This window comes from Anopheles marshallii, chromosome 2 (genome assembly GCF_943734725.1).
Source record: "Anopheles marshallii chromosome 2, idAnoMarsDA_429_01, whole genome shotgun sequence".
In the NCBI taxonomy this organism is placed as follows: domain Eukaryota; kingdom Metazoa; phylum Arthropoda; class Insecta; order Diptera; family Culicidae; genus Anopheles; species Anopheles marshallii.
In genome coordinates this window covers 47039707-47111795 of record NC_071326.1, presented here as the reverse complement: position 1 = coordinate 47111795, position 72089 = coordinate 47039707, and the positions used below count along the sequence as shown (strand labels likewise).

The window sequence follows — 72089 nt, the reverse complement described above, 5'->3', positions numbered from 1 at the left end:
CCTCGACAACCTCGGTCACCTTCTCTTCAACAATCTCAGAGACAGGCTCCGATGGCTGTGGCTCTGGCTGTTCGTCTTGTTCTGGTTTGTCATCTGGCTTGGCCTCAACCTTCTCGACTACGACGGTCTCGGTAACCTTTGCCTCGACAACCTCGGTTAGCTTCTCTTCAACAATCTCAGAGACAGGCTCCGATGGCTCTGGCTGTTCGTCTTGCTCTGGTTTGTCATCTAGCTTGGCCTCAACCTTCTCGACTACGACGGTCTCGGTAACCTTTGCCTCGACAACCTCGGTCACCTTCTCTTCAACAATCTCAGAGACAGGCTCCGAAGGCTCTGGCTGTTCGTCTTGCTCTGGTTCGTCATCTGGCTTGGCCTCAATCTTCTCGACTACGATTGTTTCGGTCATCTTTGCCTCGACAACCTCGGTCACCTTCTCTTCAACAATCTCAGAGACAGGCTCCGATGGCTCTGGTTGTTCGTCTTGTTCTGGTTCGTCATCTAGCTTGGCCTCAACCTTCTCGACTACGACGGTCTCGGTAACCTTTGCCTCGACAACCTCGGTCACCTTCTCTTCAACAATCTCAGAGACAGGCTCCGATGGCTCTGGCTGTTCGTCTTGCTCTGGTTCGCCATCTGGCTTAGCCTCAACCTTCTCGACTACGACGGTCTCGGTAACCTTTGCCTCGACAACCTCGGTCACCTTCTCTTCAACAATCTCAGAGACAGGCTCCGATGGCTCCGGCTGTTCGTCTTGTTCTGGTTCGTCATCTGGCTTGGCCTCAACCTTCTCGACTACGACGGTCTCGGTAACCTTTGCCTCGACAACCTCGGTCACCTTCTCTTCAACAATCTCAGAGACAGGCTCCGATGGCTCCGGCTGTTCGTCTTGCTCTGGTTCGTCATCTGGCTTGGCCTCAACCTTCTTGACTACGACGGTCTCGGTAACCTTTGCCTCGACAACCTCGGTCACCTTCTCTTCAACAATCTCAGAGACAGGCTCCGATGGCTGTGGCTCTGGCTGTTCGTCTTGTTCTGGTTCGTCATCTGGCTTGGCCTCAATCTTCTCGACTACGACGGTCTCGGTAACCTTTGCCTCGACAACCTCGGTCACCTTCTCTTCAACAATCTCAGAGACAGGCTCCGATGGCTGTGGCTGTTCGTCTTGCTCTGGTTCGTCATCTGGCTTGGCCTCAACCTTCTTGACCACGACGGTCTCGGTAACCTTTGCTTCGACAACTTCGGTCACCTTCTCTTCAACAATCTCAGAGACAGGCTCCGATGGCTCCGGCTGTTCGTCTTGCTCTGGTTTGTCATCTGGCTTGTCCTTAACCTTCTCGACTACGACGGTCTCGGTAACCTTTGCCTCGACAACCTCGGTCACCTTCTCTTCAACAATCTCAGAGACAGGCTCCGATGGCTGTGGCTCTGGCTGTTCGTCTTGCTCTGGTTCGTCATCTGGCTTGGCCTCAACCTTCTCGACTACGACGGTCTCGGTAACCTTTGCCTCGACAACCTCGGTCACCTTCTCTTCAACTGTCTCAGAGACAGGCTCCGATGGCTCCGGCTGTTCGTCTTGCTCTGGTTCGTCATCTGGCTTGGCCTCAACCTTCTCGACTACGACGGTCTCGGTAACCTTTGCCTCGACAACCTCGGTCACCTTCTCTTCAACAATCTCAGAGACAAGCTCCGATGGCTCTGACTGTTCGCCTTGCTCTGGTTTGTCATCTGGCTTGGCTACAACCTTCTCGACTACGACGGTCTCGGTAACCTTTGCCTCAACAACCTCGGTCATCTTGTCTTCAACAATCTCAGAGACAGGCTCCGATGGCTGTGGCTGTTCGTCTTGCTCTGGTTTGTCATCTAGCTTGGCCTCAACCTTCTCGACTACGACGGTCTCGGTAACCTTTGCCTCGACAACCTCGGTCACCTTCTCTTCAACAATCTCAGAGACAGACTCCGATGGCTCTGGCTCTGGCTGTTCGTCTTGTTCTGGTTCGTCATCTGGCTTGGCAACAACCTTCTCGACTACGACGGTCTCGGTAACCTTTGCCTCGACAACCTCGGTTAGCTTCTCTTCAACAATCTCAGAGACAGGCTCCGATGGCTGTGGCTGTTCGTCTTGCTCTGGTTCGTCATCTGGCTTGGCCTCAACCTTCTTGACCACGACGGTCTCGGTAACCTTTGCCTCGACAACCTCGGTCACCTTCTCTTCAACAATCTCAGAGACAGGCTCCGATGGCTCTGGTTGTTCGTCTTGCTCTGGTTCGTCATCTAGCTTGGCCTCAACCTTCTCGACTACGACGGTCTCGGTAATCTTTGCCCCAAGAACCTCGGTCACCTTCTCTTCAACAATCTCAGAGACAGGCTCCGATGGCTGTGACTGTACGTCTTGTTCTGGTTCGTCATCTGGCTTGGCCTCAACCTTCTCGACTGCGACGGTCTCGGTAACCTTTGCCTCGACAACCTCGGTCACCTTCTCTTCAACAATCTCAGAGACAGGCTCCGATGGCTGTGGCTCTGGCTGTTCGTCTTGTTCTGGTTTGTCATCTGGCTTGGCCTCAACCTTCTCGACTACGACGGTCTCGGTAACCTTTGCCTCGACAACCTCGGTTAGCTTCTCTTCAACAATCTCAGAGACAGGCTCCGATGCTTCTGGCTGTTCGTCTTGCTCTGGTTTGTCATCTAGCTTGGCCTCAACCTTCTCGACTACGACGGTCTCGGTAACCTTTGCCTCGACAACCTCGGTCACCTTCTCTTCAACAATCTCAGAGACAGGCTCCGAAGGCTCTGGCTGTTCGTCTTGCTCTGGTTCGTCATCTGGCTTGGCCTCAATCTTCTCGACTACGATTGTTTCGGTCATCTTTGCCTCGACAACCTCGGTCACCTTCTCTTCAACAATCTCAGAGACAGGCTCCGATGGCTCTGGTTGTTCGTCTTGTTCTGGTTCGTCATCTAGCTTGGCCTCAACCTTCTCGACTACGACGGTCTCGGTAACCTTTGCCTCGACAACCTCGGTCACCTTCTCTTCAACAATCTCAGAGACAGGCTCCGATGGCTCTGGCTGTTCGTCTTGCTCTGGTTCGCCATCTGGCTTAGCCTCAACCTTCTCGACTACGACGGTCTCGGTAACCTTTGCCTCGACAACCTCGGTCACCTTCTCTTCAACAATCTCAGAGACAGGCTCCGATGGCTCCGGCTGTTCGTCTTGTTCTGGTTCGTCATCTGGCTTGGCCTCAACCTTCTCGACTACGACGGTCTCGGTAACCTTTGCCTCGACAACCTCGGTCACCTTCTCTTCAACAATCTCAGAGACAGGCTCCGATGGCTCCGGCTGTTCGTCTTGCTCTGGTTCGTCATCTGGCTTGGCCTCAACCTTCTTGACTACGACGGTCTCGGTAACCTTTGCCTCGACAACCTCGGTCACCTTCTCTTCAACAATCTCAGAGACAGGCTCCGATGGCTGTGGCTCTGGCTGTTCGTCTTGTTCTGGTTCGTCATCTGGCTTGGCCTCAATCTTCTCGACTACGACGGTCTCGGTAACCTTTGCCTCGACAACCTCGGTCACCTTCTCTTCAACAATCTCAGAGACAGGCTCCGATGGCTGTGGCTGTTCGTCTTGCTCTGGTTCGTCATCTGGCTTGGCCTCAACCTTCTTGACCACGACGGTCTCGGTAACCTTTGCTTCGACAACTTCGGTCACCTTCTCTTCAACAATCTCAGAGACAGGCTCCGATGGCTCCGGCTGTTCGTCTTGCTCTGGTTTGTCATCTGGCTTGTCCTTAACCTTCTCGACTACGACGGTCTCGGTAACCTTTGCCTCGACAACCTCGGTCACCTTCTCTTCAACAATCTCAGAGACAGGCTCCGATGGCTGTGGCTCTGGCTGTTCGTCTTGCTCTGGTTCGTCATCTGGCTTGGCCTCAACCTTCTCGACTACGACGGTCTCGGTAACCTTTGCCTCGACAACCTCGGTCACCTTCTCTTCAACTGTCTCAGAGACAGGCTCCGATGGCTCCGGCTGTTCGTCTTGCTCTGGTTCGTCATCTGGCTTGGCCTCAATCTTCTCGACTACGATGGTTTCGGTAATCTTTGCTACGACAACCTCGGTCACCTTCTCTTCAACAATCTCAGAGACAAGCTCCGATGGCTCTGACTGTTCGCCTTGCTCTGGTTTGTCATCTGGCTTGGCTACAACCTTCTCGACTACGACGGTCTCGGTAACCTTTGCCTCAACAACCTCGGTCATCTTGTCTTCAACAATCTCAGAGACAGGCTCCGATGGCTGTGGCTGTTCGTCTTGCTCTGGTTTGTCATCTAGCTTGGCCTCAACCTTCTCGACTACGACGGTCTCGGTAACCTTTGCCTCGACAACCTCGGTCACCTTCTCTTCAACAATCTCAGAGACAGGCTCCGATGGCTCTGGCTCTGGCTGTTCGTCTTGTTCTGGTTCGTCATCTGGCTTGGCAACAACCTTCTCGACTACGACGGTCTCGGTAACCTTTGCCTCGACAACCTCGGTTAGCTTCTCTTCAACAATCTCAGAGACAGGCTCCGATGGCTGTGGCTCTGGCTGTTCGTCTTGTTCTGGTTCGTCATCTGGCTTGGCCTCAACCTTCTCGACTACGACGGTCTCGGTAACCTTTGCCTCAACAACCTCGGTCACCTTTTCTTCAACAATCTCAGAGACAGGCTCCGATGGCTCCGGCTGTTCGTCTTGTTCTGGTTCGTCATCTGGCTTGGCCGCAACCTTCTTGACTACGACGGTCTCGGTAACCTTTGCCTCGACAACCTCGGTCACCTTCTCTTCAACAATCTCAGAGACAGGCTCCGATGGCTGTGGCTCTGGCTGTTCGTCTTGTTCTGGTTCGTCATCTGGCTTGGCCTCAATCTTCTCGACTACGACGGTCTCGGTAACCTTTGCCTCGACAACCTCGGTCACCTTCTCTTCAACAATCTCAGAGACAGGCTCCGATGGCTCCGGCTGTTCGTCTTGTTCTGGTTCGTCATCTGGCTTGGCAACAACCTTCTCGACTACGACGGTCTCGGTAACCTTTGCCTCGACAACCTCGGTTAGCTTCTCTTCAACAATCTCAGAGACAGGCTCCGATGGCTCTGGCTGTTCGTCTTGCTCTGGTTCGTCATCTGGCTTGGCCTCAACCTTCTCTACTACGACGGTCTCGGTAATCTTTGCCCCAAGAACCTCGGTCACCTTCTCTTCAACAATCTCAGAGACAGGCTCCGATGGCTCTGGCTCTGGCTGTTCGTCTTGTTCTGGTTCGTCATCTGGCTTGGCAACAACCTTCTCGACTACGACGGTCTCGGTAACCTTTGCCTCGACAACCTCGGTTAGCTTCTCTTCAACAATCTCAGAGACAGGCTCCGATGGCTGTGGCTGTTCGTCTTGCTCTGGTTCGTCATCTGGCTTGGCCTCAACCTTCTTGACCACGACGGTCTCGGTAACCTTTGCCTCGACAACCTCGGTCACCTTCTCTTCAACAATCTCAGAGACAGGCTCCGATGGCTGTGGCTCTGGCTGTTCGTCTTGCTCTGGTTCGTCATCTGGCTTGGCCTCAACCTTCTCGACTACGACGGTCTCGGTAACCTTTGCCTCAACAACCTCGGTCACCTTCTCTTCAACAATCTCAGAGACAGGCTCCGATGGCTCCGGCTGTTCGTCTTGTTCTGGTTCGTCATCTGGCTTGGCAACAACCTTCTCGACTACGACGGTCTCGGTAACCTTTGCCTCGACAACCTCGGTTAGCTTCTCTTCAACAATCTCAGAGACAGGCTCCGATGGCTCTGGCTGTTCGTCTTGCTCTGGTTCGTCATCTGGCTTGGCCTCAACCTTCTCTACTACGACGGTCTCGGTAATCTTTGCCCCAAGAACCTCGGTCACCTTCTCTTCAACAATCTCAGAGACAGGCTCCGATGGCTGTGGCTCTGGCTGTTCGTCTTGTTCTGGTTCGTCATCTGGCTTGGCAACAACCTTCTCGACTACGACGGTCTCGGTAACCTTTGCCTCGACAACCTCGGTTAGCTTCTCTTCAACAATCTCAGAGACAGGCTCCGATGGCTGTGGCTGTTCGTCTTGCTCTGGTTCGTCATCTGGCTTGGCCTCAACCTTCTTGACCACGACGGTCTCGGTAACCTTTGCCTCGACAACCTCGGTCACCTTCTCTTCAACAATCTCAGAGACAGGCTCCGATGGCTCTGGTTGTTCGTCTTGTTCTGGTTCGTCATCTAGCATGGCCTCAACCTTCTCGACCACGACGGTCTCGGTAACCTTTGCCTCGACAACCTCGGTCACCTTCTCTTCAACAATCTCAGAGACAGGCTCCGATGGCTCCGGCTGTTCGTCTTGCTCTGGTTCGTCATCTGGCTTGGCCTCAACCTTCTCGACTACGACGGTCTCGGTAACCTTTGCCTCGATAACCTCGGTCACCTTCTCTTCAACAATCTCAGAGACAGGCTCCGATGGCTCCGGCTGTTCGTCTTGTTCTGGTTCGTCATCTGGCTTGGCCTCAACCTTCTCAACTACGACGGTCTCGATAACCTTTGCCTCGACAACCTCGGTCACCTTCTCTTCAACAATCTCAGAGACAGGCTCCGATGGCTGTGGCTGTTCGTCTTGCTCTGGTTCGTCATCTGGCTTGGCCTCAACCTTCTCGACCACGACGGTCTCGGTAACCTTTGCCTCGACAACCTCGGTCACCTTCTCTTCAACAATCTCAGAGACAGGCTCCGATGGCTCTGGCTGTTCGTGTTGTTCTGGTTTGTCATCTGGCTTGGCCTCAACCTTCTTGACCACGACGGTCTCGGTAACCTTTGCTTCGACAACCTCGGTCACCTTCTCTTCAACAATCTCAGAGACAGGCTCCGATGGCTGTGGCTGTTCGTCTTGCTCTGGCTCATCATCTGGCTTGGCCTCAACCTTCTTGACCACGATGGTCTCGATTATCTGCGGCTCAACAACCTCGCTCATTTTTGTTTCTACAGGTCCTCTGACTACAGGTTCCGGTATTTCTTTTTGAGTTTTATCTTCCTGTTGTTTCCTGCTTGTTGGTTGGGTTTCGAAATCGTTTATAATTGATGTGGGTGTAATGGCGGTTTTTTCCTGTGGCTGTTCTTCATATTTTTCTATTTTGTTTTTGTCGGTTTGTTTAATGCATGCGTTTTGTGTTTGTTCATGTTCTGCTTGTTGGTTTGTAAATTCGGCATGGTCGCTTTGAATATTAATCTTTTCTTGGTATTCGGAGTTAGTTTTTGTATCACTTATTTCGAATAATTTGATGATGTTTGTATCGAGTTTAGAAATACCACGCTTTGTTCGAGTTTTTTCAATGTTTACATTTTGCGATGTTTGATGCGTTTTTACTCCTTGAGAAACAGCTGAATATTTTGAGCTGGATGATGTAGTCATTTTTTGTGCTATTTTTTTGTTATCTTCTTGCATTATTTCAAATCTGGCCTTTAGTTCTTGAATATTTTTCAATTTGTAATCTTCGTCCATCATATATTCAGTTGAAGATGATAAATCGTAGGGTTGCACTTCCGGTTGTATTATGTCAGAATCTTTTAAATGATCGCTTACCACTATTTCACTACGATCAATTTCATCAAGCTTCTGCTGAGCAGAATCAATATTATCACATACCACTGAAGATTTATAAGATGTAGATACTTTATGACTTACACTTGGGAAATGTTTTCTCTTGGGACTGCTTTTGATAGCTTCGTCAGATGTGGTTTGTTTCTTCTCGAACATTTTGATAAGATCATTAGTTTTTCGTAGTTCGTTATCATCCTCCTCTTCGCATTCCTCCTTTACTAAATCAGTGATCACTTTACGCTCTACGTGCTTCTCGCAAACCGGTTCATGAAGAGCAGCTCTATTCTCCACTTGGCGTTTTTCTTGATCCAATTGCTTAATTCTTTCTTCTCGCAATCCTAGACTCTGCACTCCATGAACAAGTTTGGATATCTGTTGCTCTTTCTCTGAAAAGGAATCTGGAACCGTTGGAGGTTTCAACGCTATTATTTGAGATTTCAAATCCTCAACATCAACATCGTGACGTTTAGACAATGCATCTCCTCGTGTAGAACTTTCAACCTGATCGCCAACAGTCTTTCGATCCACCTTTTTAACGGCTATCCTCTTTTCCAGCTGCTTAATAACCTCCTGAATAGGTGGAATCGACTCTGACATGATGTTCGATTCTACAGGTTCTTCCTCTTCACCAAATATCTTACGAAGTTCCGTTATTTTTCCAGATGTTTTCAGCCGCTTCGGCGATTCCTGTCTGTCAATTTTCATCTGATATTCTTCAAATTCTACCTTTTTCTTTGGCGAGCTTTGTGCACTGTGCGTCTTTTGACTTTGCTCTAACATCTTTATTTTTGCCTTCACATCACCCGATCCCCGGCGACCTGTAAGGAGCTCTTCATCAGTGAGTTTGCTCACGTCTCGCTTGAGAATAGATGTGATGGGCACATCTAGAGGACTGTTTGACGCATCTTTGGTCTCTACACGATCAGTCAGTGTAGCTGCCTCGGAAGTGTCCAGGGCAGCAGAGACTGAATGCTCTTCGAAATCCATCGGGCTTGTACCAGTGTGCGCAAAGTGAATATCTTCTTCTGCCAATTGAAAATCGGCCGTTACATCTGTTTCGTCTGGCAAAATAGGACTTAGGCCCGCATCAGTAAGTTCTAATTCTTCTATTTCCACATCCACGGCTGTGTCTGTAATGATGCTTACTTTCTTATTTTTTTCCTCAGCAGAGGAAGAAATAACACCGGGCGAAGTCATGGTTTCAGTGAATCCTCTCGTTAAAGATATTCCAGTATCTGTTACATGCTGTGATACGCTCGTCTCCGTGATGGGCGAACCAGAACTGGAATCGAAACTTCCAAAGAGATAGACACTCTTCTTCTTTGAGAACGAAACCGCATCGTCTCTTTTGCGTTCAGTTTGCTCCGAATCTGGATCGTCAACCAGCTTGAACTGTTTGTATCGCTTACCGGTACTTACTTCCTTCACTTCTCCACCGCCCGAGCTCATTTCGGTCGTTTTCTCACGACCTTCTTTTGAAGTATGCGTGGTAGTTAGGCTAATCGTCGACTGAGAACTGATCGATATTTCTACATCCTTGTGACCGTACACCGTGAGACGACTTTCCGTAATCGCCGATGTGTCTGAAGTTTTGATCTCCTTACGTCCAATCACGAGCTTAATCGCAGGCGAGTCACCTCGCCCAAAGCGTGCACTGTGCACACTGTCGGGCGATTCAATGATCTCATTCATAGGCGAGGTACCGCGATTTGCATGACTTTCGGGCTTAAAACCCTTTTCGAAAGTAGTCGTTTTGCGTGCTTTTGTCGCTGTAGTTGTCGAAGTCGTGGTCGTTGTCGTTTTAGTCGAGGTGGTGTCCATGTCCAAGTCAAGATTAAAGTGTTTTCGCGATGGTCTGATAGCGGTGACAGACGCCTCAGCAGAACATCCCTCATCACCTGTGGTGCTCCCCTCCTCCGGAAGCGCCAACTTTCTCCCATCACTCACATCGGCCGACAGCGGACTGAGCGTATCCAAATCCTCGAGCGACGCAAGAGCAACGGCGGCCATCGTTGCGTCACGGATCGGTGTTGACGTTCGGGCCATGCCGTGCCGATGACCCACTGGGCCTGCCGCATCCGGTGTATCCAACCAGTGGTACTCGCGGAATGCTTCGAAATCGGTCGTAGACATGTCATCGGGCACGGAGGAGTTTGCATCCTCTGATGATGTGCAATCGTGTGTTTGTTTCAAGAAGAAAGGTTTCACAGTTCGTTCACGTTTTGCACATCATAGACAGATTTACCAATTAGTGTGTAACATTGCGTTGGGTTTCAATTGAGGAACACCAGCAGATACGTGATGTGTTTTATCGAAAAATCCACCACAGGTAAGAGCATTGTATGCAGCGTGTAATTAATCATAACATTTTAATAAGGATCAGAAGAAAAAAAGGTGAAAGAAAGATATGTTTCGACAAATGGATTGTAACGACGGAATGTATGAGCTGAGCGATTAGTACAGTTGTATGATGACAGAGGAACCAGTGATAAATAAAATATTCGTATTTATCGTAAAGAACCATTGCGGCCATATAACAAGTAATGTATGTTTCCCATCAAGCGAATTCCTTTGCATGTATCATCAAAACCATTGTCCCGTTCATGTTGGTGAGTATAAATGTAGATGTTTCTGTGTGTGGTGTGCAATGTTACATTTGTCATTATGTTACTATTTACACAAAATGGTTCAATATGAAACGGATGTAGGATAAAAAACATGTACCCCCTTAAATCAGCATTAAAATGTATGGATTTTTGAAATTTTGATTCAAATTCTCTGTTTGATACTGAAAAGAAGAGACTAACACACAAAAAGCGAGACAGAATACAATGCACAATAATATGGTTTTGAAATCGTGAGCATGTTCTTTCCCTGTCTATGGTTTTTAATTCGATTTGGTCGCATAACGGCAACGTAACATTGACAATGCGTGTCTGTTTCACTAACTCTTCCAAACGCTTCAACCTTTCCTCACAGTTTCAATCCCGGTGTATTGTATTGCATAAGGAGTGCTTTAAAAAGTGTGGGGATTTCAAGCTTTGCAAAAATAAAACTTAACACAATAAACGGTACATCCAATTGAGAAGGAAACATAATAAGAGCCCAAATAAAATAGCCAACAACAGCACGAACTGAAACCGTATTAACCCTATACTATTCTTATTGCGGTTACAGACTTTCCCATGGTAATGCCAATGTAAACTGTATGCGTGTAAGATCGCAATATATTTCCAAACTTTCAAACGTCAGAAAAAAACACAAGATTTATGATATACTTCCAAATAAGCGCAAAATATGCATTTTGATAGTTACAGAACCTGTAATGAGTAGCAATTGTTTGGGAAAACTTGAAAATAGAAACAAAAGCAAAAGATTGTATAAATGAGTTGAACAATCTGTCATTTCTAATCCTAGTTTTATCACTTTTGGAGTGTACAAAACCATGAACATTGGTTAATTGTCTAATAATGCTTCATTCGGTAATTTCTACGTATGCAGCTATATTCTTAAGCCATAGAAAACTGCAACAACATGGCTGCAAAGTATTGCCAGTAGCGATCTGAGCTGCTAAATGATTTTATCATTAGAATGTATGCCATTACTAGTAGACTATTGATGTTGTAACGTTGGCCTATCCATTGCCATTACAATTTGACATCGCACTTCAGCTAAACACACAACATTCACCTACACACGGAACATAAAGCTATTTAAAATTGTCTAATCAGGTACATAAATTGAACTTTTGCCTTGCAAGTGCCATTTCAGTGATGTTTTTTACTTATACGCTTACCGAAAGATTAACTATCTCCTGTATCGTGATGGCAACAAGCGTTTAGCACTGTCGGTAATAATGGGGCACAGTACTTATTGCAATTGTAGCCACGCAAGTGTAGTCTTAATTTTTAATACACAATCGCACTTTTATACCAAAGAAAATTCGAGATGGAATTGTACACGTTTACTTGAACGAACAATTTGGTTCCTATGATACTATCACCAAAAACAAACTGATACACTGCTCCTACTCGACAGTAGCCACAAACGCAACTAACTACGTTCTCATCAGTCAGCACAGCACGGGGGTGCTATTCTACGCGATTTTTCCCTACCCTTCTACACACCCCTGGCCGAACCTGGCCTGCTGACATTTCAGGCAATGTAGTGACTCTTTGCGAACACTTCCGCATGCTAGCTTTCATAAGAGGATTAGATGTTCAAAGTTAGTGTCCTCTGTCCATTGCTAACCGCACCGTTTCGTGCGAGTGCCCTTAGAGAGAATGTAGACATTAGTCTCCCGTGTGAAGCCCTATACTTCGTGTCGAAAGTTGTGCAATCAACCACCGAAGGACACGTTGGTCGTGTCCATAAATCGATTCTGCACAGCCAGAAATTAGAGCACGGTGGCGCGGAAAATAAACGTCGAATCCTTGCTTATCTGCTTGAAATGTTAGCGCTAGCGAAATGGAACGTAATGAAATGCGATAGTAACTATCATTATAATTCTAACACACAGGATGGTATGAATGCATTAATTTGCTATCTCACACTTATTCTAATGATAAAATCAACGCTTCAATGCGATGGCACAGAATATTTCCGCTACAAACTGTTGAGTCAGTAAATTTGATAACATTCAGCAAAGGTAGTTAATTTGTTCATTTACAGACATTTAGAAACGAAAAATAGATGCATCCGTAGTCGGTTACCTTGTTAGTCATTCAAGCGTACTTCTCTAATTTTGGGACGGACATACATTAAACTACGTTTTTGTTTGAGCTTAAACTTGCTGCACACTTCACATCTAAAACGCAAGGTGTAGGTGTAGTAACGTTCGTTTAGGGATGTGTGATCATGTGTCGGTGAATGTTCAAGTGTGTATGGTAAGACGTATGTTGAAGAGGAGTTGCGAAATTATGAACGTTTGCAAGGAATTTCCATGAGGTGCTCGATCGATGCAAGTGGATTTGTGGAGCAGTAAAAATCTTGCCTGATCGTGGCAACAACACGCCACGGCATAACGCACCGTAGCAGGGACGAAGAAAAAGTATACGAAGTATAAAATTATAAATTGCCCTAACAGGAAGAACAAAATTATGCTATGATGCTACGTTTTATCCCACGTGCCGTAGGCGTACGTCTGATGTGGCAGATGAATTTGTCTCGTGTGAAATGCTCGGACCGTAACGATTGGTGTTTTGCGATCGAATCGCATACTGAATAGTGAGGAGCTGAGGAAGCCATATGATGCAGGAATTTCCACCGAACTGGATGGTTAACCAGAAGCTGTCATAACACCACACAACGACCATGAAAAATGAAACTGCGCACATTTCGATACATGCTGTTTGGTTAAACAAATGTTTTGGGCAAGAAAGGTTCCGACAAGAAATGCTAATTTGTATCGCATTTGAATTGGTTCACTGTGTCATGTTGCGAACCGGAACAGCGATATTAAAGACTGGTAGTTATATATGACAGATTCACAGCACGCGGGGCATTAAGGTAATCGATATAGATATAGCGCTAGTGGAAATGAGCAAATGAAGGTGAGTGAATGGAGAAGTAGAGCTTCGATGAAGATGTTTTGAACTGTATACATTCTAAGCCGTGTAAAACAACGGAAGGTAACGAAATGCTATTATGTCTAAAAGTGCGCTGAAGTTCGCGAACACACTGATAAATGCATGAATGTCAACTTGCAACTACGCCATGGGAGTGATTAAATATTTCCGATTAATGCGAACATAACGAGGGCACGAAGAACGAAACTAAATGATTGATACTTTTCATATCTGTTATCATCTGTTGATGAACGTTTTGCAACATACTATCCGAGAGCAGAACGGGTGGGTTGGGTAATGGAAACAAACGTACGTGGTTTCTTACTTGTAATATTGTTGCGTCTCTCTTTTTTTCTATGTTTACATAAACCAAAACCAGACTCAAAAAACGGTACACTATTTACTCTATGTTAATCCTAAAAAAACATTGGCTAGTAAGAGTGTATGACAAAATTTAAATCCTACAAATTTGTTTGCTAACTTACTTGAATTTAACGACAGACAGGAAAGAAGGGTTTTAAACAGTGCCGAATTCAACAAACTATAAACAGTGTTGTAAACGTCTGAAACTGATCCACTTCCAAAGAGTGGAATCAAAATCATAACGAAACGAAGCCAAAATTGTACAACAAACAGGAGGTAATAGTGAGCAAATAAAACGCTAATCATGATCATGATATAGTGTAGACAGAGTTTTGATCTCAATTTGTTTGCAGTAACGGTAGGTAAAGTCTGTTGCCAATTTATGTGAAACGCAGTAATGCAATCAATGCAAAATTAAATCCTAAAAAAAACCGACAAAGTATAAAGTTTTCCAAAGTTAAGAAACCTACCAAAGATATATGTGTCGTTTACGACATACAACAGAAACGGAACTGATAAGATAATAAAAATAAAAGCAAACAAACAAAACTAAACCACAAAAGCGGTGTTCGCCAGGGGAAAGAAAAGAGAACAAGTGGAAGAAAGTATAACTCGTGAAACACCATCGAAAAGAATTCTTGTTTATCACTCATAGATAAATGGGATGCAAGAAGGGATCCATACAGTTTATCATGAAATTGTGTGGGGTTTGCTTTGTTGCTTGCTTCATTGAAGCTCTGGCATCCGTGAGATGGGTGCATTCTCGTAATATTATCAAACACGTGGAGGTTTTAGTGTGATGTTGTGAATTTTCTCTTCTGCGCGCTGCATTTGCGCGAATGGGAAATTGAGATACCGTTGTCCACGTAGTGCGAACAGTGATACCGTTTGATGTGGGACTGATTGTGCATTCATCACCTACCTTTCCATTTGTCCTGTTCCTGCTCATCCTCGTCCATCCCGTTTGCATCGTATCCTACGCGTCCTGTTTCGGACATGTATTCTTGCATCGGGTAGGCAGACTTATCGAACGACTCTGTAACATAAAGATTGTTTGTGGTTAACACCTGCTTGTATCTTACGAGTATGTCTTCGCTCCAATACACACCTTCCTCCGAGTGGCTCAGATCCAGTGTACCAACGGTGACTTCGGCCGATTGCAGCTGCTGCACCTTGCCTTGCGCTTCATCGATGATCTCATCAATGAAATCATCCGGCGTTACAGCCCGATGGTCCTCCGTTATGATCTCCGTCACTGCACGTTCATTGCCGTAGGCGGTAGCAGATATAATCTCCTCATCGTCCTCGCGGTGTATTGCCTCCGCTGACGATTGGTCCAACTGCTTCTCCTGCTCTTCGATCGATTTTTGTACGATCACCGTATCGCATGAATCGCTCGAAAACTGTTCTGACACTTTACGATCCTTCAGGATGGGTATTTTGGACAGGCTGGAACCATCCGGTTCGGGTGATTTTGCTGTCGAAGCTTCCACCTTGGATGGTGGCTTTGTTGTTCCGAAGCGAGGAATTTTCGAAACTACCGATTCAACTTGTTCGGTAACGTTTTCTACCATCTCTTCCGCCAGCGACGTTACATCAGCTAGGTTTGGTTGGTCAACCATTTTGTCTTGTTGCTTCTCTGCCTTTGGTTCCGGGACGTGGTGTGACGTCGGATACTGTTCCCTAGCCTCTGGAGAGCTTTTCTTCGACGGTACCGGTATCTTGGAGGTAATTTCTTGTGAAACAGTTCGCGAAACGCTTTCCATCACCGACGGTTTGTCGGCCAACCTGTCGGCCATTTTCTCCTCTAATCGACGTATTTCTTCCTCCTTTTCAACAATCTTCTCACTAACCATATCCTCACCGTGGCCTATACCCGTTTCAACACTGGAAATTGTTTTGCCGCTGCGCTCCGCCACCATACCCATTGCATCCTTGCTGACCGTCTCCAACTGCAGCCCATCGTAGCTCTCGACAGTGTATGCTTCGGCACAGGAAACTTGAGGCACAGTACCGTCCCCGGACTGTACTGTTTCCTTCGTCCTTACGGCGGCCATTTTATCGGACGTTTCCTTAACTTCACGATGCATATCACGCTTCTCAACAACCGGCTCCTGATCGCGAATTTCGCGCACAACCGATTCTACCTTCCGATCGACGATGCTACTGCTCTCGGCACTACGCGCAACAAACTCCTCCCGCACGGTTACTTCATCGTTCTGCCCGAAGGCAAAAGCGCCACCATCCGGGAGTGCATCCTGCACCGTTTTGGATGCCATTGTCGTGGACATCTTAGTGACTGTTTCCTCCATTTTGCTTACGGTTTCGGATTTAAAATGCTGTGAAACGCTTTCCTCCCTTTTGGAAGTGCTGGTGGTTTCCGAAAGCGACGACGGTTCCGAATCGGGTTCCTTCCCTTGTGAAACACCCTGCACTTTCACATGTTCGACAGTGGTGCTGGCCTGCTGTGTAGTAACTTTGGATAATTCATCGATTTTGTGCGAGTGGCTGGTCACGTCACTTCGGCGGAGCAACAGTTCCTGTTCCGAATCCTCGGATATCTGCTCCGAATCGGTATGCTTCGTGTCACCGGAATGCCGCTGTTCGGCACGGTACTCATCGCTCCACGAGTCACGTCCGCTAGTGGTGTCCACCGATGACTGTTTGCTATCGGTGAGCGATTCCGTTTTGGACTTCGTCTCGAACGAGCTGATACGTTGCTTGACATCCTTTATCGATTCCTCCACAACGCCCTGAAACTCATCCGGTTCCTTGGTGAGGCTGGTACGTTTTGCCGGCACCGGTGCACGCTCTTTCGGTACCGGGGTCACACTTTCAACCGATTGCTCGAGTGACACTGAGTCTGGCTCGGCAGGGAGACGGTCCTCCACCTTCTTCTTTATCTCCTCCACCACCCGGGGCGAGGGCACCATGGTCGGTTCCGTGACCGTGTGCTCAAGCACCTCAGACTTATGTTCAAACTCGTCTACATTTTTCAGCGTTGCCTTAAACTTATCCTGCAGTTCCTGGTCGAACTCGTCTTTTCGCACGCCCGGTCCATCTTTGACTACTGTCGTTTTTAGCTTCACTACCGGTTCCGGCATGGTGGATGATTTGTAGGAGTTGTCGATTGGTTTTTGCAGCAGTATTTCCTCCTCATGCTTTGCGCGCGTATCGTCAATCACACTTTGCCGCTTGATTGTGATAATTTCTTCCACTATCTCCTTCTTCTGGGTGGAGGCCGGTATCGAACGGTCCGCGGAAAGTCGTTTCTCGATCTGTTTCCTTCGCTCCGCCACCGTTTTCTTCACCATTTCCTCCTCAGACTCCTCCGATTCTTCGACAGTTTTCTCCTCTGCCGAATACTTGGTGGATTCCTTTTTGGAGAGGCGATCTGCAAAAGAACGGAGAAGAATAAATTATCAGCTATTCCGTGAAGTTACCATCAAAACATCACACATCCTACCTTCTTTTTGTGCCATCTTTACAATGGAATCCGTTTCGGAGAGCAGTTCCACAGCATCGACGCTGCGCTTGCCGATCGAAAAGGAGGTTTTGTTGCGCATGGTAACGGTGGTGGTGGTACCGGTGGTAGTCGCGCTGCGTATACACCGCTCCACGATATCGTCCCGATGGATGGTACGCAGCCCGTTCTCGAGTATGTTGAAGTCATTGTTCGGTTTCGATTGGAACTGCTTCAGCATGGCTTGCGCCTGCTGCGCCGTACTGGTCGGTATTTGGGCGACAATATTTTCCACGTCCGTCTCACTGACACCGATTTCCGGTGCCAACTTGATCCAGTCTTCGCCCAGCAGATTGGAGATGTCTACTATGCGCAGCTCGCCTAGATAGTTCTGATCGTCGACGAGCTGGCGCGGTGGAACAACCGCACGGGACCGTCCGACACGTAACATAATTTCGTGCGAATCCGTAATGGTGGTTGTCTGCTCCGGTATGATCGTTTCCGGCAGCACTATATTCAGTATGCAGATGGGTTGCTGCGGTGGCTCACCCTTCGCTATTTTCGGCTCACGCATAAAGAGAGTACGCCCGACAATGTCCGCATGTTGGTCCTTCACCCGTACGGCGAATGGCAAACGGTTCTCGCGGAATGCCTTGAACGGCAGGGCCAACTGTTCACCCGATTTGGTCACTGGCACCAGATTGCCGGCCAGCTCGATGTACTGCGGTTTTTCCTCCAGCACCTCTACGTCCCTGCTCTTGGCCACCTCCGTAAAATGTTCCTGGTGCTCGAGCGTTTTGTCCTCACGATCATCTGTCATGCAGAAGACACGGAGACGCGCCTCCAGCGGATCGGTACGCTTGGCGAACACGACAAACTTAGCCATAAACGGTACGTGTATGGCCTCTCTGTAAGCGTTGGAAATACACCAAAAATACAGGGTAAACAACGTTGTAGATCATGCGAACATGAGCGAACTCCGTATCGAGGGAAGTCCGCTTTGTGCTTACTTGTAGAGCTCGGTTGCCATCTTGGTTGCATCGGCAATGTTGCGACAGTCCATCAACCAGAACCGTGCAGATACGGTCGTCGTGAACGATACGCAATCATTCACAAACGTGAGCGGCGTCGACCCGGTTACATCCTCCCATTGTGCACGCGTGGTACCACCTAGTTTGTTTCATGAATATGTGTATGTTTTTGGGTATAGATCAGCGGGTTGCATTCAATTTGAATACGCAAGGGGGGTTTGTTTCAGGGCGAATAAGTTGAAATCGTTTGTAAGGCAATTGATATATGAACGTGGTAGCCAGAATGTGTGCGACAAATTTTGGTGCATGTTGGAAAGAGTGTAGCAGTGGTATATTTCACCGTATTTATGTATATATGTGTGTTGTGTATGTGTGTACACGTTTGTGAGTGGAATGATGTATATGTAAAATGCGTGTGTGTGATAAGGAAATGAAAAGAGAAGCAAGACATGATATCGAACAATTAGCAAACACTTCTGCTCACAAAATCGTAACAATCGCACAAGCATCAGTAATGAAACAAATAAAACATTCAGTATGCAGATATGAATATTGAAAGCATTACGTTCCCACCAGTACCGGTTTTATCGTTCTCATTGAACTTGACTATTTATGATGAAACTAGACAATGTGGAGCTTCGATCGACACGCGATCGCTACTCGTTATTCCATTCAAGCTACTTCAAACCGAACTTAATTCGAGTCACATTCATTTCCACAATGCAAAGGGTGAACAGTTTCAGTCAGGACGGCCACTGGTTCTACTCGCAGCACGCTGCTGTACGGTCACGAAACTATAAGGCAAATGGAAAACGAAATCAAAAACCAAATATCCCAACCACATTCTCGATCGCGATCCAACCGATCTTTAAAAAAAATGATACAAACCGTTCTAGCTATCAAAAGAACGCAAAATTAGCTTCGAGTCAAACAAGCTACAGAAAGGATAACAATTTTCAAAACAGACCAATTACATGTGTTAAGCAAATAAAATCGAAACAGAATTTTAAAGAACTCCTAATAATGGCGATGATGGTGGTGATGCCGTCTGAAAATAATTTGATGGGTACTGTAGCTGAACATCAAAGCGTGTGCAAAAGATGAGGAAAGATTGAGGAAAATAAATGAAACAGTTCTGGGAACAGAGAGTTTGGTATGTATATGAACTAAAATTGGAGAAATCCTTTGACGAAATGTACCGTTTTAACGTTTTTTCATCATTATTTTTAACTAACTAAATGGAGTGCGTATTGGATAAGATAACTGTTCGAAACCATTACTATCCACCGGGGTATTTTTTTTCGTGTCCTATTAACTTATAAGTATACATGATTCGTTCCAACCATGGCAAACTAATTACTCAACGATGCAAAACTATACAATATTGCTAAAATCGACAATGCGTTGACCAACATTTGACAACAAGTTCTACGTTGCACTGTTCTAGAGTTGATGGCGTGATATATGGATGTAAAGAGGCACGTAATTATGATACCTTTGAAATGGAATGGAATGGAGTTGTGTGTTAAAAGTAAGGAAACTCATAAGGATCAGTCACACTGCTTCAAAGCTGCACGTATCTGCACTTTAACTGTATAACGGGGTGTTAATATGTGAATACTGATATTGATATAATAGAATATTGATAAGCCCAAGCGCATAGGCTTTTGGCTTTCGCGAGTGTCATAATTAGTTGTTATTGTTGTCGGAAAGACAATTACGAAAACTCGAACCCTTCCGAAACTGACAATCCTTACGATGGTATGAATAATTGGTGAAAGAAACTAATGAAAATGAAAAGGATGGACGGGCAGGATTATATTGAGCTTTACAACAGTGTTGGTGTGCATAGTGTGAGAGGTATAAGAGATCACAAATGGAATGGTATTCAACAGCCATACTTCCTAAACCATGTGCGCTGACCGGGATATTGTTCTAGTGGGGAAATGGTTTTAGATGATATCAAGACGGAACACAGCACGCCGACACGACTTCGACACTGGTTTTTAGCAACGGTTTCAGAAAAGTTCTCCTGTGGGCAACTAACACGTTCTTTACATTTCGTTTTTTTTTCTTTTTCAATAATCGAGAAGTATTTGTCACGCTCATTCATTTATGCTATAACTTAACGCTTTATATATTTGCTTGTGTGAAAATAAAGTGAATAACGAACGTAAACCAAGTCCCGTGCAACTTAAATCATTTTAAAACGTAATGTTTACTACGAAACGAGAAAAGACATACTAGGAACCTCTTCGGTTAGCACCTAGGTTCATTTTTCACATGGATTGCAAACGTGGTCAGGGAGCCGATTCTGCATACACAAGCGTGTACGCACAACAGAAATCAATATAAAGTTTAAAAGAAAACCTTTATTTTAATCAACTTTAGCACTTCGACGCTAAAGTGTTCTAGTAGACACAACTCGGAAAGCAGAAGCCTTGCAGAAACTAAATTACAAGAAAGAACAAGAAAAGATGCTTGAAATTATCGTGAAAAGAAACAAAACACAACCGAAACAGTTGAAACGGTGGGTAAGTGATATCTAGGATATGCTAGGGAAATGCTATCGAAATTGCAAATTAATCCAATTGACGGGTGATAAAATAGTATATCGTATGAAATTTTCCTCGTTGATGGCGGTGATATTAGAAAGAAAAAAGGAAAAGCTCTCGGTATTAACAGATTTGCAAAATGGGACAACCTGTCAAACATATTGTACAAAGACACAAAAATCGATTGATCCGTTTGAAACAAGTAAAATCATATTCAAATGTACACAGCACAAAAAGAGCAGGAAAGAAGAGTGGATCGTTGTATTTTGTTTCGGGATGGACGAAACCGGACACGAAAGTAGACTGTTCCAGCGCATCATACAACCTGTCTGGGTAGCAAGTAAGTTCAATAAACGTATCGGCAACAACATATCTTGAATATCGTTTTTGGTGCAATATTACTATAGGTGAGAAGATACTACACGCCCAAATTATGTTTGTGCTTATGTAAGTGATTCGTACGCGATTAGCTAGAGTAAGTAAGTAATCTAAAACGGACAACATTTTTTATGCGCAAATTCAGCTCCAAACTATCTTTCAACGGTGTGGTATAAACGCAGAAGATTGCAAGGTCAACGGAACTGTATGTTTTAACATCGTAACTTTGTTTTACTTGAACAGAACGTATCCACAATTCAATATACTCTGGTGCAATTATTCTATTCGAACCGCGACTAATGCCAAAAAGCTTAAGACAAGACAAAAATAGTTAAGAAAGTTATTGTTCATAAGAAAAATTCCATAAACAGCAGTAAACCATTGCAAATAACATACACAGGGAAGACGAAAGGAACTGTATAAAATTAAGGAATGGTATGAGCATTCTAAAGAAGGAGAACGAAACAAAACACGGAGAAACCATTAGAGACATTGCAGCACAATCAGCTCAAAACAGGTCAAGAAACAAACGCAATAACGCAACACAAACATGGTCAAATCAGCGCAACTATCAATAAGTAGTATTCGGTCGAACGATAGAGTACACCGAATCGAGCATCCGCAACTGGTGCTCAAACGTCAGCTGCTTGTAACATTTGTACAGCAGAAATGTACGGCAAAACACGGCAAGACATATGTACGAACAACTCAATACATTCGACCAACGAAAAGTGACACCAAACGAATTCAAAACGAACTGATTAAGAAAGGGTAAAAACTGGAAAAAAAACATTAGCCTAAACAAATAAAGGGTAGCACGCGATGAAACCCTTCACAAGTCATTCACAGAAGTATGAAAACAACAAAACCGGAGGTATAATAGCATAGTGAAGGTGTGAAAGATAGAGAATAGTAGAGCAGACTAAAATGGGCAAAAGATTCCAATTAAAAAAACGCGTGTATTATCGATAAAGTTCTAATTTTAAATGCTTTTGAAACTTTTGTCAGTTTGGCATTGCTTTTCGTTAATGCTTGGATATAAATAATAACACAAAAACTGCAATCAATCCAAGAGAAGGCTCTTGTTTTCGTTTCATATTGCTGTTTTCTGTTTGTTTGTTTGCTTGGGTTTGTTTATTTTTTGTTGTTGTTTGATTTAGTTTAGTTTTTTTTTTGTTAGTTACCTTTCAGAGATCTTTTCCGAAACACACCTTCATGGTAGAGCGCAATATGGGAATGCGTGCAGTAACAGGCATATTGTCGAGGTATTAGTACGAAATCGGTACAATAATATGGAAATGTAATGTATTTTAAGTTTGTTGTTTGCTTATTTGTGGTGTTAAAGTATCTGTTCTCACTTCAACCCAAAACAAAAGGATGATGCTCTGAAATGGATGATTCTGTTTGCTGGTAAATGGTTGTGTTGCAGCAATGCTCAACCTATACTAAGTGACACAAGATTACAGAATGCGGGTGTGTTGTTGGTATGTTTATGCTGTTGTAATAAAACATAAACCTGCTACTAAAATAATTATGTAATCACACTGCACGAAACACTGCACTCAGCACATCGCATCGCATTAACTAAACCAATCACAAAACGAGAAAACTTAAGTCATTAAAGTAAAAAAATACAGAACAAAAACATACAAAAGTAGTATGAATAGAAACACCACAAAACAAAACGAACTGAAAGACAAAATACTAGAACAAGTGGATGTGGTAAAAAGCCAATTAGTTGTAAAAATCAAACACGAATTACAGTTCGCGGAGTACAATTTTGTTTCAAAGAATTCACAACGTTAAAGCATGATACACAGGAAACGAACATTAAAAAAATTACCAGTACGATTCAATTTCCCCATAAATCAATAATAGCAGTCAATACAACACACAGTATCAAAACACGTACGGTGATCTAGCGAGACAAACGAATGAAAATTGATAACGGACAATATGGCAATACCAATCGCAACACAACGAAAAACGAAAGATTTGTTCGACCGAACAAGACAGGAAGCACCCGAAATGCAGATCGTTGTGTATTCATATATTAAATTATCTGCTTTTTCGATTTGTGGAACAAAAACCGGGGGTTGTGTTTAGTTGTATTTCATGCTTTTTTTTTTGTTGAGGAGTGTAAAATGATATCACTTGAAAATGGCCCAGAAAAAGGCAGTGTAAAATTAATTGATTGTATTTGTTCAAATTCAAGGAAACGAACAACGATCGTTAAAGACGTCCACAACAAATTATAAAGGAATTAAGTATTATTTTTTACAGCAGTAGATTAACAAAAGGTGATTTGTGTACAAACTAAAACATAATTTCATTAGAATACACCAGATAAGGGACAATCGTGGCTACAGTAATATTTTGCTTTGGCCGTGTTGTATAAACACAGATTATGAAACTAAATGGTTTTATCCGGTATTCTTGAGGAGTATGAACATGAAACGGTACTATTTGCCGCCAGATCGCTAGATAGAACCAGACTAACGAGCTTAGGACGGTTTGGTTGGTACAGTTGCGTGTAGTACAAGATTGCTTGATATTAACAACAGTCAGATGATGCCTTATTTGGATATGTTTTGGTATGAAATCGAATGGTAACTACGGGTATGATAATTGTAAACAAGAGAGCCATTCACTGTAACGCGTACAGTGGACTGAATGAATACTGTTTATAAGCGATCCGGAGTATCCGTCGCTAAAGAATACACAACAGTGCGTACATACCGGTGATGGAGCATAACAACCGCAAGGTAGGGGCACTGCCAGAGTATTGATTTATCATTCCCTGGCTGTGGGCTCTCGGTGCCGGCATGCTTAATGTGATGGCTTTGTGGAACTTGCGACGCCTCGGTTCCACCGTTACCACCGGCGAAACGGCGACTCCCCGGCCGAGCAACTTTGCCGTTAAGTCAGGATCGATCGGTTGAGCCTGCAGGTTGGTATAGAATGCAAACGGTGTGGTTAGAAGACGATGCTATTACGCACTGTTAAACCAGGGCGTGAAGTGGACTCTGGAAATATTCAAGTAGGGTAAATAGCATTATCACTACAAACGGCCATCGGTTCGCCAGAACGCTTCGAATAAAAAAAAAACGCTTTCAAAAAATTAAAATGCACAAAAATTTACGGAATACTACAGTAGTACCTACACACAAGCCTGCGTGTTTGTAGTAGACTAGCTGGAAAATAAATATCCATCCAAATATGTACCCATGCTTCATAATGGTTTGAACTGCACTCGTGGCGCAGTTGAATAGTTGCCATTGTCTTACCTCTACTTTTCAATCCATGGTCCACTTCACGTACCGTGTTTCTCATGCAAGTGCCATGTTGCAAACTGAATAACAATTCAACACTAATTGAAAATTAATTAGCATTTCATAAGATAGTGTTTATACAACTTCGAAATCAATGCTGCTTGTACTGAATTGTCGTTTCAAATTTGAATTGATGTACGTACGCAAAGATTAGCAGATTTGAAACATTCATTTACAACGTTGTACTGGCATGAGAAACACTGTAAATCGTTCGATCGATTTGTATGAACCTATCCGGCAGCCACCAAATCCGACGGAAACGTTCTCTGCGTTGTGACGCTGGTCAGGTAAGTGTGTGTGCGTTTTTTTTTTCGATTTGTTTCATAGATACACTCGCAGAGCAAAACATAACTTGAAAATTAAACCTTTTTCAAGCACATACAAACAATAGAAGCAAGGCGCAATTTCTAATTAGTATTGTTTTCTTTACTGTTCGTACAGTGAGTCTGGTTTTCTTCTGTTGCATTCGAGACTCGTGCGTTACCATGGCTATAGCTCAGACAATCTTGCGAGGAAAGCTGTACAAAATTAAACATTAAACAAGCAAATGATAAATTTACAGAATCGTTTGTTGATCATCGTGCGTGTGTGTGTGCACGACGGAACAAAAGACAACACCATACATAAATACAACCTATTCAGCTCCGTGAACGGAATTGCATCCTGAATGCAATGCACTCGAGAACTAATCGTATTTCTCCTTACGCATATCATTAACTGCCACAATCGCATTCAAGGCTTCAAAAGTCCTACCCTAACAATGTACCCAGTTCCCGCTTCTGTTCGATATACTACACCACAGACGTTAACGCATCCACTATGAGGATTACGTCGATTGGTAGTTGACGTATTCGTATTGTTGTTTCCAATTTTGTCACCTTTCAGCTTGTTCTGCCAGCAATACGAGCGAAACGTACGGTGTGCGTGCACGGAACTGAGCATGTTAGGATGCCCAATAAATTTAGTACATTTCTTGTGAGATTACAATTTTGCGATTACAACTAGGTACGGTTACAATGTACGATACTCAATTAGTGTGGGGTTCGAATATTTAATTTACATATACGAATTTCTTTCATTTCATCGCTACTCCCTGCTATGTAGTTTAACCATCTTCTGCTTCCTGTACTGAGCCAAAGTCACTGATCCGCACATTCAACGATTGATTAACAATTTTGCCAACAGCTATGAAGAAAACAGAATCTAATCTATTTGTTACGTGAAGCAAATCGCTCAATTACATATGCCACCCTGCCTCTACGGTTTGATTTGACTGTTTTTGTGTTTCTTTTTCTCCTTACATTCCATTCTTGAGTGTATCATTCATCAACATTCCTGAGAATTTCCGATCGATTGGTGACACCGAGAAAACACAAAACACAAGCAAGAAATGAAACAATTTAGTTGCAATGCAGCAGCGCTTGGATTGGATTTTCATCACATGAACTAAATTTATTGGGCACTCAAATCGTGTGTTGTCGTTACTACTCAGTAATAGGGCAATCGCGGTCAATACGATCCCGTTCCATAATTGTTAATTGCCTTGAGGTTTTGTTCTCCATAAAGTGTGTTATCATTAATCTTTAAATATTATTACAATATATTCATGGCCTACGGTTCCTGCCAACCTAGTGTGTCCTGATAATCGTTGATCCTGATTTTTGTTTGCCTTCCATAGCACCTCTCATCTCGTATTGCACCAACGTTTACTATCAGAATGATGTCCATCATTACTTCGCCTGCATACTATTTAAGATCTTTCGTTGCATGCACCTCCATTTTAAGATCGCAAATCATCTTTCCTTTGTATGAATAACGTGAAATACACACTTTTTGGCAGTACTTGCGAATACTCTTGAGTTCGTTCGTGTGTTGTGAGATGTTGTCTTCAAAATTGTACTACTGAAAGTTGCTTCGTTCGATTTCGATACGTTCTTCGTGCAATTTGTTTCTGCAACAAACAAAACAGCTGTATTTTATGGTATTTGATTACATCATTTAGTTGATTGTTCGTTTTCGTGTGTGATTAAGTAGATCGAACAAAGTTTTAATTTAAATTTGGCAACAAATTTAAGCAAAACTTGTATCATAGAAGGCGTTAGGTTTAGACTTATCCATAGTTATTGTATGCTCATGAAAACACGAACGGGAATACTAGTTCCGTTTCATCGACGCGATTTAAACAGTTTCTATTGCTATGTCAGCACTATCCGATACGATCTAGGTGAAGAATTTATGCATACGCATTTTAGTTGCATGACGCTTCAAACATGTACGCCTAAGCTTCAACATTCTTAAAACTCGTTACTTCGCACTGTGTTTTCAAACGTTATTGAATTTCTGATAGATCGATGTAGAGTAAGTGAGCTGAGTTATTTATGTTTCTTGTTGAGTACGTTAGCTGTTATTTTGGAGTGATGAAAAAGACTTATTTTTGGAGTTGCCTTCTATTCGGAATATTATTTCATAATATTGATCGTATTACGGTTGAATGAATGAATGTTAACAGTATGGCGATAACTTGCTGTTTGGAACCAAATGAGGCAAACGAATTAAAAAACGAAACATCAGACCAATTATCTTCACTCAATCAAAGAAGCAGCACAAACATTTGTTTTGCACTTCATGTCAAACCATTGATCATGTTAAAAGTATGCGTAAAAAGTTTACGAGTAATCAAAAACTACGAAAAACAATAATGCACTTTCTTAAGAAGCAACTACAGTATAAAATCGAGTTTTAAACATAAGAAGATTACATGCAATTATTTTTGATTTCGTTATCAGGTGGCGTTGACTAGCTATTTGTGTGTAAAAGGTTGAGCAAACCGATTTAAATTGAAAGTAAACATGTACATGGAGATAATAGAGCATTCATCCCCGGTTTACGCCATTTCGACCGATGTGTGGGTGTGTGTATCATTGTAACATTTGTCGCCTGTTTCGTTGAGTGTAAGCACGCGAAGCGTAAGCTTTCGATTGTTTTTGACCAGTAACCAGTCACCCCGGTAGGTGCAAAATGAACGATGCCGTTCATGCATCCGTTTACCAGATCAACGAGAAACGTTTCTTCTTCGGCACGTGGTTGACGCTTATCTTTCGCAACTTATCCGGTGCGACACCTTTGCGTGGTTTGAACAGATTTACCTGTAGCCCAACTTTGATCTTTTTCGTCAGTGCACCCTGCGGGAAGACGGCCTGAACCTGCGGTACAACCGTGCTCGACACCATGCCACCTTCCGGTCCGATGGCGTGCACCTCCTGACGGATGCGCGAAATCACCGCAAAGTACTGAGGGAAGTCGTACGTCACGAAACGACAGATACGTCCACCTCCCAGCTCGTCCAGCTGTGCCAGATCTGAAACGATATAGCAACATCCGTTAGCCGACCATTTACCCGGACGGGATACCTCTCGGTGGCAAGCGTCCTTCGGTACCGTATGCTTCTATCGGTGCCTCATTATTACCTTCCGGTTCGAAACATTCGTTCAGCACATCATGAATGATTTCATCCGACATGTCGATGTTGTGCTCACGCCAAGTTTCTCCATTATCCGAACGAAGAATAACGATTTCACGCTCCTTGCCGCGCAGTGATGCAAAGTGTGGAACCTCCATGATGACGGGTCCCAGAAACTTTGCACTGACGGGACCGAGTTCCAGCACGCGGCTTGCCAGGGCTTCTCCTTCCATCAGTGGCGGCGGATGCATGGTCCGCTGAGGCTTCACATAACGACAGGTAATGCGTGTTGGTTGTGCCGCAGACCGGGCCGGAACGATAATACGCACGCCACTGTGGCGACAGCCTCGCATGGCTCCGCCGCGTGCATCAACCAGGAAGGACACTAAGAAGCTACAGAAATGACAAAAGCAAAGATAACCACACTCTGTTAGCGACTGTGATCAACTAAATTGAATGGTTTTTTCCACTTAATCTACTTTGTATTAGCTAATAAATTGTACAAAAAACCACAAATCCTATCTTGTAACAGAATACAAAACTTACTTCTTCCAGTGGAGTTTTCTGTGAAAAGTTGCAATGTACATTTATAACATCCATTCGCCGCGTAGAGTTAGTGGGTAAGCAGAAAAGTAAATGTAATTGTATGTGATTAGTTGATGACCGGTTAGTAGCTCACGAATACCCACAGCACCAGACTTACCCGACGTGTGAATGGCGCTCAATATTGATGTTGTCCGTAAAGTCGGTCGCCGAGATGCCGGACTGTACCATCGACGCATGCTGCGGACTAATCGAATCTTCCAGCGCCGTTGGCGGGAACTGATGCGAATCGGTACTCTGAACCATCTTGTTAGAGTCCATTCGCTCGTCACGGGTCACGTCGATCGGCAGCGAATCATCACCCAGGGATTTCATCTCATCGACCGTCAAATAGCGATACGGTTGATCAGATAGTACAGTATCTTCACCTGCAGATAAAATACAACGATAGTAAATGAGCATGAAATTTGGTTGCATACATTGTTGTAATATCGTTGCAGAATCCCAGCAGAAACCGTACCTCCTTCCTCTTCCGAGTCCGACATGAAGGTTTCGTGCATTGCTTCCGGTGCGACGACACGGTACTTCTCTTCAGATGGTGGTTGTTCGGGCGTAGCCTTCGAATCCGTCACCGACTTCAGCGAATCGAGCACACTAATGTAGCCCAACTTTTGTGCAATCTTCAGCGAAGTTTGTCCATTCTGTTTGAAGAATGTATGAACCGATGTGAGCGAAAATACATAATCAAAGTCTATGGCATTTACAAACATCTCAGGTGATTGTTCTTCTACTTACATTGGTAATAGCGTTTGGATCAGCGTTATTCTCCAGCAAAATGTTAACAATGTGGCAGTGTCCTTGCTGCGAAGCTTGATGCAATGGCGTATAGCCGATGCCAGTGGAAGTATTAACATCCACATTCTGCTCAATCAGATAGCGTACCATGTTAGCCTGCCCAAAGTGCGAAGCGACGTGCAGGGGCGTATAGCCTGCTTTGGTGGCCGCCTGCATGTTGGCACCATGCTTTACCAGCACCTGTGCAACGCTGACCCGATCCTCCTGCGCACACAGATGCATCGGCGTCAATCCGTTCCGGGCTTGATGGTCCGGGTTGGCCTTGTGTTCCAGCAGCAGGCCAGACATCTCGGTATGTCCTTCCTGTGCACTCAGGTGCAACGGCGTAAAGCCAGCCTTACTTTCCGCGTTGGCCTGCGCCTCGTACTTCAGCAGCGTGTTCGCAATGTCTATTTGGTTCTTACGCGCCGCAATATGTAATGGCGTGTGACCGTTCTTTGCAGTGGCATGCGGGCTGGCACCCTTCTCCAGCAGCAGCATAGCAACGTTCTGATGATCGTAGTGGCTGGCGACGTGCAATGGCGTTACGCCGTTCTTGCCCTGTGCGTCTACCGGTGCGTTCTTCTCCAGCAGCAGCTCTGCTACCTTCATGTGACCGTACTTGGCGGTCAGATGCAATGGTGTAAAGCCCTTCTTGGTGGTCGCATCGATCTGCGCACCGTTGTTCAGCAAAACGCCAGCAACCTGTGATGAAGAGTGGGGAATAGTTAAGATTTTGGGACACACCAATGTCATTCCTTCGATCTTGCACCTGCACCCTGAATGCACCCTACACCCACGGAGGACTGATGCGTGTTCAGCATTGAACGTGGGCTAGTTCTGCATTCTGTCGAACGCGGTGTAAAAATGTAATGCAAACAGTAAACACATTAGGCATTCGAAAACAAGCGGTTATTGAATCAAACAAACGTTACGTAAAACGTTAACCAACAGAACGATAGTAATTCAAACTCAAACAGAACAAAGAAAACAGGGGTAAACAGAAACGAAACATAACACTACACTCGCTATACCTGCCTGGTGGTGTGCTAGACGATTCGCCCAAAACCAAAAACAAACCTGCATCTTACGCTCAACACACTTTTGTTCTTTTCAACGGTCATTGTAACGAAAGTCGAAACGTGTTCCTGTTCCTTCTTTTTTTTTTGAAACTCGTAACAGAAACATACAAAACAAAATAACGAAAGAAATAATCACGTAAAATATAATAATGGCTCTCGGGGTTTGCCTTGGTTGTGTTACCCAATGGCGGAAAATTACCTCAAAACTTACACTTTATTCCACATCTTTCAATAATACGACAAAATAATAATAACTATAATAACCGGAGATACTTAAAATAAAGAAAAAAAACTTCTTAACCAGCAATGGACAGATACACCTATTACTAAGTCGTTTTATACCTCGCTCATAGCGGTCGTTGTGCGATTGCGTTTCGTTCGATATGTTTACTAGCTAAGTCATTTTGGGTGCTGTAGCTTACTGTACGCACCATTAACCTTCCAGATGTGATATGTTGGGTAAGCTTGTAGCTTCTACTTGTATGTACAATCAGTGTGTCTGTAAGCGCATTTGCCTACCCTGTAATTCCCTTGGGGCACCTTGTTACTGTGTACCAACTGCTGTCTAGTGGCCTGCACAATCGAATCATACTGACTCGAATGTCTTTTCGTCCCTGTCTAAATGAAATACTCCTGGTGCCGTATCCAGAACAGTTGCATCAGGTAGACCGTGTCTATGTGATCCATTAGCTTTTTAGCAACAAGATTCTTTACCTCATCCTGGCCCTCTTTGGCAGCAATATGCAGTGCCGTGTACATATCCTTGGTGACGGCATCGACCTGGGCACCGTGCTGTAGGAGCAGCATCACGATATCGACGTTACCAAGGCGCGATGCAATGTGCAGCGGTGTTTGCTGTTCTCTAGCGCGTGCATCGACTTGCGCCCCGTTGCGTAGCAAAATGCGAATAATATCGGTCTGGAACAACAAAACAGATGATGTACGGTTCAGTACTCGATTTTCAGATACCGGACTTCAGTTCCTGGTCGTGTCCCACCCATTCATCCCGAGTACCATATATCCCTAACGCTTACCTGATTGGCTCTGGCCGCAAGATGCAATGGAGTTTCACCACGCACCGTCGGTACATCGGGGCTGGCATCGTGTTGCAGCAGATAGATGACAATGTTCATGCATCCCATGAACGAAGCCACATGCAGCGGCGTTAAACCGCTCTCGGTTGTGGCGCTAATGCTGGCACCGTGCTTCAGCAAAAGCTCCACCACCTTGATCCTATTTTTCTTGCAGGCAATGTGCAACGGCGTGAACCCGTTCAGGGCACGTGCATTGGCATCGGCATTGCGATCGAGCAGCAGCTTCGCAACACGCACATGGCCACAGTGAGCCGCTACGTGTAGAGCCGTTAAATAGTCCACCGTAACTTCATCCACCGGCGCGCGATGGTAGAGCAGAATGCGGGCAGCGTCCACGTGCTCGCCCTGTGCGGCCATGTGAAGCGGTGCCAGCCCGTTCTTCGTCTTCGAGCTGATGGGGGCGCCACGTTCGAGCAGCATGTCTACCACCTGTTCGTGCCCGGAGCGTGCAGCACAGTGAAGCGGCGTAAGGCCGTCTCGTGTCTTGCTTTCGATGTTGGCGCCTTTCTCGAGCAGCAGCGCCACCATGTTGGTTTTGCCCCATTTGGCAGCCACGTGCAGTGGGCTGATATTATGCTTGGCGGCGTAGTTCACATCCGCTCCCTTCTGGATGAGCAGATTCGCCATGGCCTCGTTCCCGTAATGCGATGCAATGTGCAGGGGAGTAAATCCCGACTTTGAGGTTACGTCAGGATTATGATCATTCTGCAGACAAGACAAGCGTACAAACACATTATGCTACAGACTCCATCCCTCAGATTGCAGGAGTATTGATGTGTAAATTTGATACTTCGATATCGATTCTGACAAAAATACAGTACATACCTCTAGCAGCAATGTTGCAGCCTTCACGTCATCCTTCTTAGCGGCAATGTGCAGTGCGGGTAAACGCACCTTACCTCTGGTGTCGCTTTCCAGCAGTACTGCCACCACCTTATCGTGTCCCTGCTGCATGGCGACAGCCAGCGGCGTAAACCCGTCCTCGGTGGCAAGGCTCTGGTTGGCACCGTTCGACAACAGCAGCCGCACGACCGAGTCATGGTTCTCCTGAGCTGCCATGTACAGCGGCGTGAAGCCATTCTGCGACTGCACGTTAACGGAAGCATTGTGCTTGATCAGCAGCTTCACCACGTCCTCCTGACCGGCCAGCGAAGCGATATGAAGCGCAGTGTTGCCCTTCTTCGTGGCAGCATCGACTGTGGCACCGCGAGCCAACAGTTCCGTCACCACAGCAACATGCCCATCCTTCGACGCGAGATGCAGTGCGTTCAAGCCATTCTGTTGTGCAACATTTATGAAATGAAACGAAACCAAATGGAAAAGAAACAGCTCACAATCACAATCTTTGCAATCGAACCAATTCACTTTCAACTCCAATCCCACCCCCACGTTTACTCGCGTGCCGCTATTTACTGTTCACATTACAAGCAACAAAAGAAAAAAAGGATGTCCGCGCATAAGTAGGCAAGTTGTTGATTCTAAATAAAACCGTAACCACCACTATCTTCTGTCAGCGCGCCTATAATCACATCACACCACCCACACCGCCTTGTTGCCGATGACTTTCACTTTCACGAGAATTCAACATTGAACCATAACCTAACACACGCGTACACTACACCGCGTTTCCTGATAGACGCTTGGCTATCTCGTGTCTAGTATTTATGGGAGTCAGACAACGGCCACCTCCACCACCACCACCACTGTATTTCCCGATTCGGCAAACAACATCGCGGGAACTGAACCACACGCAGGACCAAACCGAAGGATAGCACGGCCATGCGCAGTGAGTTGTACTTCGAAAATGGAAATTGAACTGTCACTTTCCCCTCTTTGCAAACGCGGCGTCGAGCGGCCTACGGGCATGCGCGGCCAAATGGTTACCGTACGGAATTATAACTTATTGCGAAAAAATGCCATACACCGGCGGCGAACGAAGCGCGACATCTAGCGGCAACTTTCGGTATTATCAAAAGGTATTATCGTTTTGCACTATTCGCATCTACAACTCCAGATATGCAAAGTAGCGCTGCACTATTTCGCAATGCTCTGTAAAGGTTGTCGCTGAAGTTTATGGCACAGTAACTTACCGCATTGCAAGTATTGATGTCAATGTTATTCTTTAAGTGTTCCAACACTTTCTCCAGGTTGCCTGCTCTTGCAGCACGCAAGAACGATGTGTTTCCATCAGACTGTAACGAGTTAAATAAAAATATATACCATTAATAAATTGCTATGAAGAGCTGCTTGGTACAGCACAATGATGCGCTTGCTGCTGCCTTCATTCATCAACGAGCTTAAAATGTATTGAAATAATATAACATATTGTTTGATAATAAGATACCATCACAGTCACGAGGGATGAATGCAACTATTCTAAACTTCATAAATCACTATCATTGCTTCGAAAACGTTCAGCAGCCACAATGAATTTTCTTAAATTGTATCCTATTGCTGTTGACACTAAAGCTGGATAAACTGCACAATAAATACGTTGTAGAATATTTCACATCAATGGTTCAGAATCACAGTTCTCGGATGCGCGTATTCATCAATCTCCGAAGGCTTCCAATTACCGAATGGGCCAGGGCCCGTTCAGGTTGTAGCAACAAGCAGACTGTACTCGCTCGTGCCCACTCGGCCAGAGGCATTTTCCCAGCGTCAAAGGCACAACGGAATCGATCCGGGCCTATGTCATAATGCAGTATACCTTACGTTTGTTTGTTTTTTGCTTCCCTCGAACGAAATTTACGTACCCAACACCAGTAAGACCTTCAAAATTGCCTTCAATCCGTGCATGAAGCGTACGGCAGAAAGCGTAAGAAACAAAAAGCGAAAGAAAAGTACATCTTTTCGAGCCCAAAATGACTATATTTCGGTGGATCTGACACGTCGTCAGATTGGCTTCGTTCACCATTCGCCTTGTATGCCATCGTCATCAAATGGGACCGGCAGAGAGTAGTTCTCCCTTGATGGAACGGTACATCATTACATCATGCTACCACACATCATGATACACATACTGTTGTCATAGACAACACTCATTCCAGCAGCCAGGCAGTCTGGCGATGGAGCATACCTTACCAAGTTGTCCGGATGTCCGGACAGGATACGAACGTGAAGCATTTTTTTCATAGGCGTAGGCAATTGCTCTGATAAAGCATAACTAAAAATGCTGCCAAAGGTCATTCGTACACAGCTGGAAAACTTCTCGCACAAGGAAACAACACGGCCCACTGTACTGCTGTGTCAGCATGAAAGAAACTTTATTGCGACACATTAAAAACTGGCTAAGTAGCTCTACTAAAGGGCACTATTGATCGCCTGAAAAGAAGCACACATCTACAGGACTAGTTGGCAAGACTTTCAACATTTTTATTCCGCTTCCATCACGCAATCGCATCTGCGTTTGTTGGCAAAATTATTCATTGGAGTGCTTTTTTTCTTTTGGCGTCTCTTTTGCAACAAACAGCATAAAACGCAGTACAGTTATAAATGAGCCAAATTATGGGAGTTCTTTCTCGGATTGTACGTTGAAGTTAGCAGCAGCAGCAGCAGCAACATTTGGCCAATTGCCAACAATGTTACGAACTGACTAATGGACAAACGGACGACCGTTTGGTGAGTTTTTGCTAATCAATGAATTTCATCACGCACTAGCACCATTTTCGTACGATCTACGGTGGCTTGTATTCGTTATATTTTGTTGTGCTGCAATAGAACAATCAAATGCAGTTTTTTTGGACCAACGTCAAACCAGCACTTTGTGTGCATGTTAAATCTAGTCTAAAACGAAAATAATAACCAAATATTTACAGTATAAATAATACTGTGCACATAAGAAACCATCCTTTGCAGCTTGAATTGAAAATGACATATTGAATAAAAAATATTGGCGACGGTCTTCACACGACAGGCCCGGCCCAAAATCCGATCCGAACCAATCCCCCGTATCAAGGACTGACTATCCGGCTGCGTGGGAAAAATTAAGTCTAGTAAGCCAGAAAAAAACCAGGCATGACCAAGAAGATTGTTACCCCAAGAAGAGAGAACGAAATGTTTTCTAACCAAATAATTTAACTGTAACATTGTAGCATTGCCAAGGCAAAAAATGATAAAATGCTGGGAGCAACAGATAATATAGAAAATTGAAACATATAAAACGTCAATTACTCAGTTGTGGTAAATGGACCGAATGTAGAACGAATCTATTCAAATGTGCGGGTTAAATGACACATTCCGGTAGTGCAGTGGTATTGGCACCGTACCGTCGCACGGTATGATTAGTTCAAATTTAATCAAATCACGGTATGATTGAATTAATCAAGGTAAACCAAAAATAGTAGTCTAAGATCTCTAGGTAGTAGTGCCGCAAAGCATATATGTATGAGAGTAACTTTAACATTGTTTTAAAGTACAAGGTTAAGGCAGGTAAAGTTTATTAATCTTTTTAAATAGATTTAAAAAGAGCTTTACCCTTGTAGTACTTTTTTTCTAATCAAACTTTTGTTATACACAGTAAACAATTTGGCATACTAGTGTCTCGTTTTTTTACTACTGCCGAATAAACCGAAGTGAATAATCGCCAATCCAACTGTAAGTCCATTAGGCGATGTGATCCTTAATTTACTATTTTTATATGACGAATATACTCACAAGGATAAGAAAGTACGCTAACGAACTATCTGGAACAAAAAAGGTGCAATTTCATAAGAATTATATGCCCATCTAAAAACGTGAAAGGTCGCACTGTTTATTCCACCCATCATACCATTATTGATTGCAGCAAATCCCGTGAATTACTGCCCATTAGGTAACACACAGTCTGTAACCATGTCTCCACACGGGTGTAGCAACACTTTCAACCCCATCCGTCATGAAAGCGACCGCACCCAAACATTATTAGCTCTCGGTTGAGAAAACCCAAACAATACCACCTCGGAAACATTCAGTTACGCCTAACGCGGCAAGCCCACGGACATGCGGGTGTCTCGGTTACAAAGGTTAAACGGTGGTTGGAACCGCGTTGCGCGAATGTCAAATTACCATATCGTACGTATGGCAATTTCCACACATACACCCGCCGGCATACCGTGATTGATGATCTTTGGCGACTAGTTGCGGACGGTTTGGAAAGGACATACATTTTTTTTTCATCGTCTCACTCCTTCATATTTGCGAAACGAAAGTCTCGGTCGTGCGAGTCGGATTATGCACGGTATTTGGCCATTCTTTTTACATCCGTATAATCGATACCGTAGCCCAGATGCGGACACCGAGCGGACAAATAAACCGAATATCTCCACCATATCCCGCTGAGTACGATTACACGACCCAACGGAAAGTCCTTGAAATCTTCAACACGGTAAATTTACTCCTATCATACACGAGGGTCTGCCATTTTGGAGTTCTGTCTGAAATGGCACAAAAGCGCCTCCGGTGGCATGTGTGTATGGGTGTACGTCCTTTTTCCTGACAAACGTGACACTGTGTGCGTGTCAGTTCCGGCCGTCCAGTTAAACTACAGTGCCCGTGGAAAACCGTCGCTTGTGTGTGTGTGTGTAAGGTTGTGTTAGCCAAGCAGCAGCTATACCGCTTGGTTGGGCCCTTTCGATTTCCCTTCGCTTTTCATTTGCTTCTATTTATTTCCGGCGTGTTTTCCTGCTGTGCAAACAACGATTGAACAAAAGCGGAAAGCCGTGTCGTACGAACTTTGCCGGACATGCCCTGGCAGTCGTCTAGGGGTGTCAAGTGGCTGCCCAGAAATCTACCACCCTATTCGGGGGTTTTCTTTTCGTGCGAGATGTGGTTGCGTTATCCTTTTTTTTCTCTCGCTGCCATCCTTGTCATACTATCGCATTTTCTGCTTTCCGTGCTTAATCTTTCTCTCTCCTTTTTCCGTTTTCTCTCTCTCTCTCTCTTTCTTTTTCTCTTTTTCTATCTACTGTGTCTTACGCTTGTTTTCTCTTTCACTCAAGAATGAATATGCACAACACACGCAAACACAACCACCAACAGCAGCATACCGACGACCATGGTAGAATATCGATCGCTCTGCGGCATCGATGGCTTAATTTCTGGGAGCAAATTTTTGTATTCTACATTGTTTATCTCAATCTTTTAACAAACCTATTCAATTGTGTGTTATTGGGGCCACAAATATTTTACAAAATTGAAGGCAAAGTTTGCGAAGATTGGTTATTTGAAGATATTTTATAGTTTAAAAGAGTAAAACGGCTGACAAACACCATTTCCACAACAAATCACGGTGGATATCCAAAAGAAAACTACATTCCAGTAGGCTTACACTTACCTGTGTACCATTTTCAGTGACCATTGCAAAACAGGTCCCTCGTTTCGATCGATTAAGCTAGAACCGGTAGCAAACCTTCCCGTGCTGCTCTGCAGTGTCCTGCATAAACACTTACACGATGCACCTTCTATCTAGCTATCAAATGCAGCACGAAGGGCGCAAGGGAGGGGTTTGTCTTCTCTTTTTCGTTCAAGTTAATTCTACCAGCAATCGGGGACACTTGAAATCATAGGGCTGTGGCTACCCACTTCTAGAACACAGCACACGTCATACACGCCGTTCGAGGTACGGTGCGGACACTCACGGTAAGTCCGTACTTGGGGCCACTGTTGAACTTGTTACCACTAAGCAAACCCACGGTTCGAACGATTGCATAATATTTCAAGCACACCCTGATGAATGTGGAGCAAAATATGGCACTGTCCTATATATTTCGTTAGCAGAAGACGTATTGCTGCGCGTTGTGCTTGGGTTGTAATTTTGTTGTTGCAACGTTTTCACTATAACTATTTTATTAACTACAGCTCTACTACTGTATCGAGAAAAAAGGAAGAAATTCGTTTGCAATTAAACACACCAATTACTATGCTGAATATGGTTGAAATTCTGCATCCCAAGCAGGACTGACTGACTGCTTGCAAATCTGTTGAAAGCCACGATCAAAATGGCCGCAAATTTTTGCTCTTCTCCAATCTAAGCACTGCCGACACGAATGAAATTGTCCCGTAGGATAAGGAGAAAAGAGGGGATTGGAAAAGAAGAGCAGTCCCACCCCAATGTATCCGCACTGAGGTATGATTTTCTCGACAAAAAAAAAGACACGGTGAAAAATTGTACGGAATGTAAGGAAACGATTTATGGCTGAAAAGCTAAAGGAAGCCAACTCTTATCGCGGAAATGCAACGCCGTGAGCAATTTCTTCCGTTTTACCGTAAAATCTTAGCCCTTTAATTTTTGCACCCAACCAGCCTTCTTTGCGCTTTGTACTGCTTTGCGGGTGTGCAGTTGAGCGAGACAGAACTATTGCTAGCTATCACACTCTATCCTCCCTAGCTCACTGGGATTCTTTTGATCGAAGTTGTGTTCACAATAGGTCGCGCTTATCCGATTCGACGGTTACTCTTAGACTGAATGAAAATCCTTCAAAACCGCACAGGATATAGCGAATTTCTCCACCGCACAGGACGAACAGGTACGGCAGGACACGCGTCTGCGCGTCCGAATGTGCTATGTTCGAAAAACCGAACCCGTAACATGTTGGCGCTCCGCGCTGCTTCCCGTTTCGAAAACGCTCCTCCACCCTTGCCGCGAGTGCTTGGAGGACACTGTGTCAACGATGGCGTTGCGGCGTTTATTGCCGGCTTTCTGCACCTGACAGAACGTAAACAGATTGGTTCGTCCTCACAAACACTAACACGTGCGGGACCGAACAAGCTTACCAATACGACCAACACGGGGCTCCGTGACTTCTTCAAGGTGGTGTGCGCATCCTTCCAGACACGTGTTCACAGAGCGAATGTATTGTAGGGGTGCGCTTTTTGAATGCATTCCACACCCACGGGGTGTCCACCCTTCACGGTTGGTTTGCCATGGCACTGCGTCGGGGTCTTGGTTGTGCATTGTGTTGTTGTTTTTGGTTTCCCTTCTTGCCGAAGCCTGAAACCGGGAACGCAGGAACCGGAACGTTCCGCAGCAGTAAGGGTGCGAGTAATGGGACCGGATACGCAGATACTGCAAGGGGTGTTGCAGTGCTAACGTGACATCATCGTGCGGACGTGCTGGCCGGATCTGATTCATTCGTACGTATATGGGTAATAAAACCGTCCGGGGCACAATCTGCGGATCGAACAGTACGGATTGACGAATGGTGCCCGTGAATGGTGTATTTCGTTCATTAAAATGGCACACTCTTTTACAAATTATTGGTATATTGAAGGTACTTATTCCATACAAGACTAATTGAGTTGTTCTTCATTGGTTCCTAACAATAAGATTTCATTGTGGCACGAACCCCCGGTACTGGTGGTAAAGAGAATCAATGTTTGAATAATCGAAGGAAGAAGCAATTCATTACAAGGATTTTGCCTGACGGCTAGAGGATACTCATATAAAAAAGTGATTTGTTTGAAAGGCTACGTATTAAAGGGGTTGCTAATGACCTTCGTCAAGCATTGCTAATGACCTACGCGATGATTTACACGTGACAATTTTTATCCAATGTTAAATTTACCCAGCTATAATATAGGAAGTATTATTTTGCAGAAATTTGTACGCCATAAAATAATAATGTACTATATTATTTCGTTAAACGTAAGCATTAAAAATTTATCTAATGTAAGACATCTGATAAATATATGCGGGACAATGGAATCAATTTTCCATACGAGTGTCCCTGCCATCTAGACGCGTATCCAGCTAAGCTTTGTAATTTGCAATTATTTTATTGTGTACAGACATAAAATGGTAATGTTATCTCTTAACTAAGACGCAACTAATCATTAATTAATCTTATCAATCACTAAGAAATCAGACAAACAACTGGGCTCAACTGGATTTCTCGAGCTACAAGTGGCACACCAGTGAAAAAAGACGAATCCACCAAATAAATCCAATACGGTATTCAGAACATCTTCTCCTCTTGAAGAAAGGACAGAGCATCCTACAGTAGTCTAGTATCGCTTATACAACGGCATACGTGACCATAAAGTGCCCCAGAGGCTATCTGAAGATCGAGGGTGAAAGTGATTACGTCGTTCATCCGGGAGGTCAGAGCAACCGATGAAATGATGAAGAAACACTTGGACTGGATGGACATTTTTATTCCTATATATTATTCGTGCCGGGCCGCATCTGAACAACAGCTGTACTGTGACCACAATAATGAAAAGCCCGCTTCGGTCCGACTAAGTCCGCCGTCGCAATCCTAATGGATGACAAAGCCACTTTGATTCAGGAAGACAACTTCTTGCGCGGGGCCATACACTTCACCTAGAAGCTAAGTGTTGTAGACTCCAAGACTACCTTCGCGAAAATGGTCTGTGTGTGGATAACGATCCACATAAAAGAAAATTCTCTTTAATTCAAAACCCGCGGTAATTTGAGATATGGTCACAAAGTGTCTTCCAAAGCAAGTTGTTACTTTCATACGTATTTATGACCCAAGAGATTATGTTTACTTCGGAATTATATGGCCTCGTTCTTCATGCAAAGAAATTGCTGCAAGATATGCGCTATTTAAAGATAAGCACCAACTCTCTTAACAATCAAGTTATTTTAAAGTAAAACTGAAAAGACAGTCAATCGCCAAGACCTCGAAAAAACTGAACTGAAATCTCACATTCAAGTTTTAAGTAACCTTTGTTTCGGTTCCGAGTAGCTGGCGCAAGGCAGTCCGATAGGATATTGTGGCAAGTTTTAAGGACTTATTAATTCTAACATACTTAATTGCTTTATCAATGGTTGTTCCAAATGATATTTTTTTAACGTTTTATCATCACTTTATTGAATTGTAACGTTTTTGTTTTGTTTTTTTTTTTTATTTTAAATTTAATTTAATTTGGGATCGTGGATTTTGTAAAATTAATTTTTTTTTACGATTCGATACATGAAAACACTTTAATTTCAACTGTATAATAAGTAAATGTTTGCCAAAAATGTGCTGGAACAAACAAAAACCTTGACCTCGTGCGAAACTTTGCGATGAAATACTGTCGAACTTAGAAAGGACAAGTAAAGTTATGTTCCAAGCAGGCAAGCACCCACGGACGAACTGGGCCTTCTTCCAATAATCATTCGTCAGTGACGGCCTCAGGAGACACATTGCCAGCGTTAGCATCATTATTTATGATCATGGATCCCTGCGTAACTATACGTTAGTGATAATGGACTGCCAAATTATATTCAAGTGGGCAATATCATTTGACGCAACTGTTTGGCAAAAAAACGGACAGACCATCGGAATGTGCGTCTTAAATACACGTTTATAAAAGCAACAATTTCAATGAATAATAAAACATATTTTTGTTAAAGAAGACAAATTGATAAGATTGCAATAAGGTAAATAAATTTTGAACAATGGAACAATTGATTGATATAAATGAATTTCTTTAGTATTACTGCAAGTACTATAAACATAATGCTATAAAAAGTAGCCCAAACAAATGGGCTATTGAAGATCTTATAATACGTGTAGGCTTAATTATTTAACGAATTTCTTAACAATTATTATATGTATAGTGAACCAAATCCAAAAAAATGGCCTCTCTTACAAAGGCAATGGCTAATCAATTGTCAAGATTACATTATATAAAAATTATCCTGAGTTCATTTTCTCATACGTGAAATATTAATACTACAGAACGCATTATACCGCAGAATGCAACTACAGAACCCGCCCATTTTTTTTGTACCACGTCAACCACGAATGTTTTTGCTCATCATTTTTAACATGTCTTGTCTTTTATTAAGCCGCAGCTGGATAGTCACTCCTTTGAATGGGGAAAACACAGGGCGAATTTTATTATCAGTCGTTTCGCGAGAAAACTTTATACCGCTAATACCACCTGTATTCCATTTATTTATCCCTTGGACCATTGCTAGCTATTTGATACTTTAGTGAAAAGGAATATTTCAAGTATTTGGTGAACATATCACTTGTGTAACAAAGACATGTCATAAAAAAACATATACAGGCAGTCCCCGGATATACAATTTTAGATGACCACTAATCGATCGATGACTAATTAATCGTAGAAAATCCGCGTATCTCTAATTTTCGCATAGTTCGAATCCGGGAGCAAAATGGTTTTTACTCGCAAGTTCTAAAGTCGACTTCTTTCTTTTTTCTTTATATATTCAGCATTTAAGGCAACTATTCGTACGAAAACGTTAATCAAAGTAAAAACAAATTATCTTTCTTTCACTTTTATGTTTTGATTTTGTGCTATAAGTAATGCCATCGGTCAAATTTAAAAATAACCGTGTATCTCCAAATTCGCGTGCAAGTGGTACCACGTATCTCGGTGACTATTTGTTTTATAATCCTCTCTGCAACTGTTAGTTATTTTGGTAACTTTTGCAATAATAAAAATTGTTAAATAAAATTGGTGTTATGCTTTATGATTTTCAAAACAAACTCTACAACACTTTAAACTATTACGAATATGTCCTGAATGTTGCTCGCAATAAATATTTGTCTTCAAAGAATTTGCTATAACCCTACAATATAAACCTTCATGAGCATGTGAATGGTTTATTTTTATTTGAGAGGAACGGTCAGGTCTGCATGGGAATTTTGAATTTAATGTCATTAGGCCACATATTATACATAATGTCATTAGGCCACATAGCTCTTTTGTTGAAGAAAGAAATATAAGCAATTATCCTTTTTATTGTATAACTAAAAAGCATTGCTAAATATTCGCTTTGTTGTTCAAATCGCACAAGAAAAATAGGATTATCGCTGACCTTTCCACACATGCACTCTATCGAAATTACCGCAACTCACCACCCTAAACGCTCCGCTGCCCGCAGAACAGCCAAGGGCCTACCCTTCAACGATTTCAAGCGCCATACACGATATGTATGCCACCCAGCAGGAACTCAAACAAGTCAAGCACAACATAAATAGCACTTCAGGGTGAATACAGAAGCCAGAACTGCCCCAGCATGATCCCGTTCCGTCGTTTCACCCTGATGCCACTTGGTACGGTGGCGTAAAATTTTCAAGGCGGCCGTATACAGACACACACACATCGGAGTACGTTAGCTATGGGACCGAAAATTGTTCTACGCTCGATGTGCTAGCAGACATTAGAAAGCAGAAATAACTCATAAAAATAACACCCAACTTACACCAAGGCTTTGTAGTGATGGAAATCGCTTCTTTAGTGTCAGCATGGTTTTAATCGGTTGATTCTATTCCTTTCGTTGATCCTTCTTTGCTAGGGGTGACGATTTATTTACACAGTTATATCACTTCTTTACTTTCACCGTTTTGTTACACTTGCTCCCACTGGCACTTGTCTCACTATCTAAAGGATTCTCGCTTCACTGTGAAATAGTACTCCATTAATGCTACGATACGATCTATCATGTAAAGCACTCTTCACCACAATGACACTTTATAGAATAAAATATTTTCACTCAAAAAACCACAACTTGTTGTTCAGAGAGGGCAAATTTCCGTTCTAGGCACTTTCGATTTGCTCTCTTCAACACACATTAAACACGTTTACTTACAGCTGTCTACACACGAATGAAATGAAACGCTCTGATGTGCGATGAGCGATCAAGTCCTCAGACAACCCGGTACGATCGTTGGAAAATTCTGCCTCAAACTACCCCAACTCAACTCCCGTGACACGGATTATGGTTTGTGTTTGTTGTTGTGCAGTTAGCGTAATGAACGTGAAAAGCGTGTCGATGCTTGCGTGAATCAAACCAAAAGAAATACCCCAACCGCCCCCAGACGATGCCCCCTTTAGTCGGCCAATTTCGGTACAGACAGCCATTTTCATCATGCCGCAACAGTTGACGTACGTTTTGCCAACTGCTTCTCGTACACAAATATACAAGTTTTCTCCCTAGGAACGCGTCCGTGCGAGTGTACGGAAATGAACTCTAGACCACGATCCCAGACGTGCCGGGTGTTTGGTGGAAAGCGACAGCTAAAAATAGTAAGAGTAAAGTGATGCGCAACGAACGCAGCCAGGCGGACAGCAACAGGTCTTTGGTGGTAATAAAATAATGAAAATTGGTCAAATATCGGTAGGCTGATGGAAACCCCATAAATAGCTACGTTCCTCTTAATCGACCCCACTCGTGAGTTTATCGTAGTTTCGTGCCTAGAATTACTTTTCATACAGAAAACTAACCCCGTTACAACAAACGTGCTAGCAACATCCGTCTGTCTTACAGCAAGCTCGGTTTGTTGTGTTTGGGAATGTGTGATCCTGAACCAAACACCGTTTACCAAAAGATCACGTTTTCAAAACCTGTGCCTGTTGTTATTTTAGTATTAATTTGAATATTTTCAATTTTCTGGTTATCTGGTAAAATTTTAACCAAACCTTTCTAATACTCCTTATAGCTTAATATTAAAATATATTAAATTAGAAATATAATTTCGGCGTTTATGTGTCCACCAGGATAATGAGTCCGTGAGTGGTTTAGAAGTGCAACCTGCAGCAGGCCAAGACCGCAAAGCGGATGTAACGCCGGAAGAAAGTCATATAGTTTCGATGCAAACCTTCGGACAATAAAAATAAATAAAAAAACCTTTATTTACTAAGCTTATTTCATTTTCAAGCTAGGATAAGCTGACTGTTGGGAGAAGGAAATGTCTTGAAAAAACTAAAGTTACCATTAGTTATAAGCAATGGGGTGGCCCGGTGGCATGAGGGTAGTTGCACCGGTCTTCACACTAACGGATCAGACCTAAATCCCATCCGGACAAATCCCCCGTACGCAGGACTAACCTTCCAGTTACGGATAAATAAAGTCACAGAAAGCCAGAAATGGGCAGGCCTTGACCTATTGAGGTTGTTGTGCCGATAAAGAAGAAGAAGAAGTTAAAAGCAATATGGCCTTACCATTCGTTTTGAATATATAACAAAGTTCTACTTGCTAACAATTCCAGTTCCAATAGAAACATACATCGTGATTAATAAAATCGAATACACCTTCAAAACACGAATTAAAAAAAATGATAGTATTCTTTTGTTCCCGTTTTTTATCCACAACTGTCAACTGTTTTTATTGGCATATGTTGAACATTATCTTTTATTTTTATCTTTCGTACTTTATACTATTTCACGAGCTTCATACGTTGCTCGTGCCAGAATTTCTTGCTTGGCAAATTGGCCTTTGTTTTGCTCGTTGAGAATCGACATCATACAGAAGCAAATAAAAAGTCGATAGGAATCAAATCCGGGGAGCTGGGAGCTCCTCAAAGCTCCATAAAATTTTGTCTAATAAGTCCAAACCATATCCGGATTTTTTATTTGAAAAAAAAACGAATGCTTGACCCTCGAGGAAACCAAACGAGGAAAATTATTGCTCGGCTCAACCTCCTTACGCTGATCGCTCCGAAAGACCAACAACTGACAGAACACCATGCACAATTTAATGCGAATATGTGTAGTTAAAACTTAAAACAATATCAAATCAGAATATCTACATGGCGCAACAAATAATGACGTATATGCATTGACGATGCACATGTGAATTCGAACTGATTGATTACGGTGTACATAGACAAGTTTGATATTTTGATGCTTCTACTGATTTTGATGTTTATTTGATGTTTTAATGTTTGGATGGTCAAATGTTTTAATAATAATTTCGATCCTTTTTCGATGTCCGCTACATGGACTGCGTATAATACGGATTTGAAACACTTAAATCTTGAATTACATTATACATCAGTACTATGCACATTAAAAACACACCAGAAGCGCCATTATTAGATAAGCAAATACAAAACTGTACACCCTCTCGCATCGTAACTTGTTTCGTTGTCATCGTTAGCGCTATGCTCATAATCACCCGACTTCGATTAGGATGGACGAAATAAAAAAAAAACATTAAACTAGAGGGCATGGTACCGCCACTGGATATAATTACGTTTCGCTCGTTTCCTGCCACAGCATCAACGCGCATAAATATCAATCCACACCGTGCCTGGCACTAAAAGCGACCGACATGCACACACGGGTAAAAGCACTTACCCATCAGCCGAAAGGATATTGAGTGAGTAGTGGAAATGTATGTACCGGCGTGAGTAGGAACATTTTTCAGGCGAGACCGTGCGAGGCGTGTTTGTGGCATTTTTTATACCTTTGTATACTATGGTCCTTTGCCACGGGATGCTGATGGAAGCAAATTTTACTGCATTTTGAATTTACTATATCTTTCCAGACCGTCCCATGGAGTAATCTTACGAACCACGGTAAGCAGCCCGACGAGTGCAAAGGAAAAGCAAAATGAGCTTTTCCATCCCCACATGAAAAAAAAAACACACATACACACACTCTACGCAGATAACATCCTTCGTGCTTAACCGGTTCCGAGGTCAAAGACCATTAAACAGTTTAACCCGTTCCTTGCCAAACGGATGGAACCATTTATATATTAGTCCCACACTACGTTTCACGCTACACCCAGTGCCCGATGCTTTTATGCTTTGAGTGTGAGATGATCTTTCATTTTTACCTCTTCATCGTTCCTAAACGACTGAAGAAAATATTGCACATTCACAAGGCAAAATGGAGGATGACCAGGATTACAAAAAAAAAACTCATTCACTAACACACAATCATAAAGGATAAATGCTTCATCTCACACTGGATGCTATGGGATAAGGAAGTGGTCTACCGCACAGGAAGCTCAATAGACCCTTTTAGCTGTTTTGGCCCTTTTAGGCTCTAGCGCGTTAGTTTGTCTTTTGTTTTATTCATCAGAATTTCCCACCAGGACGATTTGTGTTGCTTTTGCTTGTTGAAAACATTTACACAACCACGACGTTAATATTTAAAGACCGTGTCTCGCCCACATTGTGAGTTAGATTTTCTTCAACGTGCACACATTCCGCTTTATACCGTGGGGAGCAGAATATTTGATTTATGTTGATTTTATATCAACACCAGTCCTTCCGTTTTGTTAAATAGCGTTTACAGATGTTTGCATAACAAAACCCAACGGCATCAAATCGGTGCATTCATGTTACATATTTGAACAAGCACCAATCCATTCACGCTTTATCGCCGACTGAATGCACTTGTACACTCGCACTGAAGTCATACGCCCGTATTGATCGCTACGGATGTTGATTTAACTAAACGCTTTCCGTAATAATCTTTCTCACCAACGGACAGACGGAGCGTTGATCGTGATGACGAAACGAACGAAAACAGGTCACTGTCACTCACGAACGACGGACTTTACGATGTGCGCCCCTTCATCACACGTTAGCGGAGTGACATTCATCCACGAATTAAAATTTGCACTATTTTTGGCACCGAGCAGATGAAAACCAGCGCTGAACTCGCTGTACCCACACAGCTGCTTGTTGCTGCTCTGCATCGCTAAAAATTGCGATACGAACGGTGGCGTCACTGAGCACCAGTAAGATATGTCCCGGGGATGGAAATTCTACTGAGCACTGAACGATTCGTGCTCTTGTTTGCTTACGCGATGAAGTGGAAGAGGTGATCTGTTGCAATCGTACGAGTAACTCAATACTATCCGATCGAATGCGTTTGTCAATCCCCACCCAGCATTATTTTCCACTCTTCCAGATGCAAACTAAGAGAAATTCTACATTCTTCTCTATGACGTGCCATGACTATAGTAAGAACCGCAACAAAACAGCAAAAATCCAATAATATAACTGAATGGCTATCCTTACTGCTTCCCCTGCCGTCCGAAACAAATGCCACATTACAATGCTACTTGAAGGTGATGATGATGCTATGGAGCAAGTGGAAACTACATTACTGATACGAACTGCATTCCCGATTCATACGAAGCTTTGCGTTACGGGCCGATGGATGACGTGCTTGATTGGTTTGCCAACCATTCAACCAACAGTTTACGAGTAAATCAAGGAATTAAGACGAGTGTGTAGCGGTAGATAGTACACGCTGTTATGTACTCCGTATACTAATGTAATTTACCAGTTATACCAACTCGTACTCACTCTTTATGAGGTAAGTAACCGAATTTCACATGTTTTCATGTACACATACATGAAGAAAACATGAATATTTTTTTCAATATGAATTTGAGCTTTTAATGTTTTCCTTCTATAATAATCTTAAATGTATTAGGAAATTGGTTTAACAGTTAGCGCCACCTATTGGCAGGTAGCAAAACTATAAACATTCTATACTAGAGCAGCGTACAAATGCGTAGAAAGTTTACAGTTGATAATTAGAAAACTTTTAACATTAATAGAAAACCTTACCCCCAAGAAAACTAATATACGATAACATCGCTTGTTTGTTAACATGGCCAATAATGTTAAAATGTTTTATAAATGTTTTATTTTTTAAAGAACAAATTAACATGAAAGAACATGCTTTAAATGGTCATTTACTGCTTCACAGCTTGAATTTACAAATGTTATAACTCAAAACCACTTCTAGTTTTGTCGGTACTAAGTTACTATTGTTAAAACCATAATTAGATTTCAACAAAAAATATGTTTTATTAATTAAGTAATTATTATTATTCTACATCTCGATCTATTTTAAGGTCTAAAGTCATGCAAACCGCACATAGACTAATATATGAACATAACATGATAGCAATATCATTAATTTAATCAATTATTGTTAAACAAGATAGTCAAAAGTATTTTTGCATTAAATTAAATCATTAATTTTGGGAGCAGGTACCCTTTCACATTGCGGTAGAAAATGTCTCCTAATTAATGTGAATTGTATCATACGTTAAGATTCCAATAGATTAAAGAAAAAAAGCCTAACCGTTCATCTTGGAGATAATAAAACATTAAACTAATGAATATTTAATGCACTCAATGTTAGAGTAGGAATTGTGATCCAACCAATGTTAATTGAATCCTTTATTTTTTTTCTTTTTTTTTCTTTAGAACAGCTTGGCCGTATCGACTTATTTTACCACGTAGCCGGATAGTCAGTCCTTGCTACGGGGGATTGGCCCGGATGGGATTTTTGACCGGTCCGTTTGTGTGAAGACCGGCGCCGCTACCATCATGCCACCGGGCCGCCCAATTGCATCTTTTATGAAGTTACCAATAATTACAAGTATTACGGACTATTTTTTTTAGTTATTTACTATACCACATGACAGACATGATCATACCAAACTAAATTTAAACCTCATCCACTTTGCAAGTCACCCTATTCGAATTACGCTACAAAGAAAATAATTAAATTTCTGCTTCCATTAAAATTGTGCATTAATTTGTGGTCAATTTGGGCGCAAGTTGAACATTTCTGCTTGATCCCCAAAACAGAAACACCACACAACAACGTTACGTGATACGTTGACCTATCAAAGCGTATTAGGTTCGTGTGGCTGGTGCCAAGTTTGACGCAGAATCTGCACCATCAACCAAGGCCGCCAATAACCCTTTTGTGGTATGCATCAGTGTTACATAATATTTGCCATTTAGTAGACCCGGATCCTAGCTTACACAATCCACCCAACACGCGGTTCAAGTACATCCTTCCCATCGTGCCCATCGCGAAAACTTCACTGCCTCCACAAATAGTAGTGGGCGAGGTCATGCCTTCTCTTATCTAGTTCCGCCACTCCTACATCAACCGGACCGGAAACGATAAACGACCTCTGCAAAGTGACGACCACTGCAACGTCTACACCATCGGTCGCATATGCCCACTGTTGGCCACTGCTTCCTTTCACCATTCAACCATCCTGCTGAAGCATATAAATTGTGTCACAGACGCGCTGCTGGTGCACTTCCGTTGCGCTCAAGTCCAAAAAGGTAGGTCACGTGTGTTCGGCTGTTCTACATTGCTTTAAAAAAAGAAATGAAAGCACATAACAAATGGTGCTTTCAGCCGCACCGCACGGTAACACCTGCAACCTGATCTACGCCCATCAAATGGAACGAACAGGCGACAGCAAAACCGATCAGCTGTGAAGCGTTTCGCTCAGATTCCATATCGAGCTGTACATGGCGCCGGTTGTCAAGACATTCGAAAGATAGATCTTCCTTGAAGTATCTTCTTCTCCCAGCTGTTCTCTTTTACATGCGACATTGTTGCTCATGAATACGTCTTCATTATCCCACTATTTCGCAACAACTAGTGTCAGCAAGCCATACATGTGAGTCTATGGCGACACACATGTAGACGCATGGCAAGTGCTTTTTTATCCTTCATAGCACGATCAACTTTGAACAATCCGATCCTCGTCCGTAATCGTGGTACAAACAAAACCAAATCTTGGCACCGTGTTTTCTGTTTGTAGAAAACTTACGAAAACATAATTCTGTTTGGCAATGTGTCAACAAATTTTACCGCACAAAATACAAAGTACGCTCTTTTTTCGACATAATTAGAGCTATGGACAATAGCATGGACAAGTTTACTCACAACTAGTTTGCCAAAAAGCTAAAGTTCAACGTTCAGCACAAAGAAAGCCAAACGTAAAGCTTCCTTTTCTGGTTATGTAATTTTTATCCGTTTTTTTTTTTACTGATTTGATGCTTCCGTTTTTGTTTTGTTGGCCAATTTCGAACGTTTATCATCTTGTTATGAATTCCAGCAGCATTCGCTTCGGAACGTGATTGCGCTTGTGTGCTTAGTAGCGTTGATTTACGTGTAGCAGCAGTTTTTTTTTATTTACGCCTAGTATTGTAACTGTTTCTCCTAGTACTACGAGTTACGTGGATCTTCCCAATGGTGCTCTTATGTTTATTTATGTGGCAGATCATTTGGATGCGGCTGTTTCAAGTAAGCAGTTAATTTTGTTTGCCTAACTCAATTGATTCACCATTTTATGTACATAATGCATAACACGTTTGTATATCACGGTATATGCTAAAATCATATATTTACAAAATATGCTGATCAATTTCAATGTTCATTAAAATGTATGTAACGGAAATAAATTTATATAAATGATGTTTTTGCTGCTAACAAAGTATTGCAAACGTGGAGCTAATGTTACGAGCCATCAAGATATTAATAAGCACCTGTAGAAGCTGTCAATTCGTTTACCACAGCAAAGAAATTTAGTATTGCTTAGTACATGCCATACAACAGCATATTATTCTTGACAGTTTGTATATATGTTAACATTCATCGTTATCTGGTTTCACATTGATCTTATTTCGGCTCGAAACTCGTTAACCCTTTGCCGGCCGGCTATTTTCGCCTGTTGGTCAACAGCAACACGCCAAATACTAATTTACTCCAAATCGATACCCTTTTTCTCGATGCTACTCGAGAAATTTTCCGAAAGGGTAATATGCTAACTATGTGCTATACGCACGCAAAAACCACTTTTACCTCAACTGTCCAGCAGGCAATGTAAACGCGAATGCTTTTAGGTTTGATACGGCCATCCGAAACACGCGTGATACAACCTATTGCAACGCAGCATTCAACAGAATTGTGGCCATAATTTACTGCGCACGAAAACCAAACACTAAAGTTCCACGATTTCCCCACGGTAATCGTGTGCCGCACGCTAACCAACTTACAACTCTTTTGGCTTTTGGTAAAAAAATGAGGTTAACTAACTTGCAAGCGAAGAAGGAAGCGATTGCTTCGGTTTTGGTGGAGCTCCAAGGAATTTGCACGGTACATTGAGCGGGGCGGCAAACATTTTTTAAAACTTTTTAATAGCATTTGTCATTGTGCAGTTTTTCACTAGCTGTAGTTTTATGCTTATATTGAGACGGAATAAATCGGCGAAATATAGAACGTCTATGAAATGAATGCATTCGAATGTAAATGAGTGAATTACATTGTTAATTACCATTCCCATTGCCATTACCAATTGTTCAGCCCATGTTCGAATAATCTTACTGCGTAGAATTACGTATATTAGTAGCGAAGAGATAATCTAGATCGAAATTATTACGTAATTGGGTTGAGATTTTTTTTCCATAACTAAACAAATTTAAAATGTTTGTAAACCCCAGTCGAGACCCCGCTCGACAATACGGCAACCGTAATACTTGAAATAAATAAATAAAAATAAATGAACAAATTTTAAACTTTCTGAAGGCTTAAACACCCTATAAGTAGTAGTTTAATAAAGGTGGCTTAAAATAAAAGCTCAAGATTCGCTCAAAACCAAACCAAGTTCGATCGATTCAATCCGTTCCTCAACTTCCCTTGTCACCACTTGTTATATAACCAAATAATGTTTGTTATGGGAAATGATGGCCTATCATAGCCCAGTGGCATGATGGTAGCGGCGCCGGTCTTCACACGAACGGACCAGACCAAAATCCCCCACAGCAATGACGGACTATCCTGTAAGTAGTAGTTTAATAAAGGTGGCTTAAAATAAAAGCTCAAGATTCGCTCAAAACCAAACCAAGTTCGATCGATTCAATCCGTTCCTCAACTTCCCTTGTCACCACTTGTTATATAACCAAATAATGTTAGTTATGGGAAATGATGGCCTATCCTAGCCCAGTGGCATGATGGTAGCGGCGCCGGTCTTCACACGAACGGACCAGACCAAAATCCCCCACAGCAATGACGGACTATCCTGCTATGTGGAGAAATATGAAAAAATATAAAACTATAATTGGAATCTTAGTGTATGATTGTTGACAAAATTACATTATTTAATCCCAAAAGCGTAATACATTGCTGAGCTTATGTAAACCTCGAATAGAATCCAATTCGACTCGAGAAAGGCAGAAAGACTCCTCATCTGCTTCAACATGTTCTAGTTTAACGTGAAGAGAATCCCGAAAATGAACTAATGTTGCCACGCGTTAACCCTGTTATGGCACCGTTTGCAACACGCACACAGGGAGTTCAAGTTCAAGTGGAAAAGTTGGAATCGGTTTTGGTTGTTATACACATTGCAATGAAATGTTTCGTGTTAGATTTGGATTCTTTTCCACTTTCTAGAACATTCCAGAACTACCTCCAAATATTTTAGTTCCACTTGATAATTATATAGAAATGAGTTCAACAATACCGCTTGAATTCGAATAGAACCATTGTGATGGATAAAAACCATTCAAAATCAAACATTAGCGCTACAGAAAGTCTTAGGAAAAAAGACATGAACATTTTTGAGCAAACTAAAGGGGAATAGTAGTATTTAACACGTTCAGCGCCGCATCACCCAAATTTGGGTGTTGCCTTATGGAAATCGCTTTGAACGATTTTGGCACGGCGTGGAACGTGTTAAGAGGAACGAAAATCTAAATTTTATTTAAGCAATTCCTATGACTGCTTTACTGCTCTTCCACAATCGATGTTTATATCACACGCAGCAAAGATATCAAAGGCTCACCCTTGTATATATAAACACTTTGCACTGGTTCAATGCAAACAAAGTCTCGTCCACAACATCAAACTCATTCAATACTGAAAAGGTTACGGCCCGCAATTGATTCTACATGAAAGATATACTTATACTTACACCAGAATGATGATGTCCGTGACTGTGGCCATGATGGTGCTGCTGGTAGTGCTGGTAATGTAACGGTGCGTGCTGATAGTATCCTTCCACATGCTGATAGTGGGGATGCGGCTGATGATGCTGATGGTGGTGATGTTCGTCCGCCTTCGGTGACAGCGGCAGATGCGTCGGGGCCTTGTGGCCGGACGATCCCTTGGTATTCGATATTTCCCGGCTAGCACTGTGGACGAGCGTGGTCTGGGCGTGATGGTGCCCATGCCCATGCACATGCCCGTGACTATGGCCATGATGGGTAGGCGGTGATGGCATATTATGCCCACTATGAGGCAGATGGGACGTATGGGGCACCCCCACTTGATGCCCATGATGATGCGGTACGTGCCCTTGTGAGGCTTCAATCAGCGTCGGCTGAATGTGTGTCACAAATTGGGCCATTCTTTAGCCGCCTTAACACACACACACACACTTTTTGTAAACGAGAGGAAGAAATGGATCTTTCAATGAGAGCACGATACGTAACTGCGATTTTAACAAGTGTTGGATTGACTCTAGCGGCTTATTCCTGTGTTGCAGCTCTATGTAATAAGAAGATTAGTTAACAGCAGTATTCCACTTAATGAGCGAATAATAACCTATGCTAGGGATTTCCCATGCATATCTATATTTATATGTTGCACAATGTAAACACACAATTGACGTTCACTTGTTAGTTAACTATGCGCGGAGCGATTTCCATCCGTGACACTACACTAAACACAACATACCACTCGTTTCTATTGAATATCTGAAAGTAGAAAATAAAGCAATAGGCCAGAGTTAATGCCGTGAAACGAAAGGAGAAATTTGGTTATTGGAAGGGTATTTAAAACTTTCTTTACTGAATCGTAGAGTTAAGGGAGCAATTATTTGTAGTTTCTAAATATTAGCAACTTTTCAATAATTTGAATAGAAGAAATGTTACATATCATTTTAAAAGAAATATCATAAACGGCGTTTAGTGTTACTAAAGAAGTAAATTTTGATACTAAAGATAATAATTTCTTCATCCGAAAATAATCGAACTGACACATTATCGACAAGTATACTTAGTTTGGCACAGATTAAAACTTATTGTTAGCAATTTGTGTGCGCTAATCAAGCACAACTTATTGCCCTTTCTTCCCACTAGAACGAAAACTGAAGAAAACACCGTTCGCATGACCCATTACAAATAACATTCACTTGTGCTCACTGAGAAAATAAACCATCCGACCAAGAAGAGGACCGTTCCACCGCATCAGCCGAGTGGCGCCAAAAGGCTGCTGCCCGCAAAAGTGCATGCAAGCGTTCAAAACGCTCCACGCTCCAGTCCCATCGCATGCCAGTGCCGGATCCTGCGCCGAACGAATCACACTACTCCACAGCACACCCATTTTTCTCCTCTACATGACCTCTACGCAACCAACGTTGTACGGGGTTAGCGCTTGGCGTTACTTTCTGTCGCGTCAATCTACGGCCACCCAGTGTTTCATCTTCATCTTGCCCCCATTCACGTTCCTCCACCCATTAGTTGTTCGCACTTTTCACCCACATGCTTCGGTTAGATCAACCGGATCCGATCCTTCGCATGTTTGCAGTGCGTATGCTTGATTCAAAGGACGCCTAGCCGTATGTAGCGCAATTCTCGCTTAGTAAGGCTGTTCCTGAAGCATTGCGCCCAGTTATTTCCTTTGCTGCAAGCAACAAACGCTTTTTTCCCCCCTTCAGCTTATCACGTGATAGCGGAACTAGTGCGCGCGTCCTTGCGGCAGACAGCGGCTGGGGCAGCGACCGGGAACCAACAGGGATAATAAAACTTAATTTGACTCATAATCATGGAGCCGCTTTCCTCGCGCGGCTGCGTCTATTGCACACCGTTGCGGGGAGCCCGGGAGTTGGTAATTGGGCCGCCAAACATAAGCCAACGGGCACCGCATTTCATACCGAAGTATGCGTGATGAGGGATCGTTTGCAAAATTTTCCTTTTCCTAGTTGCTGGAAGCAATTGTCTGCTCGGTACAGAACAGCGGAAAATGGTCGGGCTGTAATGGCGTCGACGGAAGCGTTGAACAGTACCGTTTGACCTACCGGTTTGCCGCTGGAGAGCTTACTAACTTGGCCAAGATTGTGGCTTTGTAGAGCTTATTACATTATCTACACAGCAAGCAAAGCAAGCAAAGGAACAAAGCGAGGAAAATTGTGCATCCAAACCACAACCAGTTATTATTCATCCTTTTCCTTTTTAACCAATTCATTACCATTTCACCATCCGCTTTGTTGTGCGGTGGTTATAAAAAATAAGTTTCAAAGGGGAATGATTTTACTGAGCTATATTTAGATCAAGTTTTTACTATGATTAAGTTTCAAGTTACAATAAATTCTCTCTAAATAGCTAATTGAGTTACTACAGCATGATTTCCTCAAAAAGGTTTATGAGAGTTATCGCGTGGAGGAATGATGATTCATGAGAATAGGAGATTTAATCCAAGCTTTTGTTAGTTTTTTATAATTATTTTATTTATTTTCTATTTATGCTGAATGCCGTTTTGTGGAGCTATGTCGCAACTAACAAACAATTTTACAATCATTAGATTCATTAGTAGGCCATGCACAGTTTCTTCTACCAAACTGCATACTCCCGAGCATATAAGGTTAAGCTTTTCTTTAATACAATTATATCCGTTCATGATTAAACTATTGCAAATGTAAATGTGACGATAGGCATGTATCGAGAGAGGTTTCAGATTTTTCCATTCCATTCAAATTCTCTTTCAATAAAACAAAGCTGCTCAACAACACGAGATCGTCGATATAGAACCGCATTTAACGTGCTTAGTCGAATGAACTTTTAATGAACCGAGTGACCTGCGTTGCTGCTGCTGTGCAGACAGCCTTCAATTCAACCCTATCGACGACGAAGCACACTCGAAAGCTTCCCGGCCAGGAAATGGCTATTGCAAATGCATGCGGATGAGCGTACAAAATTACGTAAACCGACCAACCCTGCTACATCCGGACCTGGCAGCGAGCAAATTGGACCGACTTCCTCCATTACTCACTCCCTGCATCATCAACCTTCCGGTTTGGTTCCGCCTTACCGGGCACTGAAACTTCATCCCAGGCAACACGCTACAGCAGGTCTGTGCACCAGGCGACAATCTGGCGAATTGATCGAATTTCAATGAAACCAACATAAAACATCGCAGCAAAAACGAGGCTGATAGGATGGGTTTTGCATTAGATACATGTGGCGAAAAAAAAAATATGGACACATATATATATATCGGAAAAGCACACTACCGCTACTGCCGAGTATCGGCCGATGGGATAAGTTGAGATGTGATGATCTAAATATAACCAGCCCTGCGCTCCATCCAGGCGATAACGTTTATGGTCGCTTTAATTAAAGAGCTGAGCAAGCAAACGGGACACAAACCAGATCCGGTCCTTTTTTTTTTGTTTCACTCGGCAAATTGGTTTTCAATGGCAGAGACGATTAAATGAGTAGAAGGGAAATTAATTTTCTGCTATTCATGAAACATTTGATAAGTTTTCCGTACTTTTGCACAAAAAAACAGGTGCCAATGAATCATGAATACACCAGAACATTGTTACGACATGTGAAATTGTGAATATGTGGCTAATGATATGTTTGAGAGACGATGAAATTAGTTACTAAACTACAAAAAAATAATTTAAATTCCTCGATAATTCGATCATACGTTTTTATTTTCTATTTAATTATCGACTCATAAGTAGGCTCTTAGAGATACCCACCAGAGGGCCTGGTGTCTTGCCTCAAGTATTCTGCGGACTACAAAGGATGTAGGATGAGTAAGCATCGGCTCATAAAACAAATAATTAGTTATATTGACAATAAATATGAAGCTGCAGTGGTATATTTTTTCTTCTTCTTTTTTCAATTATTATTCGTCTTGGCGTAACAATCCACTAGGTCATGCCTGCCATACTTTTTGGTTTACTAGATTGAATTAACCATGTAGCCGAATAGTCACTACTTGCTACCACGAAGTCGAGTGTAATTATCAAAAATATACTAATAAGCTATAAGCAATAATTTCAGTACAGTTTGGTTACTTTGGTAGCTACTAATAAGCGACAGTACTGTTCTAATAAATCCATTTTGCACACCCATGTCGCATTGTTTGAAAAGCCACTGTTTTAATAAAATTTTTGATTTATTTAAATTTATTTAAAAAAAAAATACAGATATCTGCCATTAAGACTAAATATAGGGTTATTAAAACTAAACTTATAGATAACAACAACAACAAACTAAAAATATTACATTGGACATAGATCAATCCATGGCAAACATCAGATAATACGTTACGAGAGATTATTAGTAAGGAAAAACAAGAAAAGAATCAAAGAACTGAAGAAATAGACACCGGGTAGTACCAGGAGAGGTATTGAAATCAAAAAAGGAGGAGGCAAGGTTGAAGGCATTAAGCATGATATTTGAATTTGAAAGAATAAGTATCATATTTTCCCCATGTTTAGTTTTATTCGCACCTTCACGAATCAACCCCTCCGCCCTGCACACCACGCCACGATTAGCTGGTAATCAAAAGTGTAATCATTGTTAATGCGGCTCCGCAAAAAAGGTTTCCTTTTGCATTTGTTTGCAAAACGAGTGTTAGCAAAACATTCAACAAACTTGTGCCCATTATCAACAGGTCATGCAAAACAGTGACCAATTATTCGTCCGTCTTTAACTCGACATCCCATCCGGATGACAAAAAAAAAGCTCACAAGCTCCCCACACACACACAAGTCCCGCGAGAACCTGTTGGATGCGAATATGTGGTACAATCACAAACAATCCGCTTTCCAGTAGCGGCCAAAAGGAGAAAACAAAACAAAAGCCCCATTGGTATTTCCAATGTTTATTGCTTCTGATTATCATCGCGCCCGCTCATAACCGTTCCCGTGCGGTGGAATAACCATGTTATCAACAAAAAAAAACCTAGCGGTATTGTGTTTTGATGCAAAGTGGAAGACGTGCAGCACGAACGTGAATGCTGGCCGCTTCATTCAAACGTCCACGTACCGGCAAACTATGCAAAAGCATATCTCGTCAGCCGACAAGGGATCGGGATGTTTCGCTCGAGAATGACAGCGCGAGAAAACAGGTTTCGCCACTGGAAGCTGTCCGGCCAGAACCGGGATTGTAGATCGGCTGACGGCAACGCTACCGGTCAGTCGTTGGAACGCATCCAACCGCTTAGCAGGCCCATTGGTGGACGTCACAGTTTTTTGAGTGAGAACGATTCCGACTGTACAGCGCCGAACGATGGGAACGCCCGTGTGGAGTGTTTTAGTGCCGTGTTTCGTCGCGTGTCTGAACATCGCCGTCGCGCAGTGTGCGTACACGTTGCATTGCAAGTTTGCACGAGTGTGTTTATGTATCAAATTTCTTCAGATCTTTCCAGCTGTCAGGGTCCGGATGGCGAACAGGGCACCTGTGTGCTGGTGCGCGAATGTCCCTTTGCCCGTGCGTTGCTAACGAAGCCGAATCATTCGAACAATGACATACGCTATCTGGAAGCGATACGATGCGGGATGCTCGAAACCAAAGCACTTGTGTGTTGCAATGCTCCGAACATCACCAAAACGGATAAACCGGTTGAGGCGGAAACGATTGCCGAACTGGTCGAAAATCGGTTCAGCACACCGGAGGAGAAAAAAGGTTTGCTACCGACGGTGTGCGGTGTGGACACGTACCGAGGCCCGGTTCGGGGCGAGTTGGCTAGTCTGTTTCATTTTCCATGGAATGTCCTGATTCAACACCGAACGAAAGGTAAAACTCAATCCGCGTTCAACTCGATTGCCATCGATCAAAGAGCAAACGTTGAGTGCATTACACGGGAATATTCTAGTTGCTTTTTTCGCGTATAAATTAGTAACCGATTCATGCTATAGAAACTTCATTTTGTAAAATACCCATATTGATTTCGCTTTACGAGTTGGAGTGTGAGCAACGATTAATATTGCTAAAGCTAAAACACATTAGGAAAACTATCAACATTACATTAACCAAATTTTGAGATTTTCCAAGATCTATTTTCTCAAATCTTTGTAATTAACCAGAACTAAATAAACCTCTAAATGTTTTGGTTTTCCCCACGTTCGCCAACTTCACTCTCGTCACTCTTGCAGATGGTGAGAATCGTTTCCATTGCGGAGGATCTTTAATTAGTGAGCGATACGTAGTTACTGCGGCCCGCTGCATTATGGGAATTAAAAAAACCTGGACAATGTGAGTGATGATTGCGAGAATTGCCCTTCCGACCAGAAATAATAAACAACTACTGCCTTCCCTTCATTGCAGCGTGTCTGTGCGGGTAGGTGATTGGGATTTGCAAACCGATCCCGATTGTATCACGATTGCCAACAACAATGAGTGTGCCATTCCGGTTCAGGATATTGCCATCGAAAAAATTACCGTACCGTCCAACTACACCGGGACCGAATCACCGGCAGTGAAACAGGATCTCGCTCTGCTCCGTTTGGCACGGAAGGTGCAGTTCGATGAATCAGTCGCACCGATTTGTTTACCATTCCAAGCGGCATCGTGGACAAACTACAACCCCGAAAGTGACCATTTCTATGAAAGCGGCTGGGGTAAAACACCCGACGGTAGGTTAACGCTGGAGTTAATCAATCAAACATACGACGACAGTCGAACCAGTTGTGCCAGTTGATTAGTAACACGTTAACGTATTCCCCCATTCCACAGCTACTGGTGGTAGTGATAACAAATGGAACTATGCCTCGGTGGGAGTTTCGCGTGACGTTTGCCGTAGCCAGTACCCACACGCCAGCATCGATGGGGAAAACATTTGCGCGAAACCGGTGCGTGATCAGCACACATGTAGAAGAGATACGGGCGGCCCATTGATGCATTTACACACGGATGGTGCCTGGTATCTGGCGGGTGTTGTCAGCTTCCAGAAGGAATGTGCCATCACCGGGGAACCCGCAGTCTACACGAACGTGGCCGCATTTACCGATTGGATTGTTGACAATCTGGAACCGTAGGATTCCGTTGCTGATGGATGTGTACAGAGTGTAAAACACCCGGCGCATTGTTTGCTTTTCGTTTTAAATTGATTTAATTAAAACTTTTACAATTTCCGCACTGTTCGCAATGTATTACCAAGAAAGGCAGAATAAAAGCTATGAAAGTGTGCAAACAAATGTAAGCAGCCAAGAAATGTACGGTGCCACCTATATCTACCATTTTATTTACTCCAGAAAGGCCAATTTAAATATCGTTTACGATAGCGGTAGCGTTGCTCCTGTATGCCAGTCCACGGCCTCCGTTTGCCGTAGGCCGTCTTTAAATGCCAGTAACAATTTTACGACCCTACCATTTAAACCGTATCGTTAACCGTACAGTAGTTATCGGGCAAATCGAGACACGCATTCCAAAGCGCCGTACGCTTTGGAACTCCCGGCACCAGAAGCCCAGCCTTATCGGAAACTTCCGCTGCATTAGTCAATCTCTTGGGGTACAGCAAATTACGACTTCGCAACAGAACACCACGGCAGCTAGGTGCAGATTGTGCTGTAAAAGAAACCGAAACAGCACAGCGCACTTTTATCGTTTCATACATTCCACACTGAGTTATCGTTCACGGTGGAAACCGGACCCCCGTATTTAAACGATCCTTGGTCCAACGGTTTCTACCTGTTCACCACGAAACACCTGCACTGATCGGCCAACATTCACCCAACTAACGCAACAAAACTGGCGCATTTATCAGGAAGATTAATTTCCAGATACCGCGTAGATTTTACACACGCGGTGAATCCTGAAACGGAATGAGCGGTTTTCACTTTGTTTACTAGTGGCCCACTGCCTGATCGCAGATCGCGATGATCGTAAACATGTGATTTGTACCTCGCTACTGTTTCGGCCACTTACCAGAACGTACGCTCACCAGTGTGTGTGTGTGTGTATGTGTGGTATGCGGTTTGTTAGTATGCAGTCAATCACTTTGCATTAATTTTCACACGATTCTATTTCCAGCGCCCTACACCCGCAGTGGATGTATTTCTCATGCACGGGGCGCAATAAATTCCACTGCACACATTTTGACAGTGTGACACGTGCAATGGAAGCGGGTGTAATTTAATCGCACTATTATTCAATTGTAATGATTCATTTACTATTTTAGATCGAAACCACTGCACCACTAAAAATAAATTCTAGCAAAAAATTGTATTACGAAGTAGTGGCTTAAAATCCTTTTTTTATACTTAAATAGTTAACTTTCTTCATTTAATATTGAACAATAAAGTCTATTTCCATATCATTTGATACGAGCACAGAAAAAAGAAAACCGAATGCTCATTTTATGTACATATTGTGCCGTCTCAAGCATCAGTTTTCTAGATTCTCGTTCTAAACAACACATTAATTAAGAATCTTTGCCGCCGTCTCAAACTTACACCAACAATCTCGAAATGGGAGCTCTTTGAAATGAAGCAACAACTAATAAAATGCTCGCTAACCCGAAACCTCGAACCTTTGCGTGGTTGGTTCGGACTGCAATTCGGTCAAAAAGCATCCCCTAATCCGGTCCCAACCGAAAAAAAAGCCACCCAGCATGAGAAGTCGTCGCGCTGTTGAAAGATGTTGCGAGCAGAAGGTTAATATGAAACTGCCAAACGATTTAAACAAAATCTACCCACGGAATGAAACGAACGGTACGAAGAAACGTTGAAAGCGTTCGTCTGCCGTTGAAAGTTAAAACGTCTTGGTTTGGGCGAAAAACGAAAATCCGGGCCAGCAAACAAACTGTAAAACAGGGTCGACACTTGCCCGGTTGTGGTTTTTCCAAACCAGCGAAGAAGGCACATTCACGGCTTTTTTTTTTCAATAGAATCTAACCAACTTAACGCTGTTTTTTCGTGTGAGAAGGTGCCCTGCGTTCATAAGTAGCTTCCATTTTACTTGTTTTTTTTTCTTTTGTACCGCATTACTTTGCATTCTACTTCTAAATAAGGAAAATGCTTCAGGGCATTTGCTTGCTTACATTAGCCACGTATTAAGCATATTTTCCCAAAAAGAAACGGTCCCATCATATTGTTGGTAACCGGTATTGACAAACGCCTCCGGGCACATGTAAACTGTCAGCAGCTTACCAAAGTTTTTTTTCCGAAACCCTAAATGGGGAAAATGTTTTAAATTTTTCTCCCAAAACTTTTCGGTCACAACATTTTTGGGCCAACGCTCGGTCGCGGGTTCTGAGGAAGGACCCTGATAACACCGCTGCAAACGACCAGCGACAAACTTACACGGTGTGGTTTTGTTGTACGAAACAAGACAATTTCCTTCTGTTTCCCAACGGAATGTCACTAACTTCTCGCTAACATTATATCCCTTTGCAAACATAATCGTTGCAACTAGGCGAGTTGTGAGAAAATAAAGCACACACAACGCTGTGTGCTTGGCTGGTAAGGATTACGTGCGGCCATTTATCACACCTTTACCGGGTGGAGGAAAAAAAAACTTCTCCCCTAGCGCACCTTCGTAAATAACGCGAACACGTCCTCGCAATCCCGGAAGCATCCTATCAATCAGCGAGATTATCTCTCACTGTTTATACCCATTTCAATACACCACAATCGTGGAACGGTACGTATTTGCGCGCTTCAATAATCACTCAGCATGGAAGACGGCGATAAACCACCTGGTACCTACACTTCCGAACACCCCGGGAACGCCGTGAGTGTGAGTTGAGAAACAAAACTTTCACAGCACTTTCTTCACCACTCTGCACCACAGTGTCAGCTTTGTCACGCACGAGATACACGCGTACCGATGGAGGATAAAATGCGCGCACGATTCACGCGATCACTCACGGTCCGAGTTTGACGACGGAATGACGACGACTGTGATGACTTCGGTCTAGCGAACGACCAGACGCTCTTGGTCCCTGTATGCTCGACGATGGTGCGACCGCCCGTTTTGTCCGCACCTTTTCGGTTTCGCATCCGCTCACGCCCACGCACCCATAAACGCGCATTATTTCCATTCTCCAGGGACACGGTGAGGGAGGAGATGAGAGTCCCCACCCGTATCGCCTAGGATTACTAGCTTCGGGTTCGGCCGCTCGGCTGGTGCGACGTCGCACGCGATAAAATCAGCTTCGCAACAATCGACTGCTTGCGTGGCGTCCGAACCACCGAAGCACAGCGGGAGGATGCGAGTTGGGAAGACGCTGTTACAAGAATCAAACGGAGAAATCGTGTCGGACGCCTTGAAGGCGCCTTTCGAACGAAGCGATTAAAGACAAGCGTCCTCCAGTGTACGGGAAATGTGTTGTCCCTTCACAAACGATTAGGGTGCGAAAAAGAGAGTGCCATTGGACATAGTCTCTGTATGTCAGTGAGTGTGTGTGTGGCGACCGTAGACATGAGAAACATTCACGTTGCATCGGGAAAACAGTGGCAAAACCTCTCCCGAAATGTAATGCAACACAACCACAAGGGCTGATAGTAGGCCTTTCTTTTTACCGTTTCCACTTCGAACTCCCTATTGAAGAGTTACTAAAGATTTTCCCAAAATTTACCACATGAAGTTCGATTGTTTTATTCTCTTTCTCTGGCTGGTTCTTAAGATCACTAGGGTATGTTTGCCTGGTGAATAGCAATCGAGAAAGAATTTGCCAACCTAGATTGGCCAACGTTTCTCGCATACTTGATGTGAAGTGTATTGGTACAGTTATTGGGAAGTCTTTTGGATGTTGTTCGTAACAAATGAACAACACGTGATTCTCACTGTACCTACAGAGGTAGATGATGGTGTAAATTTAAAGGAGGTGTGTTTTGAAGTATATTTTTCCTATGCCGAGACCATATCGTACAATAATTTTATACAAAGTAAGTTGCCCATTCATGTTTACTGCTAAATAATGAGCAATTCAATGGAGACGCCTGGTGTTTGATAATGGAGACGCAAAACGCATGGGAATTATCAATTATTAGCATCATGGGCAACAAAACGAGACACATTTCAAAATCAAAATGAATTAAAAACTTTATACACTGTTTGATATAACTTAGTTGAAACAAAAGTTCATTATAATTACCATTCATTATCAAAAATTCCATTTCCATATGCTCTAGCCGCTCGTTACAAACACATCCGACAACTATCTGGTACGGGAGCAAAAGAAGATTTTTACAACGATTTTTCTACAATTTAACCACTCCACCCTTTCTGATGCGTGACACAAAACAACAACAAAAAAACACTCCCGATCGTGCAACAACCGCACTCACGAAACATGTCTGTATCACATACATCCGAAGCCACCGAAATCACCGAACCCGAATGTATCCGCTGCAAACGAGAGCGTTGATCGGTTTCAGTAGCTTATACATTCGGTTTGTTTGTGTCTGCTACTAACGTCGCTCGTAATGTTTCTGGGCTCTTGTTTTTGGGGCCGACCACTTCCCGGGTACTGAGACCTCGCCAAAACCAAACAGTTGCAAGCAAAGGACAACGACTCCTCGGTTCCATCTGGTGCATATCAACGTTCCGTCTGGGTGAGTAGGAGACGAATGCACAAACAGCTGACCCTCGGTGGTGGTACACGTTCCGTTTCGGCCAGCGTTTGCGTATTTGTTTTAAAATGTCGTCAAATCACGTGGTTTCCAAAATCCGATACTCTAGCGTGCAAAGAAATAAATCCAAAATAACATCTTTATTGAACGATTCATTGCTTTTATTCAAATGACATGTTTTACTACTACCACTGCTCTGTATCGCAGTGAAGGCACTTACAGACAAGCATGTACTTTTCCAGAATACTTATATAAGAGTATGTGGGAAAATCACTCTATGGTCTAGCAAAAGATGAAGGTCGTTCGAAGGTTACGCAACGCTATCGTTATCGCACCCTTCGCAGGGCTTGTCCCTTGTGTTCTGGAACAAGACACTAACAAAGAAAATACTTCCGGGAAATAAATAGTCCCTCCTCTTATGGCCAGAAAGGTTGCGGAAGAGTGATAGTAATGTTAATAGCATTTAATGTTAATTTCGATAACACAACACACTAAAGCAGTAACTTTCGATAGGAATGTTTTTCTTCCTATCCAATTAATTATCCTTATCCAATTCACAATCGATTACAAACACTAAAAACCTTAACCAACACAACGAACAAGCTGAAACAGCTGAAAGTTAAATACTTGGCATTGACATGTTTTTTTTCATTCAGGAAAACCCCCATATCGACGGGGTGTACCGTTCAAGAAAGCGTCCAGTTTCCATATATGCGTTGTGTAGTGGAACAAGAAACCAGAACAAAAGAAAAAAAAATACTATTCGAACTTCAGCACATGATACCAGCGCTATCAGCAGCTAGCATCGAATCAAAACAATCTTCATCGTTCAGTGCAGCTGGCCCATAACCGACATCGTGGAGTCCGTGCGTCTCTTTACATTTTCTTGCCCTTATTGCCCAGGGCATGCGAAGAGTTTCGACGAGTTTACAAACACTCTATACGGGTTAGAACAGTACCGAACACAGCGTTTCTTAGACAGCAGAAGAAGAGCCAGAAAAAACTGGACAATTTGCCGCTCTCTTCGGCTGTGGGGAAACAGAATGGCACTGTGATTGTTTTGCATAAACGGCTCAATTTGCTACGACTTGTACACCAAATAGATCGTAAAAACATGCGAAAACAATTAGCAAGATGGCGGTGAAAGTGGTTGGAGAATGTGCGCTTACAGATGTGCCTTTCAAGACGATTGGAGTATTATTTGAGGAAAAAAAGATCTCAAAACACTAGCAACGATTTTCATTTGATGGCGTTTTTTGCAAATTCGCTTTAACGCTTTGTTTAGCTTCACAGTCACAAATGTAATGGGTGTGGTTAAAACATTCAACATCCGACTGTTTCCCAAGACAGCACGGCGTTTTACGTGGTTTTTAATAAAAAGTTGCTAGAACACAATGTGAAAGTACTGGTAAATAAGATATCACATGACGGTACGCTACTTAAACTCATATGAATTATCTCCACGTTTACTTTAACAATGTTTAAATTTATTCTTGAACATAGAGTCACATAGCTTTCAATAGTGTTAATATTACTAAATCAAAAACATTGAACCAAAATTTGGTATAAAGTAATAAATTTTCAGAATACTTTATCCTAAGCTTGGATAAACGCATTATCCTCCAATCACGCTTAGCAACATCATTTGCCAGAGTTAAAACCCCTATTAACACTTTAACTCAATGTTAAAAATGTTACAAATAACTAAAATTAGATTTAAACAGATAATTTTCTTCTTTACAACGCATGCTTCAGATCGTTGCTATTGTATGCGGGTCTAAAACAACCTTACAAATTGTACAAGAAATCACAAATCGGTTAACAGAAAATATGAAAAATTAATTATAACCGTTACACCGCATTCTTACTGCATTATTGATCTGCATAGTCGAAAAAAACACACCTTAAGCTTAAACAATATCGATACAATTTAGAGAAAATGTTGTAGTAGTGTTATCATTTATATATCAAACAACTAGTAGAGCACATTTTGATAATAGTTCTTGCATAATTTGTCGGCCAAACAAGCAAGCTAACACCCGGTTAAGTTAGCAACAAAAAATGTGAAACGACTCTTAAACAAACCACAATTGTTGTATTACATCTAGACATTGTAAATCATAAAGAAGAACTTTAGTTAAGTAGCTGACAAGTTTATAAGATACAAATTTTGTTTGCTGACATTTTATTCCATTCCCGTCTTAAGCGAAAAAGATTACATAAATAGTTATTAAGCAAATATTTAACACATTTCCTAAAATAATTAGCTTCTACCGCAAGGCAACATAAAGAGATATTTCCGTAACAGACGCACACACACAAACATACACACCACAATGCTTTAATTCTATAAATTAGATTTCCGCAATATAGAAATTAAAGAAGAAAATCATACTCGTTTCCGGCTCCTCAGACAATGCAATTTAAACAGCGACCACAAAGGATGGTACAACAATGACCGTGTTCATTTCCCAGCTTTTTCGAACACCAACGAATGAAAAGCTAGCTGAGCTAAGTGCACAAATAAAAAGAATTGCACCATAACGCGTTGTCCTTAATGTGCTTGGTAGGAAGATTCTCCATCCTTCCGGTCATGCCGTACCTTTCCTTTCCATGCGCTTTCCATTCCATAAATCCATGCGCTATCCTAGGTGGATTGTGCATTACACACAGTCCTTTTGTTAAATATAGCATCGTTTGTTCATCCCCACCATTTAGCATTTAGCTAGCGCGCGGTTAGGGCAAGTAGTTTTCGTTTACTGTTTGTGTTCCCGGATTTCTACTCAAATGGTGCCATCAATCCGCGGTCCATTTAACGCAATGTAAACGTTGTTAATAAAGATGTGTTCGCTTGCTACCAAAATGGAACCATATTTTTATCTGTTGATATACCACTGTTTTGAATGTTTTCTTTCTAGGACATAGCTAACTTACTCTTGAGTTTAATCTGTGCTCGTAAAAGAACGACAGGGACTTACTTACTTACTTATCTGGCGCTACAACTGCCTCGCGGGCTTGACCTACTGCGTCCTCTAAACCGCATACGTCTCCTACCAAGCCATAATCCCGGCCTTTCTGGCGGACGTATCAACGCCACCACTCCAGCGCATTAAAATTACCAATTGTTTAGCTATCTCCATTCAATGTACCATATACCACAAGCCAGCCACCGTTGGATCGGTCATGTTCATACAGTGAAAGGAAGCGTAACACGTCCGTTTCAAACCGTAAGACTGAAGGCGTAAATGTGTAAATAAAAAAGGCTCTAATAAGAATTTGACAGCCATTAAGAATAAACCGCGAGGGGTTTGTACTCTTTACAGTAGTGATTGCAGTACCTATGCAATAAGTAAAATGTAAGTAAATTGTAAAATCGTATTGGAATGTTATACATAAAACTAGATATTCTAGTATTAGATTTTTTTTGTTTAGAAAATAATGTATTTTGAAGTAAGTAATTTGTAAAATCATATAGTTGAAGCAGGTGTATTGATGGCTTTTGAAATAAATCATTGTAATAGACACTACCTTTTCTTCAATGAATTAAATAAATCCTAAAATTTAATTCATTAAACAATTTCCATATATATCTCAAGGCAAATATTGTAATATCTCCATGAGCTCGTCTTACTGCACTTTATTACAGTAAAAATACAAAGCAAAGGAATGCTCGGTTTCTTGAGCGATCATTCATTGCTCTCATTCCATACCTACATCTAAATGATCCAATCACAAACAGAACGACTTGCTGATTGGAAGATGTTAGATTAGGAAAAAGGTAAATTAAGTTCCTAGACTTTGGTTTCTTTGTTCCTGGCCATTCTGCTTTCTTTGTTCGTTAGTTGAAAGGTTTTTTCTTTTTTTTAATAGAAATTAAGTGTCTAGACGAAAGCATGACTCTCAAATATAGCTATGAATTTACTCAACTAATAAGTAATAATTTGATATGATCGTATTTGATAAGGTTTAGGTAGCGTTTTAGTGTCGTTCAAACTCATATAACTTCAATACGCATAATTCTCTTTCAAATGTTGAAATAACTATTTTTTTGTTATCGAATCGAAACACTTTTATGCAAAGATCTTTGAGGGCAGAATTGGAACAAACTTATTATTTTGTTTTTATCTATTTATTTAATTGTTTATTATATTTAAAAACTTTACAGTAACAGCTATGGAAGCGATGGAGAGAATAAATGGTATGCTAATTTCTACATCTATCGCTATTGCATTTTCCCATGACTCGAAGTGCGTAATTCAGGTGGATACATGAATTACGAGTGGTACATTCGGAACAGGCATACATTTATGACTTGCATATAACGGTCCCACAGACACCGAATGTCCTGGTTGTCTCGCGGCACCTCCAAATCCAACACGCACTGTGTCATACACTGCATGAACATCTGTACTTGATCTCGAGTCCAACCGTTCTGCTTCCAAGGTTCAATCAACCGTTCCGTCATCTCAACAAACAACAGCCTTAGCTCTCGCGTTCGATGCAAATTGCACGCAATCATGATGATGGCCCGATAGTATGAGCGGAAATTGTTTTCCACCTCCTGGTACGCTCGCTCCAATAGGGTAGGTTTCAAACGCATCGATACCAAACTTTAAAAATCAACAAATCAATTAAATACTTAATTGCGTCCTTAGTCATTAACTTACTGCTTAATTTCCTTCTCCTTGTCCAATAAATACCGGATCTCGCGTAAGTCCAGCAGAAATTCTTTATCCATTTCGGTGTCCAAGTAATCTGCACCCGAATGTTGATAAGTATACGTCCAGAAAGTCATCAAGGCCTACAATTGAATCAAATGTTAAAAAATTATGCTTTTTCCGTGCGCGAAGCACATCAACCCACCTGTGCACATTCGTAAAAATCCTTAAAATTTAAATATTGCAGCTTTCGCTTGGTTGTTTCAAAGCGCAGACAGGCGATAAACACGACTGCCGCATATTTTTGTGCCAGTTCCTCCGGCAGTAAGAACTGTTGACGAATATTGCACGCCAAATTACCTTGCGTTTCTTCGACGGCTTTAAATATTCGTTTTACATTGTCAAATTGCCTTCTGCAAGACTTTAAGCGTACGCCCGTCTTGTCGGCTACCTCGTCCAAATCTTTACGGTTGCGTGCATTGAGCTTTTTGCCGAACAGTTCCCGTGCAACCGTATCGTCAAGTGAGTAATAACGTTCGATAAGCAGTGAACGGTCCTGGGGGCAAATCTGAAACGTGAGCTGCTCCGCCAACTTCGGAGGAGAGTGCAGAAATTTTTCCAACATTGCGTAAGTACGATAATGGTCCTGCACGTCCGACGCAATCAATTCGGGAGGAACGTCGGCGAATATGCCACCTTTCTGCTTCAGCAATGCTACCGCTTCCATGACTGAAACGAATCAAGCAATATGGAATGAGCAATCGAGACAGCACATCATTCACAGCTTTTCTACTCACATGTGTTACCTTCTACCCATAGTTGATAAATTTCTGCATCGATTATCGTATAATTACTGATGAAAACATCCACATTTACGTCTGTAAACATAGTGCTATGAGGATTTCTTTCAAGTTACAAAACTTACACGATTACAACTTCCGAAATATTTGCTATTTTGTTTTGATTTTGCGTGAATGTTGACAGCCGCTAACAGCTGCGCATGTGTGCGTGCGATGTTGAACGAAGAGAATACCCATGTAACAATTTTGTTACATCATACAGCAGTAGCAAAAACAAACGCTTCGTTTCGTTAAAATCAATTTTAAAATGCTCTTCGTTAAACGCAATTATTCAAACGCTATCCCGGGTGGTTCAAAATATATTAAAACATTAAAAAATAAAATGAAATGGTTTTAACAATCCATTATTGAAGCAATTCTATTTTAAACCACATCTGCACTCATGTTAAAATTGGAAATCATGTGAACAAATGATTTAATTATAAGAAATGTTGCATGAAAATATGCATCCGTTTTATCAAGCAATTGTTTTCGTACCCATACAGAGTTATCATTTGAAAATATCTTCCTACAGGAGACAACGCCATCTGTTGATGGGAATGGGTAACCAATTGCAATATTGGGAATGATTTTCATTTTTACACAAATTACTTCTAAACAAACTGTGTCATTGAAGGATGCAAACAAACAATAATGCAAACCTTCTTTCTCCGGATCCATTTCACAGTACTCACACATGCAAAAGCGCTCCATTTCTACTTGTATAGATTACTGATTACCGCTTGGTGATCAGTGATCTCTGGTTCGTATGAATGAACATTCAAATCAGAACATTATTCCTTCGGTTACTTCGATCCAGTGCGCACGTACTTGTTCGGTTGATCAAACATAGATCTTATTATAGGGATTGTTTAGTAACGTTTTTGCTGTAGCCCGTAGTGAATGTTCAATACAACATAAGATCAATCGAATGCCGTTTACAATTTCAGTCGCCATTTTCCGGTGCTGAGTGCAGTGAATATCGTTCTTTGTGCAGTAGAAAGTGATCATTCAAAGGAAACCTAGTTCAATAACCGTTCACCATCAATCAGTGAATAATGTGTAATAATATCAAGTGCAATTCGTAGAAAAATATTAGCATACAATTTCATCGCTTGGCAGGAAGTATTAGACGTGAATGAAAATTATTATGCAAAAAGACGTCTTTATTCTTGCGATCATCTTGGGCTGCTGTGCAGTTGTTGCTGGCAAAAC

At 42.7% G+C, this 72089-nt stretch overlaps 4 protein-coding genes across 5 annotated transcripts in view; 2 read left to right on the top strand and 2 right to left on the bottom strand.

Moving 5' to 3' along the window:
- Positions 1 to 27342: 27342 nt before the first annotated feature.
- Positions 27343 to 54190, bottom strand: LOC128709939 (ankyrin-3-like). Of its 2 annotated transcripts, none has more exons than XM_053804974.1 (11): positions 53756 to 54190; positions 33402 to 33503; positions 32137 to 32589; positions 31252 to 32016; positions 30932 to 31135; positions 29097 to 29840; positions 28822 to 29002; positions 28462 to 28729; positions 28305 to 28322; positions 27766 to 28151; positions 27343 to 27656 (listed from the first exon to the last, which is right to left on the bottom strand). In XM_053804974.1, exons 1-11 carry the CDS (start codon positions 54188 to 54190, stop codon positions 27343 to 27345), a joined length of 3870 nt encoding a protein of 1289 aa, XP_053660949.1. The 2 variants fall into 2 exon arrangements, with proteins under 2 accessions (XP_053660949.1, XP_053660950.1); XM_053804975.1 differs by lacking the exon at positions 53756 to 54190 and adding an exon at positions 37625 to 37648.
- Positions 54191 to 59067: 4877 nt separating this feature from the next.
- LOC128706863 (CLIP domain-containing serine protease B4-like) lies at positions 59068 to 60838 on the top strand. The gene is made up of 5 exons (XM_053801806.1): positions 59068 to 59160; positions 59220 to 59597; positions 59957 to 60056; positions 60129 to 60436; positions 60537 to 60838. The coding sequence occupies exons 1-5, from the start codon at positions 59091 to 59093 to the stop codon at positions 60836 to 60838; spliced, it is 1158 nt and encodes a 385-aa protein (XP_053657781.1). The 5' UTR covers positions 59068 to 59090.
- Positions 60839 to 69650: 8812 nt separating this feature from the next.
- Positions 69651 to 70923, bottom strand: LOC128719942 (acidic fibroblast growth factor intracellular-binding protein). The gene is made up of 4 exons (XM_053813584.1): positions 70833 to 70923; positions 70241 to 70764; positions 70045 to 70178; positions 69651 to 69987 (listed from the first exon to the last, which is right to left on the bottom strand). The coding sequence occupies exons 1-4, from the start codon at positions 70921 to 70923 to the stop codon at positions 69651 to 69653; spliced, it is 1086 nt and encodes a 361-aa protein (XP_053669559.1).
- Positions 70924 to 72012: 1089 nt separating this feature from the next.
- LOC128709220 (hemicentin-1-like) overlaps positions 72013 to 72089 on the top strand; it is a 9636-nt gene continuing 9559 nt past the window's right edge. The window contains exon 1 of the mRNA XM_053804202.1: positions 72013 to 72089. This exon is cut by the window's right edge and continues 2124 nt beyond it. Within this exon, the coding sequence (XP_053660177.1) occupies positions 72013 to 72089 (77 nt within the window).

Coding starts and splice junctions, on each gene's coding strand:
- LOC128706863 (XM_053801806.1), top strand. CDS start 59,091: ATGGGAACGCCCGTGTGGAGTGTTTTAGTGCCGTGTTTCGTCGCGTGT. Junction 59,161..59,219: donor GAACATCGCCGTCGCGCAGT/GTGCGTACACGT, acceptor AAATTTCTTCAG/ATCTTTCCAGCTGTCAGGGT. Junction 59,598..59,956: donor GATTCAACACCGAACGAAAG/GTAAAACTCAAT, acceptor TCACTCTTGCAG/ATGGTGAGAATCGTTTCCAT.
- LOC128709939 (XM_053804974.1), bottom strand. CDS start 54,190: ATGGCCCAATTTGTGACACACATTCAGCCGACGCTGATTGAAGCCTCA. Junction 33,504..53,755: donor ACGGACATCATCATTCTGGT/GTAAGTATAAGT, acceptor AACTCGTTACAG/TCTGATGGAAACACATCGTT. Junction 29,003..29,096: donor ATCCAAACGCTATTACCAAT/GTAAGTAGAAGA, acceptor TTCTTCAAACAG/AATGGACAAACTTCGCTGAA.
- LOC128719942 (XM_053813584.1), bottom strand. CDS start 70,923: ATGTTTACAGACGTAAATGTGGATGTTTTCATCAGTAATTATACGATA. Junction 70,765..70,832: donor ATGGGTAGAAGGTAACACAT/GTGAGTAGAAAA, acceptor GATTCGTTTCAG/TCATGGAAGCGGTAGCATTG. Junction 69,988..70,044: donor AAGGAGAAGGAAATTAAGCA/GTAAGTTAATGA, acceptor TGATTTTTAAAG/TTTGGTATCGATGCGTTTGA.